Source organism: Apodemus sylvaticus, chromosome X (assembly GCF_947179515.1).
Source record: "Apodemus sylvaticus chromosome X, mApoSyl1.1, whole genome shotgun sequence".
In the NCBI taxonomy this organism is placed as follows: Eukaryota; Metazoa; Chordata; class Mammalia; order Rodentia; family Muridae; genus Apodemus; species Apodemus sylvaticus.
Window position 1 is genome coordinate 52827296 of NC_067495.1, and position 72089 is coordinate 52899384.

The 72089-nt window shown below is 39.3% G+C and overlaps 2 protein-coding genes across 2 annotated transcripts; both read right to left on the reverse strand.

The window, feature by feature from the left end:
- Positions 1-16754: 16754 nt before the first annotated feature.
- On the reverse strand, positions 16755-17819 carry LOC127674473 (melanoma-associated antigen B3-like). The gene has a single exon (XM_052170241.1). It carries the CDS (start codon positions 17817-17819, stop codon positions 16755-16757), a length of 1065 nt encoding a protein of 354 aa, XP_052026201.1.
- A 19748-nt stretch (positions 17820-37567) lies between these two features.
- LOC127674351 (melanoma-associated antigen B4-like) lies at positions 37568-38602 on the reverse strand. Its single transcript, XM_052170135.1, has one exon. It carries the CDS (start codon positions 38600-38602, stop codon positions 37568-37570), a length of 1035 nt encoding a protein of 344 aa, XP_052026095.1.
- Positions 38603-72089: the final 33487 nt, after the last annotated feature.

The window sequence follows — 72089 nt, forward strand, 5'->3', positions numbered from 1 at the left end:
TTGCTTGGAAAATGCTCTTCTAGCCTTTTACTCTAAGGTAGTGTTTGTCTTTGACACTGAGGTGTGTTTCCTGTATGCATCAAAATGTAGAGTCCTGTTTATGTATCCAGTCTGTTAGCCTATGTCTTTTTATTGGGGCATTGAGCCCAGTGATGTTAAGAGATATTAAAAATAGTGATTATTAATTCCTGTCATTTTTGATGTTATTTTTAAAATTTGATTGGTTATCTTCTTTTGGGTTTGATGAAAGAAGGTTACTATCTTGCTTTTTCCAGGGTGGAGATTTTCTCCTTGTATTGCTGTTTTCCTACTGTTATCCTTTGTAGGGCTGGGTTTGTGGAAAGATATTGGGTAAACTTGGTTTTGTCATGGAATATCTTAATTTCTCCATCTATGGTGATTGAGAGTTTTGCTGGGTATAGTAGTTTTGGCTGGCATTTGTGTTCTCTTAGAGTCTGCATGAGATCTGCCCAGGATCTTCTAGCTTTCATAGTCTCTGGTGAGAAATCTGGTGTGATTCTTATAGGTCTTCCTTTATATGTTACTTGGCCTTTTTCTCTTACTGCCTTTAATATTCTTTCTTTGTTTAGTACATTTGGGGTTTTGATTATGATGTGATGGGAGGTATTTCTGTTCTGGTCCAGTCTGTTTGGAGTTCTGTAGGCTTCTTGTATATTCATGGGCATCTCTCTCTTTAGGTTAGGGAAGTTTTCTTCCATAATTTTGTTGAAGATATTTGCTGGCCCTTTAAGTTGTAAATCTTCACTCTCATCTATGCCTGTAATCCTTAGGTTTGGCCTTCTCATTGTGTCCTGGATTTCCTGGCTGGGTTACAAGCTTTTTGCATTTTGCATTTTCTTTGACTGTTGAGTCAATGGTTTCTATGGTATCTTCGGCATCTGAGATTCTTTTCTCTATCTCTTGTATTCTGTTGTTGATATTTGCATCTATGGCCCCTGATTTCTTCGCAAGGTTTTCTAGCTCCGAAGTTGTCTCCATTTTGGATTTCTTAGTTGTTTCTACTTCTGATTTTAGATCCTGGATGGTTTTGCTTAGCTCCTTCACTTGCTTGTTTGTGTTTTCCTGTATTTCTTTAAGAGAATTTTTTGTTTCCTCTTTCATGACCACAGCCTGTTGACCAAAGTTCTCCTGTATTTCTTTTTATTTAAATATTTTTATTTTCTATATTCTTTGTTTACATTCCAAATGATTTCCCCTTTCCCGGATCTCCCCTCCCCATAGGTCCCATAAACTCTCTTCTCTCCATCCCTTCTCTAATCACCTCCCTCCTTTTTCTCTGTCCTTATATTCCCTTCCCATGCTAGATCAATCCTTTCTAGGATCAGGACCCTCTCCATATTTCTTCATGGGAGTCATTTGTTATGCAATTTGTGCCTTGGGTATTCAGGGCTTCTGGGCTAATTAATATCAACTTATCAGAGATTGCATTCCATGTGTATTCTTTTGTGATTGGGTTACCTCACTTAGGATGATATTTTCCAGATCAAACCATTTGCCTAAAAATTTTGTGAATTCATTGTTTCTAATTGCTGAGTAGTATTCCATTGTGTAAATATACCACATTTTCTGTATCCATTCCTCATTTGAGGGGCATCTGGGGTCTTTCCAGCTTTTGGCTATTATAAATAAGGCTGCTATGAACATAATGGAGCATGTGTCTTTATTGCATGCCGGGGAATCCTTTGGGTATATGCCCAGGAGAGGTATAGCAGGGTCCTCTGGAATTCTCATTTCCAGTTTTCTGAAGAACCTCCAGACTGATTACCACAGTGGTTGTACCATCTTACAGCCCCACCAGCAGTGGAGGAGTGTTCCTCTTTCTCCACATCCTCGCCAACATCTGCTGTCTCCTGAGTTTTTGACTTTAGCCATTCTGACTGGTGTAAGGTGAAATTTCAGGGTTGTTTGATCTGCATTTCCCTAATGACTAAGGATGTTGAGCACTTCTTAAGGTGCCTCTCGGCCCAGGATAGCTAAAACTATTCTCAACAACAAAAGAAATTCTGGGGGAATCAGTATCCCTGACTTCAAGCAATACTACAGAGCAATAGTGTTAAAAACTGCATGGTATTGGCACAGTGACAGACAAGTGGACCAATGGAATAGAATTGAAGATCCAGAAATGAATCCACACACCTATGGTCACTTGATTTTCGACAAAGGAGCCAGAAACATCCAGTGGAAAAAAGATAGCCTTTTCAACAAATGGTGCTGGATCAATTGGAGGTCAGCATGCAGAAGAATGCTCATTGATCCATTCTTATCTCCATGTACTAAACTTCACTCCAAGTGGATCAAGAACCTCCATGTAAAACCAGACACACTGAAACTAATAGAAAAGAAACTGGGGAAGACCCTTGAGGACATGGGCACAGGGGAAAAGTTCCTGAACAGATCACCAATAGCTTATGCTTTAAGATCAAGAATTGACAAATGGGACCTCATAAAATTACAAAGTTTCTGTAAGGCAAAAGACACTGTTAAAAGGACAAAACGGCAACCATCAAATTGGGAAAGGATATTCACCAACCCCACATCTGATAGAGGGCTAATATCCAATATATACAAAGAACTCAAGAAGTTAGACCCCAGGGAACCAAATAACCCTATTAAAAAATGGGGTACAGATCTTAACAAAGAATTTTCACCTGAAGAAATTCTCCTGTATTTCTTTAAGTGATTTTTCATTTCCTCCTTATTGGCTTCTGAATTCTCCTGAATTTCTTTCAATGATTTTTGTGTTTCCCTTGTAAGGGCTTCTAACTTTTGATCCATTTTCTCCTGAATTTCTTTAAGAGATTTATTTATGCCCTTCATGTGATCCTGTAACAGCATCATGACCAGTGATTTTAAATCCAAATGTTGTTTTTCTGGTGTGTTGGGGTATCCATGATATGTTGCTAATGGAGAATTGGGTTCAGATGCTGCCATATTGCCTTGATTTCTGTGCATAATGTTCCTATGTTTGCCTTTTGCCACATAGTTCTCACTGGTGTTAGTTGGTCTTGTTGTCAATGCTGGACTCACCAGTGGAAGCTGCCTCTCTGCAGCTAGTTTTTGGGTGCACAGCTGACCTCCTGCACTGCCTGGAGACTGGGTGCTGTTGCCCAGGCTTTTGTGGCACAGGCTGTTCCAGATCCAGAGGCGGAGACTGGAAGGCTCCTGCCAGAGGCCTCAGGACTGGATCCTCTGCTCTGCAGGGCTGGGCTCACCAGAGCAAGCTGCTTCCTCCCAGTCAGCCTGGGGATGCACAGCTGGCCTCTTGCACTTCCTGGAGATGGGGTGCCTTGGCCCAGGCTGTTACAGATCCCAAAGCAGAGACCAGGAGGCTCCTGCCCAAGGCCTCAGGACTGGATCCTGTGGCCCAGGATGTTCCTGATCCTGAAGCAGAGACCTGAAGTCTCCTGCCAGAGGCCTCAGGACTGGATCCTATGCTCTGTAGGGCCGGATTCACCAGAATGTGCTGCTTCTTCCCAACCTGCTTCCAGGTGCACAGCTGGCCTCTTGCACTTCCTAGAGACGGTGTCTTGGCCCAGTCTGTTCCCAATCCAGAAGCAGAGGCATGAAGGCTACCGCCAGAGGCCTCAGGACTGGATCGTCCACTCTGCAGGGCTGGACTCACCAGAGCGTGCTGCTTCCTCCCAGCTGGCCTCTGGGTGTACAGCTGGCCTTCCAGCAGTGTCTTCTTATCAAAGGATTTAGGCAAGCAACACCAATGAACTTTATGATTTAAAAATCCCTGTTGTGTAACTCCTCAAATGGGTTTATATCAGAGACTTACCATATCTGTCAGTTTATTTTGTCAGCCTTCCACACATTTTGATAGAGTGTTCTCAAGTTTCCTGACTAGTAATTATTGTGACTATTCCATATATTAAGTTACCCACAGTAACTTACAGTCAAATATTTAGCTCCCTTTTAAGATTTCCAGTAGATATAGTATTCCCAGATATGTCTGGGTGATATTCTCCAATTCTTCAGCTCAAGAGTATGTTACCACCACACTTCTTACATGTGCTAGATATAAAAGTCTGGAAGAGATAGGGGTTTCTCCTGTGCCTAGGACCACCAATATGTTGTCACTAGGGTTTCCTGACTCCCTCAAGATTTTGTACATGAGACTTTGCAGCCCCTTTCTCCACATGGAGCTTACATTCTAATTATAACCTACTTTCTGTTTCTCTTGGGCCTGCCTTTGTACTTTTTTGTAGTAGAAACTTCCCCTAATTGATTAAATAATAAAGACAATAAGAAGCCAATCACTGGGCAAGGAGGAGGCAGGGCTTCTGGGTCAGGAAGAAGAGGGAATGCAGGAGAAAGGAAGTTCTTTTGTGGATGGGAGGCTTGAGCAAAGCAGACAAGATATAGGGGGTGGGGGTAGGGTCTATTAGTTCAGGTGGCAGAATCCACCAGGATTTGTCACAGGAAGACTTCTAAAATAGAACAGTTAGTAAATTTAGGATACTAGTTTCCAAGCCCAGCAGCTGTGTTATCTTTTGATTCTAAACTAAGATTGTCTGGTGTTTTCCTTCTGTGGTGACTCAGGTAGGCCAGCGGGAAAGGACTTAGCTGAGGTGGAATTCAGCTAGACTTTGGGACAGGAATATTGGGTAAGGACTGAGTTCCAGGGGAAAGGTAGCAAGTGGAACATGGGCTGGCGAGACCACACCCACAGCTGCCCTCTGGGACAAAGAGATCTATCTCAGAGCTCTGAAGAGGTTTTGGCTAGAGGAAACATGCAGTCTTAGTACTGGGCTGGGAGCAGACAAAGACCACTGGTTGGTTCCAAGAGGCTGGTGGCATGACATGGTTTAGGTTGTTTTTTAATAATTACCACTACACTTTTCCGTGTTTTTGAGATTTCTTGTCTCCTCTGCCCTGGTTCCTGATGCTATTTTTCTTTGTTCTTCTTCAGAATGTAGGTCCTCTCCCAATCCCCCTTCCCCTTCTCCTCTCTGAAGGTTAACCACCCTCCCCTGAGTATCACCCCCCAGGAATGTTAAGCCATTGCATGACTAGGCACAGACTACCTTTTGTTGTTGTTGTTGTTGTTGTTTTGTTTTGTTTTTTTTCGAGATAGGGTTTCTCTGTGTAGCCCTGGCTGTCCTGGAACTCACTCTGTAGACCAGGCTGTCCTCGAACTCAAAAATCAGCCTGCCTCTGCCTCTCAAGTGCTGGGATTACAGGTGTGTGCCACCACCTCCCAGCCAGACTGCCCATTTAAGGGCAAGGGATCCACACCCAGGCAACAGATTCAGGGACAGCCCCAACCCCAACTGTTTGGGGATCCACCTCAAGACCAAGCTGCATATCTGCTATATATGTGTAGAGAGGCTAGGTCCAGCCCATGCTTGTTCTTTGGTTGGTGGTTCAGTCTCCGGGAGCCCCCAAGGGTCCAGATAGTTGGTCTCCTTATGGAGGCTGGTGGAACTGTCAGGGGGAGGACTAAGGGACCTGAAGAGGACAGGGACTCCATAATGTAGTTTCTTTCATAGCCCACATTGGCAAACTCAAATGGAAAAATTAGCTCTGATCATCTCTTATGATCAATGCACTGAAGTCTGAAGTGGCTGATTATGTCATTTGAATGTATCTGGACAAAAAGATTATATTTCCTGATCTGAACAAAGTGAACTATAAGGCTATAGAAGTAAATATGCTTTTATTTATTTTTTAAATTGCCTAATCCTCACTGGGAACTCTACCTGCTTTTATGAACACAATGTGGTTAAATAATTTATGTACATACAAGTTATCAGTTCCTCAAATGATTCTCCTCCCCTAAGCCTTTAGATCTCTTTAAATAAAAACTTTTACAAAGAAAGCAAAATTGTGTGGAAATATAAACACTTTCACTACCCTTTGCACACCAGCATTTAAATAATTGGACTCCTTGGAAATGTGTTTCATTTCCACCTTAAATATAGATTTGTATTTCAAGGCTTCTATATAACATGACAGAAAAAATTGTCTTGTGGAAGTTTATAATTTAGTCTTATATCAAAATGTTGTGAAGAATTGTTTGTGCTACCTTAAAAATACTGGGAAACCAGAAACTTTATGATATTTGGTACATTATGTATTTGGTTTTGGATTCTGAGATGAGATAAATGTGGACATTATCTAGTGGGAAGATGAGTCATATGATTCCTTAGCATTATGAACTAATATCAAGTAAAGTAAAACTTTAAAAAATCCTTTCTCCCTCGTTTCTCAGCTATTCTCTCAGAGTAACAAGATATCACTAACACAATGTTGATGTTATCATGGACACTGACCAAATCATTGGCCTTTCTTCATGCTGATTTCATCAGTTTCTTAAAACTTTTAGGAATTCATACTATGGATCATCACTGTTGGGCACCTACTGATACACAAGGGATTTCTGTGCTCTAAATATATATTGGCAAATTCAATGCCTCTTTATATATGCAGCCATTGTCCCAGCAGATGCCTGTATATTTGCATTTATTTAATGTGTCTATATGTGTATATATATATGTGAATAATATAACACATATGTAGATGTCAGAAGACAGCTTTTGGGAGTCTTTCTCTGGTTCCATAGTACCATGTGGGTCTCAGGAATTAAACTCACATCAGGTTTTATAAGAAAACTGAAAAATGTTACCTACTGAGGTTTCTCAAGTTCACATTCCACATTCCCAGATCTTTGGGGTTTCTGTTTTTTGTTGTTTTTTAATGTAATGTATCTTTTAGTTTAGCCTTTGGGTTTTTTTAAGGGAAGTTCTTGATATATAATGTTGATTATCCTGGAACTTATTGTGTAGACCAGATAAACACATAGAAATACACATGCCTCTGCCCCCTGTGTTCTGGGATGGAAGTTATGCACCCTCACATGTGGGTTCATATGCTCATATGTTATTCCACAAAGCAACTTATGTAAGCAGTCCTTTCACTTCAAATATCTCAAGCCTCCAACATACAGAGCTGCAGCTTAATTCTCCTGAAGAAGGCCCCTCTGTTTCCTGGACACTCACAGCTAAGCAAGGCAGGAGTCCCCCTCCCCTCTGGCCCCAGGTGCCTCCTCACATGCCCATGCAGATCCCCTTCATTCAGACTCCACATGGTTTCCAGCAGCATTCTGGATGGCCAGGAGCTTGGTTACCCCTGACTCTTCCATCTCAACCTGTGTTTTTTTCTCACCCAGGTTGAGGTCCTCATCCTAGACTGCAGTTGTTCTCCCAGCTGTGAACAGGGCATCAGCACTTCCCTCTAGCCCCACACCAGATAGTGGCAGAAGGTGAAAGCAGTCTAGCATCTGCCAGAGAGAAGTTCACCCACTCTGGCTGCAGTGAGAGGGGATACAGAAGGTCCTTGATCTTTACCAATTTTGAGTCTTGGCTATTTTATCAAATTGTGCACCTGAACTGCCTGCAAAGTAATAGTGATGGCAAGATTGAAAAGGGACCTCTCAACAGTAGAAGATCTCTGAGAAATATCTCTGCAAGAAAGGAAATGAAGCCAGTTATTCTTGCTGGGCTGAGTACTCTGGTAAGCCTGAGTACTCTGAAGTCCATGCCCTTTCTCATGTACACATAATTTAGTCTTTTTCTCTGAAACCTATCTTGGGTGAGGGATAGCAGGCCTGAGTTCATTATGGTAATTTAAATACACATCATACGTCATACACTGTGAGATGATGTGAGCAGGGAGCATCTACCTTTGCTTTCACTTAGACCACAAGTATAAATTTCTCTGTACTACAAGACTAAATGGGTACCTTTCTAAGCATATCTTCTTTGTGGGAAATAGAAGCAAATACCTATATCCTGTCACCCTTGTCAGGGGCATACACATGAGGCTGCATGACTTTACAATGAGGCACCTAATGTGTAGAAGTAGGAGTCCTCCCAGTTTAAATTCAGGATCATGTTATTTTGTAGCAGCCCTTAGGAAGACTTTACAACACAGATAAATTGAAATGACAAGGACAAGAATTAAATAACAGGAGCCTCATTACACCAAACCTACCAGAGGTGATGTAATTCTAAGTAATGTAAATGCTATGCCGGGCGGTGGTGGCGCACGCCTGTAATCCCAGTACTCTGGGAGGCAGAGGCAGGTGGATTTCTAAGTTGAGGCCAGCATGGTCTACAGAGTGAGCTCCAAGACAGCCAGGGCAACACAGAGAAACCCTGTCACAGAAGAAAACAAAAAAAACAAAAAGCAAAAAAACCCAAAAAGCAAAACACAAAACAAAACAAAAAACAAAAAAGAAAATGCTAGGAAACCCTTTCTTTCCTGAGTTCATTAAACCATAGTCATTTTTTTCTGTTAAAAAACTAGTCTTTACCTCTGGTAGTTGATAGGACATAGCCTTGTTTTTGTTTTTGCTTGGGTTTAGTTGTTTGCTTTTGTTATTGATCCCCCTTTTGCCTTAAAAATAGACTTTTTCTTTCACAGTATATCCTAATTATGATTTCCCCTCCCTCTACTCCTCCCAATTCCTCTCTACCCCCAGTGCAGTCGAGATCCACTTACTTTCTGTCTCTCAGAAAACAAACAGACTTCTAAGTTATAAAATAAAGTAAATTATAAGAGGGAATAACAAAAACTAACACATTGGAATTGAACAAAGCAAGCAGAAGGAAAAGGGCCTATGAAAATGGGTCTAGCTGTGTTGTAGCCCTTGATTTGCTGATGCTAGCTTTCTGCTGTCAAATGCTCTGTTTCTTGAAAGCTCGCCAAAGAGACTTCAGTGTGTAGGTACAGAGAGTTGGTTTCTAGGCTTTCCCACAGAAATCCCCTCTCTCCTTCCCAATACACGAGCCCGCTGCGACAAAGCTTGAGGAACATGCAGACAGCTGGCTTCTGAACTGTACCCTCCTGCAGCAAACACAGGCTCCCCCCAAACCCCAGCAGCTGCTCTGAGAGAACCTGATCTAGCATTAGAATAGCCCTATCCATGAAAGCCTCCCTCCTTTAACAAGATACCTTGTAGAGCCACAAATGTTCTCTTGAGGAGGTGCCAGCCTCCCTCGCCTCTAACAAGGCTGTTCACATAAGTGCCAAGCTTTTTGGACTCAGGGCTGAACTCCAACCTATGCTGTGGGAAGGTTTGTGACCTGAGGTGCCTTGTTTTCAATAAAAAAAGGGGGGGCCGGGTGGTGGTGGTGTACCCCTGTAATCGAGGCAGGCGGATTTCTGAGTTTGAGGCTAGCCTGGTCTACAGAGTGAGTCTCAGGACAGCCAGGGCTACACAGAGAAACCCTGTCTCAAATAACCCAAATCCAAAAGGACTTTCATGCAACTTGCAATGGAGTCTGCACTTCCTGAGCTCTTCTGAGTTTCCAGCAGTACTAGGATATGACAGCTGGATCTTTGTGTTCATTGATTACAATCTTCCTGAGGAACCACCACACTGATTTCTTTAGTAGTTGTATAGCATCCTAGCTAAAGTGACTTGTTACTTGTATCATTGAACTTAGCCATTCTGACTAGTGTAAGATGAAATCTCAAAGTAGTTTTGACTTGCATTTCTTAAGATCTGTATCCTGTTTTAATTTGGTTATTTGTTTTCTTTTATTTTTTTCTTTTTTAAAGAGATTTATTTATTTATTTATTATATGTAACTACACTGTAGCTGTCTTCAGACTCACAAGAAGAGGGCATCAGACCTCATTACAGATGGTTGTGTCACTATGTGGTTGCTGGGATTTGAATTCAGGATCTTCAGAAGAGCAGTCGGTGCTCTTAACCACTAAGCCATCTCTCCAGTCCTGGTTATTTGTTTCCTTAACATCACATTTTTGAGCTGTTTATCTGTTTTGGATATTGGTCCTCTACTGGATGTGTTGCTGGTAATTTTTTTCATATTTATCCTGGAGGTTGCAACTTTGGCGAAATGATGATGCAGAAGCCTTTCAGTTCGATGAAGTCTCACTGAATGATTAATTATCTTAGTGCCTGTGCTTACATTGTTCTTTTCAAAATTTCTTTTCCTGTGCTAAAGAGTTCACGGCTATCCTCCACTTTTTTTTTTCTTTTATTGGTTTAGTGTGTCTGGTTTTATGTTCAGGTCTTTGATCAATTGGGATTTGAGTTTTGTGCAGCATGATAAAGATAGATCCTTTTGCACTTTATATGCAGCCATCGAATTTGTTCAGTATCATTTGTTGAAGATGCTTTATTTCCTTTTTACAGTGTTTCTGGCTTCTTTATAAAAAATATGAGGTTTTCATAGGCATGTGAATTTATGCTGAACCTCCAATTTTATTCCATGCATCCTCATGTCTGTTTTTGTGCCAATGCTATGCTGTTTTTGTTACTATAGCTCAGTAATACAACTTGAAATCAGGGATATTGATACTTCTTGTAGTGCAAATGTGATTAGTATTGTCTTGTTTTAGCTATCGTGTGTATATGTCTGTGTGTGTGTGTGTGTATGTGTGTGTGTGTGTGTGTGTGTGTGTGTGTGTGTGTATGTGTTTGGTGTTTTCTCTTGAAGCGAAAAATTTGTTCTTTCATGATCTATAAAGAATTATGATACAATTTTGATGGGGATTACCTTGAATGTATATTTTTTGGTAGGATGGCAGTTATTACTATATTAATACTACTGTTCCATTGGCCTGAGAGATCTTTCCATCTTCTAATATATTTTTTTAATTTTATTTCTTCACTGTCTTCTAATTTTTATCATAAAAGTCTCTCATTTGCTTGGTTAGGGTAACCCCAAGATGTTTAATATTATTTGAGGCTATTAGAAAAAGTTTTCCTGCTCTTTTGCTCTCCGCTCTCCCACACTCTCTCATCTCTCTGCCCCTGGGGCTCTTCTCCCCACCACGTGGTCATGGCCAGCCTCCACTCTCTCACTCTCTCTATTCTTTCTCTCTCTCTCTACCTCTCTCTCTACCTCTCTCTACCACTAACTCCCATCCCCTACTCTGAATAAACTCTATTCTATACCAAAAAAAAAAGTTTTCCTGATTTTTCTCTCAGTCTGTTTAACACTTGTATGTGTGAGGGCTACTGATTTTTATGAGTTAATTTCATATCCATCTATGTTGCTGGATGTGTTTTCAGGTATCATTGTTTCCCAGTGAAATTTTTAGGGATATATATATATATATATATATATATATATATATATATATATCCACAAATAAAAATACTTTGTCTTCTTCTTTTCTAGTTGTATCCCCTTGATCACTGCCAGCTGTCTTATTGATCTAGCTAAATCTTCAAGTACTGTAGTGAATAGATAAGGAGATAAAGATTTCTTGTTCCTGATTTTGATGGACTTGGTTTGAATTTCTCTTGATTTAATTTTATGGTAGCTATAGGCTTGCTATATAAACTGCTTTTATTATGCTAAGGTATGTCCTTTGCATCCATGATCATTCCCAGATTTTTCTGTTCTCTCTGTATTTTTTACCCATCAAGTGGAATTTGTGCTCCTCATATATTTGGCCTTCTAGGGAATTATGGTCAGCCTATCAGTCAGCTTTTTTGTAGGAACTAACTGTAGAGTTCCCATGAAAAATAAAGTATCTCATTGAGAAATAGAGTATGTTCAAGATACATAATTATACTAAGTTCACCAAAGATCCATTGTCAGAATAGACATAAATGAATCAATTAATCTTCTATGAACAAATATACCCCGAGTAACTACTGTGTGGTTTCACTAGTTCTACCTGATAAATCACCTGAGAAGTAAATTTCAACATGAATTTTATCAGATATTTATACCATTATAGGTGTGCTGCCATCTTCTCATAATAAAACCCTAATCCTTCTCACATACATATAGGCAAGATATGCCAACCTTTCTTGGCCATAGCTATCTGTAGTTTGCTAACACAGAAATCTGTGGCAGGAAGAGTACGTACTCATAATGGTTATTTCAAAGTTCTTTTTATAGTTTCCCAACTATACATCCCTTGCAGCCATAACAAGATCTACCCCTCAGTTAAACTTTGCAAAACTACAAGCAAAATAACCTCTGTTTAAATATCCTTCTAATGCAATCAAATCTACTTTTTACAGACCAAAGCAAACAAATTCAGTTTAGTAATTTTTCTATTTATAGTCTTAAATAAAGGATCATTCTCCCTGTTTCTTAGAGAAGTTTTTTGGGAGAATATATATAAGCCAACTGCTATGTAAACAATGTACCATAGCACTGAAAATAGAACCAAGGGTACCTTCCTTTAAGTTCCAATTAAAGAGCATCTCAAAGTCACTTATGAAAGCACTTTACCATTGTGAATTGAAACTTTCAATGCAAAATTTATCCTATCTAAAATAAAGGGACAGTGATAGAACAGAGACTGAGGAAATGACCAAACAATAACCATCCCAATACCTTGAGACCCATACCATGGGCAAGCACCAATCAATGACACCATTAATGATACTCTGTTATGCTTGTACACAAGAACCTAGCATAACTGTCCTCTGAGAGGCTTACTGAAACAGATGCAGATACCCACATCTAAACATTGGACAGAGGTTGAGGATTCTTGTGGAATAGTTGGGGGAAAGATCAAAGGCCGTGAAAGGGCTAGGAACTCCGTAGGAAGGCCAAGAGAATCAACTAACCTGGACCCTTGGGAGTTCTCAGAAACTGAGCCACCAACCAAAGAGCATACAGGGGCTGGACCCAAGCCCCCAGCACATACATAGCATATGTGCAGTTGTGCAGCCCAGTCTTCATGTGGGCCCAACAACTGGAGCAGGGGCTGTACCTAAAGCTGTTGCCTGCCTGTGGAATCCTTTCCCCAACAGAGCTTCCTTGTCTGGCAAGAAGTGCCTAGGCCTACCTACATAAACTTCATGTTTCAGGCCTAGAAAGATACCCAGGGGATCCTAACCTCTCAGAGGAGAAAGGGAGGGGTTGTAGAAGCAGGGACTATGTGAGAGGGCATCTGGATGGGGGCAGTGATTGGGATGTAAAAATAAACAAATAATAGACAGACAGACAGACAGACAGATAGACAGACAGATAGATAGAATGTGACCCTTACTTGATGGGGTTTTCCCTTCTTTGAGGAGAAGGGCAGGGGTTAATGGAGAGACAAATTTGTAAAGGTGGAACTGGGAGTGGTTGCGATCAGGATGTATAGTGCATAAATTAATTAATGAAAAATATTAGGATCCAGGCACATTCTCCTAAATTGAATAACAAAATAAAACAAAAACAATGCAAACAAATGGATGGAATTAGAAAATACCCTGAGTGGCATAACCCAGACCCAGAAAGACACTCATAGTATGTATTGATTTATAAGTGGATATTTGCCATAAAATACTGGATACCCAGGCTATACTATGTAGACTCAAGGAAGCTAAATAACAAAGAGGGCCTAAGGGAAGATGCTTGAATCTCACTCAGAAGGGGAAATAAGGACTTAGAATGGTGGAGGGGGAATGTGGGTGGGAGAGGTGATTGTTGTGGATGGGCCTGGTGCTATTCTTGTGAACCAATCCCCTAATGAATAAAGAAGCCAATCACTGGGCATGTAGGTGGAACTTTTGGGTTTGATGGAGGAAGAGAGGAAGCAGGAGAGAGTGGGGTGCTTTTGGAATAGGGACAGTAGACAGGTAAGATGTAGCTGCTAAAGTTTTCTGGTATCATGGCAGATCCACAAGGATTCACCACTGGAGGAATCAGATTTTAATAAAGCTTACAAGATTAGGTTTAAGTTGTTGTACCCAGAGATTGAGTTAATATTGTTTCTGAACTAAAGTTTATGTTGCGTTTTCCTTCATGCAGTGACTCGTCTGCATGTACAACAGCAAAGCATGGATTTGCCAGATGTGCACCACACAGGCCATGGGGGATTTGAAGCACAGGGTTGGGGTAGGTGGGGAAGGGCATGATGGCAACCCACCAGTGGGAACCTAGCAAGCTGGCTGGAGAGACTGTGGAGTTCTGAGTGAGAGTCTCCATGAGATAAAAACAGGTCAGCCATTGCACTCCAGTGCATGGCCAGCCAGGACAACAGGGCAGAGGCAGAAGTGTGGGAATGTGATTGTTCATTTTTTTAATACTTCCCCCAAAAGATGGCAAACCAACATGCTGGCTGGTCACTAATCTACTAGAAATTTTAGATTTTTAACCTGAGAGGTTTTTTTTTTTTTTTTTTTTTCCTTTCTTTTATTGAGTAGCTGGGTAGCACTGATATGAGCCACATGGGAATTGAAACATAGAAAGCAGACTCTGAGGTCCACTGCTGGGGGGAATGCTGGCTGCTCTAGGCAAAGAGCCTAAATATACGATGGTATAAGATTGCTTTATATGCTGTTACCTCTCTTACCTCTTGGCACTCTCACCTCTGGTCATGGCCGGCCTCCACTTCTCTTCTCTCTCTCTCTCTCTCTCTCTCTCTCTCTCTCTCTCTCTCTCTCTCTCTCTCTCTCTCTTCCTTTCTCTACCTCCACTACCCTATTAACTCTCATCCTCTGCCCTGAATAAACTCTTCTATCAAAAAAAAAAAAAGATTTCTTTACTTGCCTTGCAGGATATTCATATTCTGTCTATTGTGGGCTCCACAGCAATATTGGGGTTTATATCCTTTTGGCAACACAGGAAAGGCCTAAGTATAGGCACATACAGCATTTCAGTTTATCTCTACAAGATAAAAACAGATCAGCCATTGCCTGCCGGTACATGGCTGGGCAGGCTGCCAGGGCAAGAATGTGCCACTTCAACTTTTTTTTAATACTTGCCCCCCATAGGAAATGAGAATAGGAATAAAGATGGGGATCAAGTGTTGGGAGAAGGAGTGCAGAAGGCTGGGAGAGAGAACAGATATCTGTGGAAGGTATGTCTGGGATTGGCCAGAGACCTGGGATGTGGGAGTCTCCTAGGTGTATGAATGTGACCCTAACTGAGACTCTTAGCAGTGGAGGATATGGAGACTGAAGTAACCACCTCCTGTAGCCAAGCAGAATTTCCAGAAGATGGAGGGGAACCTCAAACCACCCACAAAACCTTCAATCCAAAATTTGTCCTCCCTACAAGGCAGGGATAAAGACAGAGTGACAGAGTAGAGATTGAGTGAATGGAGAACGAATGACTGGCTCAATGTGAGACTTAGCCCATGGGACAGAGCTACCCCTTGACACTATTAATGACACTCTGCTATACTTGCAGATAGGTTCCTAGCATAACTGTCTTTGGAGCTGTTTCAGTATATGGAAACAGATGCAGGGACTCACAGCCAAACAGCTTGGAAAACCTGTGGAAGAGTGGGGGATAAGATTTGAGAGAGTTAGTGACTTACGGGCTGTGGTAGTGCACGCCTTTAATCCCAGCACTTGGGAGGCAGAGGCAGGCAGGTTTCTGAGTTCGAGGCCAGCCTGGTCTACAGAGTGAGTTCCAGGACAGCCAGGGCTACACAGAGAAACCCTGTCTCAGGGAAAAAAAGATTTAAGAGAGTTCGAGGGGTCAAGGACACCACAAGAAGACCTATGAAATCCACTAACGTGGACCCATAGGTGCTCACAGAGGCTGAATCACCAACCAAAGAGAATCCAGGGGCTGGACCTAGGCGCCCTACACATTTGTAGCAGATATGAAGCTTGATCTTTGTGTGGATCCCATAACAATTGGGGCAGGGTCTCTCGTTAACTCTGTTGTTTGCCATTGGATTCCCTTGCCTTTGCTGGACTGCCTGGTTGAGCCTCAGTGGGAGCTGATGTCCTTAGTCGTGCTGCAAATTGATGTCCCAGGGCAGGGTAGTACCCAAGGGGAGTTCCCTTTCTCCGAGGACAAGGAGATGGGTAATGGGGAGAGGGATTTGTAAGGACTGGGGGTAATGAATGTGACCAAGATATAAAGTAAAAATAAAATGAATAAATGAATAAATAATAAATTAATAGAAAAAGGTCATAATTATTACATTACCCCGAAAAACTATTATGAAATGTGGTGGGATTATAATTATGGGCCTCAGAAGTAATAATGATTTTACAATGTTTTGAGGGTAAGCTTTCATTCCTGGATTCATAGCCCTATAACAAAAGAGTATAATTTCTTTCCTCCATGCCTCTCCACTTTCCCCCTCTTGCCCTCTCCCTGCTACCCTCATTTCCCCCTTCTCCCTTTTTTCGTCCCCATCCCTCCTCTCTCTTTTGCTTTTACACTTCCCTCCATGCTTCTCCATATTCCTCCCTGTCTTTTCACATTCTGTGCCTCTTCCCTCCTTCTTTTCTTCCCTCTGTTTTCTATAGATCAGGAATTATACTGTCCTCAGGAAGTAGAATTCTAGACAGCCTGATCTTATAGTTCCAAACCTCTGAGATATAGAAAATTAGAATCAGTTAAGGTGGTGAATATCATGCACACATTGTATATTTTGTTATAGAAGCCAGCATGGACTTGCATAATTCTGCCCCTTGATTCTGAAGCACACACCTGAGGTTATGTATTTACTCACCTCTTCAATTAGATTACCACCCACTTTACCTTTCTAAGACTTTACAGGGACATCTGAACATAATATATGTTTGTCGCAGATAAATAAACACAACGTATAATTCATAAACACTTGACTTTTATCTATGTATTTTACAAGCCAGGAAAAATATTTTCTTGCATTTATTACATTTAACTTTACCAAACCAAAGAAAGAAAGCAGTTAAAGGAAACTAGGCTTAACCATGTTGATAATTCCCTGCTAGTCCCAGTATACTGACTTACTAACTCTTAAGATTATTTTGTACTTTCAAGAAAATCTCTTGATGGCAGGACAACTTCAAGCATCAACAGGGGTGGTAGAAGCTGCTGGAGATTTTTCCGGGGAATCTTCAGTAGACTGGTCAGTGGTGTCAGTATTATCTTCATCCCTGGCTTCTGCTCTCTCCTGCTCATCTTTCAAAGCCTCTTGGTAAAGGGCTGAGATGGCACTAGGCTTTGTTTTGTTGATCTTAGCCAAATATTCCAGGACTTTCATCTTGCTTGTTTCAGCATGGGCTTGGGGACCCCACAGGAACTCGTAGCGTGGAGGATCACTGTCGGCCACCTGCCGGTACTCCAGGTACTTCAGCTTCACCAAATACTGGGTCATGAGCTTCCGTGGCTCACCAAAGATGCGGTGCTTCTTCCCTGGGTAGATTTGCTTCTTCTTCAGGATTTCCCACATGTCTTCTTCACTGGCGCAGTTGCCCTGAATGAAGATGATGCCCAGGACACTCATCAGGAAACCGGTCTTGGGTAAGCCTTTGCCTGCACGGATCCTCCCATTGTTGGGGAGTTTCAGCTTGCTGATGAGGTTGTATGAGGGCTGACTGGAGTTGACTTCCCTCACTTCCACTGCAAAGGCATCCTCGAGCTTCTCAGAGGCTTTCCTGAGGATCTCAGGAAAGTCTTTTTCATACTTCTTGGTGATAACCTTCAGCATTTCTTCCTTGGTCGTGAGCTGCTTCAAATTGTAGTTGTGGAGCAGGTACTGTAACACGATTGCCACCCTCCTTGCTATCAGATCTTGGTGCAGAGTGGTAGTGGCTGGGCCGGCCTCATAAGGGCGCTCCTTTTGCATGCTTGGCTCATAGTCCTCATAGGAACTTTCATCTGATTCTGAGGAAGAACTACTCAGAAAAAGTGTCGCGGTTGGTGTTGCTTTCTGAGGTGCTTTGGGAGGGCTGGAAGACTCAGCCCCAGACTGGCTCTGGAAGGCAGCAGAGGACTCTTCTGCTCTTTCTGATGCTTCTTCTGCTGTTTCCCGAGCTGTTTCCTGAGCACCTTCAGAAGCCTGAGTTTCCCCTCGGGCCTGATGGCGCTTCCCCCGGGCATGGAGCTTGCTCTTCTGACCACGAGGCATGATGACTTTGCTTAAGGTGAAGTAGACGAAGTGGTGGAAGGATACTAGAGATGCAAACACCTGCAACAAATAAAAAATATGAACACAGAGCTAGTGGACAACTTAAGTAAGGCTACCTCTGCAGGTTTCCATGAGTACATGGAAATCCATATTACTAATCCAACAGGCTGCTGTTTTAAAAAGCTTATCCTCCCAGTAAGAAGCTGGACACTTTTTCAGCCTGGGACTTGACTACCTTGCCTGTATGTTACTTGCCTAATGAGTGTGGGGGAAGGGGGTGGCAAAGAAGTACATATGCTTTGAGACTGAGGGAACCTCTAAGTCCCTCTTAATTTATATCACCAACTGAAAAGCTTTGAGCTGGTCTCCTTTTGTCAACTCTGAAGCTGCCATTTCTGTGAAATTCTTGTTCCTGTTTAGACAATATTGTTTACCTTAGCTCCCTGAAATACTTAAAAATCACCATAGTGTGGATTTAGTTCAGCTCCTTTCAAAAAAAAAATCTGTCACTACAATTATTATAACCACCAACCACCTCATAGTACTAGAGTAACCCCACGTCTCTTCCATCACAACTTCCCAGTCAATTCAGGTTACCTTTTTGGCTTAATGGAGGCAGCTAGACTTTGTAGCTCTACCTCAATAATACCTTGCATTTCCCATTGTAAACATAGGCTTTTCATTGCCTTTTCTTCCTAGGTTTATTTACTGTCTAATTCTAGAAACCTCAGAAGCAAAACGAGTGTGGATTTCTACTGTTCCACTCATCTCAGGACTTCTCAAGTGTGAGGACAGTGATGCATGAGAGATGGTTCAGAGGTTATGAGCCCATACTGCTGTGACAGAAAACCCCAAGTCACATTCTCAGTATCCAAGGAGGATAGTTTATAAGCACCAGTAATTGGAGCTCCACAGCTCTATCACCCTCTTCTGGCTTCTGCCAGTAACTGCATCCATATGCATATACTCACACAAAGATACACATAATTAAAAATAAAATAAATCTTTAAAAAAAAAAAACTAGACTGAGAACAAGGGTGCAACTGGGGAATCCTAAGGATAAAAGTGAACACAGCTTTCTCAAATGGGAGATTCGACTTCCTACTTTGACCAAGAAAGTAAAAACGTAGAGTTACTTTGCCCCACTCTGCACCTGCTCTCTCGCCCTGCTCTCCCGCCCCGTCCCCCTCCCCCGCTCCCCCACTCCTGTATCCCACATCCCCGCACCCCCACCCGTCCCCTCTGCTCCCATGCTCCCATGCCCCCATGCCCCCATTCCCCCGTACCCCCACACCTGGCACTCCCGCACCACCCACTCTGTACCCCCTACCCTTACCCTCAGCCCCCGTGCCTCCATACCCCCACACGTGGCACCCCCCGCACCCCCAACTCCCGTACCCCCACACCCCGCAACCCCGCCCATCCCCTCCACCCCCGTGCCCCCATACCCCCACACCCGGCACCCCCCGCATTCCCCCTACCCCCCTGCCTCCACCCCCTCTAAACTCCACCTCCCCACACTTTGCTTTTTGAGGACGGACTATCATCTAAAGCTTCCGCTTTCGGGTTCGAAGGAGGATATGGATTAGGGACACTATTCTCTAAGCCTCGCCATAACTAAAAATAGAGCACTCACGGGGCCTACGGAGTGGCGCGCGCGCAGCCCAGTGAACAGAGCATCTTCGGAGGTAAATCTCTGAGAACAACTTACCTCTTGATTATAAAGGAAGAGAAGCTCCCCCTCACCTCCGAGGGCACAAATTAAGAATTAAATCCAAAATAGTTATGTCTTTAGCAAAGTGTTCTCAGTAAGGGGAATTCAAGCCTAACACCAACGGCGCGAGGGACTCTGCAAGGACTCCGGAAATGGAGGACGCCCCTTGTTCCCTCGTGGAACTCTTGCGGGCAGAGGAACTTTTTTTTTTCAGGTGACTAAGAAGAAAAAAAAAAAGCTTTAGTGGGTCTCTACTCTGCTTTGAACATTTCTCAGTCTTACACACCTCCTTACCTTGAATCTGGCTGAAACTTGGGCCTGTTTCCTGCTTCTGTTGAGGAAGAGCTTAGCTTTCGCTTAGAGCTCTTGAGTGTGTCTCCTCCCACCACGCGCCCGAGTTTTAAAGCCTCGGGGAGGAAGTGACCTCTGTCACCAAAGAAAGCAACCTGAAGGAAGAGAGGCACACTATATACTTAACTCTTCTGGCGCCTCCTCTGGTCTGGAGTGAGTGGGCTCCCTCCATTTCTTAGAAGTCTGAATATTTGATACACTGTTGTGCTTTAGGTTGAGTCCACAGCCACTCTTGCTCTTAAGATTTCAAGACTTGTATTTCTGAGATGTTCATTACGGAAGTCCACACGAAGAATGAAACTTGGTGGGGCGGGGGAGCAGGTGCAGAGTGGGGTGAAGTAACTCGCGGTTTTTATTTTCTTGGTCAAAGTAGAAAGTCGAATCTCCCTTTTGAGAAAGCTATGTTCACTTTTATCCACAGGATTCCCCAGTTGCACCCTTCTTCTCAGTCTTGGTTCTTTTTGTTTGTTTGTTTGATTTTTTAAGATTTATCTTATTTTTAATTATGTGTATCTTTGTGTGAGTATATGCATATGGTTGCAGTTACTGGCAGAAGCCAGAAGAGAGTGCTAGATACTGTGAAGCTTCAATTACTGGTACTGGAAATGGTAATGGAAAGTCTCTGTGTGAACCTTTATATTTGGCTGTTCTTAGTAGTTATCTAAATTACCATCATGGGTTCTATTTAAATGTTTTTAAATAAAAGGTTTCTTCACAAAGGGCGAATTCCTGCATATTCTTGTGAATACTGCAGCAAATCTGTTTCTCAAGAGTTTTGGGTGATAGGGAAGCTAAAGAATAAGGTTGGTGGGCTTGGTATAGGAAATGTCACTTAGGATACTTACTGATTTTTTCTTTGTCATGCAAAATCAATTTTTGTAAAACTCTGGTTAATTTTCAATTAATACAGGAAAATGATGAATTAAGTTATTGTGTTAAATACTGTTTTTTATTTTTTCATGAAATCAAGAGTGCAAGCACTGTTTCAAATGAAATGGTGTTTTCTGTAGGAGCATTAATAATTTGAATTCTCAGCAAATAGATATATTTGAATAAGTGGCTTATGGAACAAATCCAGATGGAGATTAACCTACAGATCTGTATATGATTTTTAAAAGACATTGCAAATTAAATCCAGTTATCATATTATATAAATATATTCACAATTTGATGCTTGAGAAGATGGAACTATCCATAAAATGTTCAAAGAAATTTATTCACTTTATTTTTTAACTTTAAAATTTATTTGAAAATTTAATACCATAATTATTATATTAATATTACTTCCAACTTCTCTTTAATCCTTTGAAACAAAGTAACATTGGCGTGTATATTCATTTTGTTATGAAAAAGGCATTGCACATTATTTACTCCATTTATTTTGATGTTCTTTTTCTCTAGTGTGGATCCAATATCAATACTTTCAGCAAATAATATTTTTAATAAATCATCTGAAACATACTTAGAGTTGTTGAGCAAAATCAATAAAGATCAGTATATATATTTAACTGTGGCTTGAGTGGAACAACACAACCCTAGATAATTTCTGATTAGTGATATATCATTGTACCATCACTACCTTAATAACATGAGAATCTTATAATTTATGTTTTACTTATCATCCAATTGACATTAATAAGCCTTTTTAATATCGCTGGTATTTACATTCCTTAAAACTCACATACTGAGAACATATAATATTTGTCTTTCTAGGTTTGTGTTATATTATTTAATGTTTACCAGTCTCATACTTGGTCCTGCAAATTTCATTTTTCATTTTTTACTAATTATTTTATTAATTTACATCCCTAATGTTGCCCCTCTCCCAGGCTCCTCTGGCAGAGTTCTTCCCCCAATACTCCCTCTACTTTGCCTCTTAAAGGGCAAAGTATCCTCCTATCCTGGAGCATCAAGTCTGTACAGGATGTTTTTCCTTTTTAAATTAAAATTAACAGATTGTGTGTGTGTGTGTGTGTGTGTGTGTGTGTGTGTTTACCTGCATGTATGTCTACATCATTTGCATGTCTGTGCCTATAGAATACAGAAGAAAGTGTAAGATCCCCTAGAACTGGCGTTACAGATGTTGATAAGCTACCATGTGGTTGTCAGGAATGAAACGCAGATACTTTGCAAGAATAAGTGCTCTAAATTGCTGAACCAACTCTTCAGCACAAATAATTTCAATTTTCTTTATAGATTAATAAAATTTGGTTGTATAATCACATTTTCATTATCCATCCATCTGTTGATGGATAGCTAAATTGAATCCATTTCATTGTTACTGTGAATAAAGCAACAATAAACCTGAATATGCAAGTATCTCTTTAGTTAAATTTAGAATCTTGGAGTATATACTTACGAGTGATATAACTTGGTCATGTTATATAGTATTACTTTTGGGGTCTTTTTCTAAGTTGCTCTGGATAATTTTTAACTCACTATATAGCCCAAACAGCCCAGAAATTTATGATTTTATTTGACAGCCTCCCATCTAGGTTGAATTACAAGCCTGCACAAGCATTCTCAGTTCATAAGTTTAACATTAATTGCAATGTAGCAACATTAGAAAATAGAGACATTGGAAGATAATTGTACTAATTGAAATTATGTCAGAGGGACTGCTATAATGTTCTTATAGTGTCCTTATTTAAGAACAAGCCAGAAAAGGTTATCTCTTTCTATTGCTATCATATGAAGGCAAAAAATTCACTTTTGTCTGAAAAGGAGATCTCACCAGATATCAAGGAAAAATATTTTTAAAGTCAGATAGTCTAAGATGTTCTGCTATAAAAGCTCAATTATACTAAATCAATAGTATAAGATCATTGGAATATATGTCCTAGAGAAAATTCTAATCATAGTGATGGGCAAATATTTTGTGTTTAATGAAGTTCAGGTGTGTTGATTTTTTTTTACTCAGATAATATCACCATCATATCTGGGTAGTTATTTTTTGAATCAAATATAAGTAACAAAAATTATCTGAGATAATGCTAAAAGCAAAAAAAAATGTTTCAACTTTTCAGAAATACCAGTTGAGAGTGCACATGGAACAGCTGCTTCAGATATATTACAGTGCATTGAGATAGAACAAAGATAACACAAATTCCTGTCTATTGGGTGCTGAACTGTAACTTTCTCTAAAATTCATCATGTTGAATTTTTACCATTATTAAGTCAGAGTAAAGTCTATTGAGAGATAAGGACTTTTAAGATTAAATTATTAAACCTAATACTGAGATACAGAGCTGACCTTATATGAAAATATTAGTGTGCCCAAAAAGACACTCATTAAAGGATCATGAATACAGGATATTTCTTTTTCTCTTTGAACATGTAATTTTGACAATGGGTTAATAATTTTAGAAAAATTACAGATACAGTGGAGCATTGTACATGCCCTAGCCCTTGAATCCCCCATGAACACCTCTCAGTAGATGTTTGTACATTTGTCAGGATTGATGGAACATTATCAATGAACTGTTAACTAAACCCAACAAATTTTGCGTATGCCCGTGGTTTTATGTAATGCCTCGTTTTGCATCATGTATACCATGTAACAAACTCTATTAGCATTTGTCTGATATTTTCTCATGGAAAAAGAAAATAATAGAAATCAAAATAAAAAGACACTCAGGACGAACATACAAAAACATGCTATCATGTGAAGAGATAAGAAAAAATGAAGACAGAGGTCTCATAGGAATTTCATAATGATTATAACGTTCAACTTCTAGTTTCTATAATTGTGAGAAAATAGATTAATGCTTTTAAGGCACTCAGTTTGTGATAGTTTTATGGAAACTAAACAAGTAAATATGTTATCCTTTATACAGATTTATTTCTAGAATCTGTGTGATCCTAAAACAGTTTATAAGAACACACTTTTAAAAGTACAATTAGAAATTAACTAATATTAGGGGAAGGAAGCCAAAGTTGGAGAACAGGAAGGAAAAAAGTAATGAGGGAGGAAAATGAAGGGAACATGAGAATAGGGATATTTTCCAGTATATGTACTACCATTAGGTGACAGGCAGTGTATTTCTTTGTACCAGTATTAATCTTGTGAAAGTTAGCTATCCTAATAAAATAGAACCCAAAACATTTGCCTGGGCCTTGAGTAACAGTACAAAAACCTACTGCACATGGTGTTGGAACATTTCCTGCCTGGAACAATAGCTTTATCAATGGTTTAAATTCAAGCTTAAGCTTTTGCTCATCTCATTTAGACTTTTCTTGAAAGGGAAGAAAGGATCAGAACAGAACCTAACATTGAATTTAGCAAACCAATTTACGCCTCCCAATCTTGCATGTTTCTGTGTGAATTATTGCACCAACAGAAATTAACAGCTGATGTGATCACTTTAAAAACTTTCTGGTATTCTTTTCCTGTAGCAATTTCTGTTGATGGTTTTGACTAAGCACATACTCATCAATGTATGAGATTCACTGACCATACCCCAAGCAAATTAGTAAGAACAAGGGAATAACATTACAATGCTTGAAAAAGAAAACTCATTTTTCAATGCACATTTTGGGAGCCAAAAACATATCTTTAGTACCTGCAGACATATCATTACAACAGAAATTCATGTGATGTAATGCTCAAGTTTAAAATATAAGTTAAAATATTATTACAATTAAACTGAAACTCAGCTATACTTTGTAGATACCACAGAAATATACAGTTAGCTTTACCCTTTCATAGTTACAAAATTCACTCATATAATGGATTAGTTTCTGCATATAGTAACAGCTAAGTTGCTAATAACAAGGAGGCAAACTACAACCGAAAGAATTAGGACTCTTTTCTTTTCCTTTTTACTTTCCAGGCAGATTTTTGGACAATCCATGCTAATTTATTCCTTACTATGTTTAATAATTTTAACAACATATTTTTTATTATTTAAATTTAAGTAGCACAGCATGGTATGTGGTAAAATATGTTTATAATGATCGTGAATGAGTGAATGTAGGTAATGGACACGACTTATAAAAGATGATATGATGCTAAGAGTTTGAGTAATTCTATCTCTGCCATGGATGTTTTGGGTTTCATGATGGATAAATGCATAAAAATACATTTGATGGTGAAAGCATAAAACCCGTTCTGAAATTTTACAGCTCATAACAGCTATATAAAAGTTCCCTGAGAGGTATAGACTTTGGGCTTATCTAATTTTGGCATCTAACATCTTTCTATTTTCACTTTTTATATTAAATTTGTAAAAATAAAGCAGTTGTAATATTACAACATATGAACATTTCTTCAGACTTTGTTTTAAATCTATATAGATAGTATAGATGTTGGACACTTGTGTCATATGAGTAATAATTAGCAATAGGTAAGTATTTAATATGACTATCCATTGAAGAAATGTATTTTGAAATGTCCATAGACAACTATTACAATAGGTAATGTAAAAATATTACTTTACCAAATATTCATGAATATTTAAAGTCACTGAATCAATAACCAGAAAGCAAAATGTTCAAGTTTAACCCCCCCTAATCATACTATGAACCTGGACTATCTTAAAAATTTACTGGAAACACACATCACATCACATCACACACACACACAGCTCAACCAATAAATGAACATAGAAGCTATATTTGCAATATACAATGCTGAGGGTGCTTCAACAATCCTTAAATAAATGGTTTAGAATAAGTACATTGTTTTGCAGCCCCATAGGAATAACACCAATATCAACTAACCAGATGCCCCCCAGAGCTCCCAAGGACTAAACCAGCAATCAAAGGGTATACATGAGTTGGCCCATGGCTCCTGCCACACCTACATACACACACACACACACACACACACACACACACATATATAATTTTGACCTGAGTGTATCGCCATACAAAATAATATTGAGTGCTTGAGTAAAAAACCAAAGCCAATAATCAAATACTATATTACATAAACTAGCATTCATATTAAATTCTCATATTTATGAGGGTTAGGGGCTAGGTTCATCCCCTATATGTTCTTTGGTTGGTGGTTCAATCTCTGAGAGCCCCAAGTGTCTAGGTTAGTGACTCCGTTGGTCTCCCTGTAGAGTTCCTATTCCCATAAGGGACTGCAAGCCTTTTCTAGACTCTTCCCTAAGAGTCTCCAAGCTCCATCCACTGTTTGGCTGTGGGTGTCTGCATCCTTCTAAGTTACCTTCTGGGTGGAGCCTCTCAGCAGACAATATGCACCTGTCTGCGAGCATAACAACATTAATGACGTCAAATTTTGATATTTATGCTCATGGCATGGGCAGATCTGTAGTGTTATTAATTTGAGCCTCTGTCTCTCTATTAGTTTAGCTACTACTTCATCCATCTTTTCATTTAGGGAAATGGAATTTCCCTGACCTTCTATTTCATAATGTCATCTCTGATCATAGTATATTCCTTCAACTTGCTTTGGGTTTCTCTTTTTTTTTTATTTTATTACATTAAAGTACATCATTACTTATTACTGGGATTCCTCTTTGATTAATTGGTTTATTAATTTATTGATAGATTATTTTAACCCACTAAGTTAAATTGGTGCTCATAAATATGGAGTCATCCACTGGGGTAAGGGCAATCTTTCAGTGCCATAAATACTAACATACTTTGTTTCTATCTCGATTTGAATATGAAAATGAAAATCCTTCCTGAATTCTCCAAGGACCAACTGACTGATCAAACTTTATGGGGTTGTATAGTTTTTTCTGCTAATTATTCCTATATTTATTCCATTTATATATGATTAAAATCAAGCAATTATTCTTGCTTTTCATGTTACGTTTTGATTTACCTTCTATGATGATGGTCTAGTTGGAGAAATTTTCTTAAATATCTAACCAAGAATAATGTATACTCAATGGATATAAAATTTGTAAAGTCCATTTGATAAATAGTATAGTTGAACTCTGATGCTTCTTTGTGAAGTATTTTGCTAACTTTTATTGTACTTGGACATTTATGTGTCTTTATTTCCAAAAATCTTCCATGAATTTAGATACACCAGAACTCAGTAGATGTTTACTGAAAATTCGTATACTTTAGTCCCTTTTTTCCATATTCAGTAAATGTCCATTTATATATATGTATATATATATATATATATATATATATAGAGAGAGAGAGAGAGAGAGAATCTGTATTTATGGAATTATATATTTATGCATATATATGCATACATGAATAACTTTCTTCATTCATATTACAAATTTGATATTTTACTGAATAAACATTCAAATGTTTTCTAGTTCTCATTTGCTATGCACTGTTTAATAAGATTTAATTAGTCATTTAGTCAATGTTGCAGAGTTTTCAGTTTTATTCTTCTCTTTCTTGCTCTTTTCTATCTTTTATAACACTGGCCTGATAGCCATGAATTATTTTTAGTTTATTCTTAACTTAGGAGATCTTTTTTCCTCTTTTCATTCTGAATGATAACATTGTTAAAAGTAGTAAATTGCATAAACAATTATTTTATTTCACAACTTGAAATGTATAACTTCTTTTTAAATTAGATACATTCTTTATTTACATTTCAAATGATTTCCCCTTTCCTGGGCCTCTCCTCCCAGAAAGTCCCATAAGCCCTCTTTACTCCCCTTGTTCCCCAATCAACCCCTTTCTGCTTCCCTGTCCTGGTATTCCCCTATACTGCTGCACTGAGGCTTTCCAGGACCAGGGGCCAGTCCTTCCTTCCTCTTGGGCATTATTTGATATGTGAATTGTTTCTTGGGTATTCCAAGCTTCTGGGCTAATATCCACTTATCAGTGACTGCATTCCATGTGTGTTCTTTTGTGATTGGGTTACCTCACTTAGGATGATATTTTCCAGATCAAACCATTTGCCTAAGAATTTCATGACTTCATTGTTTTTAGTAGCTGAGTAGTATCCCATAGTGTAAATATACCACATTTTCTCTATCTATATCTCTGTTGAGGGACATCTGGGTTCTTTCCAGCTTCTGAATATTATAAATAAGACTGCTATGAGCATAGTGGAGCATGTGTCCTTATTGCATGCCGGGGAATCCTCTGGGTATATGCCCAGGAGTGGTATGACAGGGTCTTCCGGAAGTGTCATGCCCGGTTTTCTGAGGAACCACCAGACTGATTTCCAAAGTGGTTGTACCAACTTGCTACTCCACCAGGAGTGGAGGAGTGTGCCTCTTCCTTCACATCCTCACCAAATTGCAAATAAGTCTTATTTTTTTTTCATGATTTCCATTTCTAACTAAGTTGGATTTTTCTGTCTCACCTTTCAGTAATCTTTTGTAGGTCTATTATTTTGGCAGTTTAACTTTAATATGCAATGTTCCAGGCATGTCTATTTGACATTCTTAATGATTCCTGTGATCTTATACCCATATTATTTCCTAATAGTTGTAGAATTTTCTTCTGTTATCTGAAGTTCCTTATGCTTTTAACTTAATTCCTCTAATGAATCATCTATAACTGTTAGTCATATGTTTGATATTTTAATCATGATCCCATTATTTTATGTTGGAAACATTTATATTTTAGACATATGTTTATATTAAATTATATAATATATATATCAGACCAAATTTTATCTCATTATAACTATCTAAATTTGATACTTTATCACACTTTATCCTTAAGTAGAGCTAGTGTGTAACAAAAATTTTATTTTATTTTTAGAATATTTCATTTCCAAATGTTATAGTTGATGCTTTATCAGAATACCACCCTGAGGGAATTCTTTCCCTGTACTTTAAATATAGCTAAGAATCCATAAGAAGGAAACTCATAGGAATTAGTGAATAACATGTATTATTATTTTATTAAATTAATATAGTAGCAAACTGCTTTTTAAGTACCATCATTATAAACCACATTATATAAGCTTTTTTTTTGCTGTGGGGAGCAGTCAATACAGAAACTCCAGTTTATCCAAGTATAGATAAAAAATGTCTTTGGAATACTGAGCCCTAAATGGAATATTCTTCTGCCCTGAAAAATAATTGAAGAAGGGGCAATATGATTGGAAGAGCAAAAGTCATGGTGCTGTGAAATGCTGTCCTCTGGCCATGACATGCCATTACACATATGATCTCACAGAAACTATGGCTACTTGCATAGGACCCACACAAGATCAAGCTGATCAGTATTACAGCATGGATAGAAGAGCAGCTCATGAAGTCCAACCCTTAACACAGGAATTCTTGGTAGTTTATGGCTCCTGGGGGAAGGAAAGTTGTTCTTCATGAAGGGACTGGATTCTAGTAAGTTGACCAGTGTATGGCTTTCTATCCATGAACAACAGAGTATCACTAAGTTTTGATTCAGTAGATGATAAAAAAGAAAAGGATAAAGATGATATTAGCCACAAAGTATACTATAACCCTGTTACAATCTACAGAAGTAAAGGAGCTAAGTAACAAGGAGGGCCCAATGCTTGAATCTCATTATGAAGGGGAAATAAAATGGACATTGGAAGTGGGTGGAGGGTGGGAACTGGTTGGGCGAGGGAGTGGGGAGGAGACCTAGAAAAGAGATCAGGAGAGAAGAAAGGCTGTGAGAGAGAATAGAAATCATGGGGTAGGTCTCTGTTACAGAAGAGACCTGGAATGGGTGAGACTCCTGGAACTCTGTGGGGGTGACCATAGCCGAGACTTCTAGAAGTGGGTTATAAGGAGACTGAAGTAGCCATCTCCTGTAGCCAGGAGGTACTTCCAGTGTAAGGAGGAGGACACCAACCTATTCACAAAACCTGTCACCCACATTTTGTCCTGCCTATAATATGTGCAGTGAAAAAGTGGAGCAGAGATTGGGGGAATGCCCAACCAATGACTGGCACAACTTGAACCCACCCCATGGGTAAGCACCAATACCTGAAAGTGACAGGGTAGGGGATGTGAGGGTGGGACTGGGAGCAGAAGAGGGAGGGAGCTTTGGTCAGGATATAAAGTGAATAAATAAGTAAATAAATAAGTAGGAAAACAAGAATATGAAAAAAAGGGCATGGTGAGGACCATCCAGGAGAAGTTGGAGAAGGATGTCAGAAGTAGATATGATCAAAGACACTATACATATTAATGAAAATTTCAAAGAATAACTTTAAAATATTTAAAACGGAAACTTTACCTTTTAAAAAGGGAGAGGAGAAAATGAACAAAATAAATCAGAAGGGGAGTTACTGACTCAAAGAAGGAGACCAGAAGGAACATAAAACATAGGAACAGGCAAGAAAATGAAGCATGAAAATATGTAATTTGTACAAACATTCTGTATTGAAACCCATTACTTTGTGTTCTATTTTTAAGGACACCTAAAAAATTAAATAAACTAGAAAATGCTATATAATATGTAAATTGCCTGTACCATAGCCCTAGTTTTAATTATTTTCAGTTATATTATTTTATTTATTTACATTCCCTTTATTATCTCCCCCCCCTCTGTCCTGCCTCCCACAGTTCCTCATCCCATTCTTCCTCCCCCTTGCCTCTGAGTGGGTGTTCCTCCCCACACAAGGCCTCTCCCTTCCCTGGAGCCTCAAGACTCTGCAGGATTAGGCACATCTCCCACTAAGGCCTGACCAGGCTTTATTTGTGCCAGGAGTTTCACATTGGCCTGTGTATGCTTCTGATTGGTGGCTTAGTCCCTGTCAGCTCCCTGGCTCTTGGTTAATTGACATTGCTGGTCTTCCTATGGGGTTGCTTGCCCTTTAGCTTCTTCAGTCCCTCCCCTAATTCAACCCTCGGGATCTTGGGCCTTAATCTAGTGGTTTGCTGTAAGTATCTGTATCTGTGTCAGTCAGCTGCTGGTAGGGCCTTTCAAGGGACAGCCATGCCAAGTTCCCACCTCTAAGTACATCATAGCATCAGTAATATTGCTAGGCCTTCATGCCTTCCCATGAGATGAATCCTAAGTTGGGGTAGTCATTCGACCACCTTTACTTAAATCTCTTCTCCATTTTTGTCCCTGCAGATCTTTTAGGCAGACAATTCTGGATTAGAATTTTTGACTGTGGGTTAGTAAATAACCCTGTCCCTCCACTTGGGGCCCTGTCTATATACTGGAGGTAGGCTCTTTTAGTTCCATATCACCAATGTTGGGCACTATAGCTAATGTCACCCCCATTGTGTTCTTAGGGTCTCTACCTCCAGGGTTTCTGGTACTTTCTAAAGGGTCCTCCCACCTCCCACTCCACAAGGCTGCTTATTTCCATTCTTTCTCTTGGCCATATAGGCTTCTCTTCTGTCCCCTTCCCCTATACCTGATCCTGTTCCCACATTCCCCTCCCCCTCCCCTCTCCCACCCAGGTCCCTCCCTCTCTCTGCCTCCCTGCATTATTTCCTTCCCCTCTTATAAGTGGGTTTGAAGCCTCCTTACTTGGGCATTTCTGCTTTTTACACTTTTTTACTGTCTGTAGGTTCTATCCTAGTTATTCTGTATTTTTGGCCAGTACACAGTACATCAGTAGTGTATACCATGCCATGCTTGTTTTTCTGGAACTGGGTTACTTTACTCAGGATAATATTTTCTAGTTCCATCCATTTCCTGCAAAATTCATTATGTTGTCATTTTTCAATAGCCGAATAGTATTCCATTGTGTAAATGAACCACATTTTCTGTATCCATTCTTTGGCTGAGGGACATTTAGGTTGTTTCCAGCTTCTGGCTATTACAAATAAATTTACTGTAAACATGGTGGAACATGTGTCCTTGTGATATGGTGGGGCATCTTTTGGGTATATGCCCAAGAGTGGTATACCTGGGTCTTCAGGTAGAACTATTTATAGTTTTCTGAGGAACCACCAGATTGATTTCCAGAGTGGTTGTACCAGTTTGCAATCCCACCAATGGAGGAGTGTTCCTCTTTCTCTACATCCTGGCCAGCATGTTTGGCTCTCGCTGAGGCCAAACCAGGCAGTCCTCTGCTGTATGTGTTTCTGGAGCCTCAGACCAGCTTTTGTATGCTGCCTGTTTGGTGGCTCCATGTCTGAGAGATCAGGTCAGTTGAGACTGCTTGTTTTCCTATGGGGTCACCCTCCTTCACAACTTCTTCCAGCCTTTTCCCAATTCAAACACAGGAGTCCAATGTTTGGTTGTAAGTATCTGCATCTGTCTCACTCAGCTGCTTGTTGGGCCTCTCAGAGGGCAGCCATGCTAGGCTCCTGTCTGTAAGCATGCTGCACCCAACATTTTCTCCTTTATATTATTTGTTTGTTAAATGCACTTTTCACTAGGTTATTTTAAAAAGTATGGATTGATTTTATGGAACCTTTGTTTTTTTTAATTTTTACTATATTTAAAGTGCAAAAATAAGAATTTAAATGATCTCAAATAAATTTGGTGACTTGGATTCTATTCTTTTCAAGCCTGCAACATGGTAAAGGGCTTAATATGATATTCAATCTCCAAATTAGGATTAATGTACCTTTAACAAATAGAATTTTCCTCTTCTCTCCTTTTCTTTCTCTTCTTTGTGCCTCTCCAACATCTACCTTTCCCCCCAACAGCCACTTTTCTTTCTCTACACCATCTTATTCAAGAACTAAGGGTAGCCTCAATTTCTCAGGAATCAAATCTATAGTCCTCTTGATCTTTTCACTTCTGAGGCTTCCAAACTGAAAAGTAAATGCCTTTTAAGATGTATCTGCAAGTCTGTGAATAATATGCTGTGAGAGTATCAGCATAAAAGTATAGGATTTTGTCTTTCAACTATCAGGCACTCTATCTGAGGGCATGTCCTTTCTTAATATTTCCATCTGTCCAACTATCCTCCTATCTACAACAATTAAAAATTATATCTCATGGTACTTGCTCTTTCCCAAATGTCCCATATGCTCTGATTAGAACATTTCCATTTGATCACTCACATCAGAAACACCCTCACCCTCATTCTCTTTTTATGTTAACTTAGGAGTAATTTAATATCTCACTGGTGTTACATGTGTTTATATGTTCAAAATTCTATTAAAAAGACACATGTCTTTATCTAAGCATCACAGTGCTGTGACAGGCATATTCAATGAGCACATGCTCTGTGCATGTATGCTAAATATATTCAAGAAATACAAAGTCTAATACATCAGCATTTAATTTTTCTATGCTCTTGTATCACTCTGCGCAAAAGAAGTGTTACCTTAATCACTTACAAAAGAGATGGATACAACTATAGAAACATAGGCGTCAGTGTGTTTTCCTTTTTTAAATCCCTTTGGTGTACAAATCCATTTATGGCGGGTCTAAGAATACAAAAATCCAGCCTCTGTTCAAGCTCCCACTCACAGATACTGACAGGCACCTTACTGGGACATTCCTAGGTAACAGACTTCTCTGTACCAGAACATCTAAAACAGGAAGTGAAGCTTGCCAAGGGCCATGCAGGAGAATGACAAATGGCTTCAGAACTTACACAATGCTTCTCACTGGTTAGCACAGACAGGATGGGTGCACCTTGTTTGAGGCATGGCCCCAAGGAATATGTGTCCTGAGGTCTTCATGCAGTTACAGAATTTTGCTCTGCTTGCTGTCCTCATTTCCCTCTTGAACTAAGAATTGTATGAAAATTGTAAGGGGGTTTCCAGCCCCTCACTGGGCAGTATCTTTGGCACTCACAACAACTGTGCTTGATCTCTTTCAATCATTGCTACTGGAGCAGATTAATGACTCAATCACCACCCTAGGAAAGAATTTAGAGATATAGATTGTCAGCAGTGATCACCATCCTATTTGGAAAAATAAAATTGCTAGTGAAGCTACATTAAGACAGCTTTTGTTACTGGCTCTGATGGAGAAAAACTTAGTGAGCAATTTGAAGTTCAGAAAGGTACATGATTCTGAGTTAAGCTAGGGACATTCTTCAGGGAAGAAGAACAAAAAAGCACTGGCTGATGTGACTCTCACCGTGGCTGGATTAGTAATAATTGATTTCTTATACCTCAGCTTCCTGATATAATTTATTAAGAATTGTTAATGAGTAGATTATGCATTCTGAGGATTTAAACAGATATGACTGAATTTTTATTACTTTTATATTTTTACAGTTCAGTCATTGTCCCTCTCCTAGTTCCCCCTTCCACAGTTCCTTGTCCCATTTCTCCTACCCCCATCTCTAAGACAATGCCCCCCACACCTATGACTGATTTTTTATAAAAGTTTAGATTTGTGATTGTTTTAAGATTGTTACAAGATTACTTTAAAAAATATATAATTAAATAATTACTCCTTTCTTTGTAACTGCAAACTGCTGCCTGAGAAAACTATTTTCCTTGCTTATACTTTGTTAATCTATAACAAGTTGCTTAGTTATGAATATACGTGGGTTTTGGAAATGATTTGGGTTTGTTTTTTTTTTTTTTTTACCTATACTACCTATGTAATGTTATTTCTTATAAAGGTATTAGGGAACATACTGCATTATTTGTACTCATTCACTAGAAGGAAACTAAAATATAATCACATTGTAATTTTATTCTGCTTGAAGGATTTTGCTGTGATAAATAACCTATGAAAAAAAATAAAGTATGGGTTTAGAACATGGTTCCCTCCATCAACTATGTGTATGTATGTACATATGTAATGTATGAGAGTATGTTGGGACTTTGTTCCTTCCACCTTCCAAGTATGTGTGTATTTGTGTATATGTACATATGTATATGTATGAAATGCTCAGAGCTGAGCTGGCTTGTTGGAGCTTTGTTCCATCCATTATATGTGTGAATGTGTATGTGTTTGTTCGTATGTATGTATGTATGTATGTATGCACACATGCATGTATGTATGTATATATGAAGTTATTAGACTCTGCTTTTTGTTTCACCCACTCTGTGTTTGTGTGTGTGTGTGTGTGTGTGTGTGTGTGTGTGTGTGTGAATTTTCTCTTTCCACCTCTTTCTCACTGGCCCTAAGGAGTTAAAAGAGTTCATATTTTCTTCACTGGCCACAGAGTGTCAGCCCTAGTAAATTAAGCTTTGTTCCTTCAGAGAAAAGTGCTGAATAATTCCTCTAATTGCTGGCTGCCATTAGCAGCAGCCCCTATCAGTATCTGGACTGAACTTCATCAGCATCTCTAAACACCAACCCCTATCAGCTACCTGCCTTGTTTTACCCTCCCCCCATGGATGCCAAAGCTGGTAATTGGCAGAGGTTGCATCAAAGAGGTTCCACATCTTACTCCTCACTCCCTTCCCTCCTTCTTGCTGAAGAATGGAGAGTCTGGCTATAGGGTTTCACACTGAACTTATCCCATCCCTCAAAATGTATAAGAAAAAGCTACCTCATCTACCACACAGGCTCCAATTTTCTTTAGAGACCTCACCATGCAGGGGACCTGACCTCTTATTAGGACTCATGCCCTGCTATTGCTTTTCTAAATATGTGATCATGAATTAATAATGATTCTAATATATACCATAATCTGTCTCAGTGTCCTATTGAGCAACCCTGTTCCATCCAAAGCCTAGCAGTAATTGAAAGATTGGTTTCTTTGGTTTTAGTCTTTTGTTTTTGTGTTTAGAGAAATGCACATTTGTGATGCTTTATTTATGTACATAATGGGAATAACCTTAGATGTCAATAACAGTGGAGAAGCAGGCTGACACGATCATTCTAGCCAGGCAGCTAGCTAGCTAGCACACTATACTAGCTTGGCAGTAGCATCAGGATTGCTAATCCCATTTATATCTACCTCAAAGCTGAAGAAGAGCAGCACTAGTGAACTCCAGATAAATTTGCAGCCAGAATCTAGCCTTACCTTGTTATATATGAGGCTTTCACAAATGTAACCACTGCAAGTTCCATATGTGCAAAAGGTCTATCTTATATGATAGATGGTTCAGTAGCAAGAAAAGCATTTGCCTGTAAGTATGATGACCTCAGTTTGATCACTGGAACCCATATAATAAAATTGATTCCTGTAAGTTGTCCTCTCACCTACATATGTAGATCATGGTCTGTATTTGCTCATGTGTGTACATGTATATAGTGTGCAAACACACAAAATAATGCATATGACTTTCATTATTATTTATTTTTTAAGGTTATAGTATAATCATATTATTTCCCTCTCCCATTTTCTTCCTCCAAACACCTCCGTACCCTCCCTCCTGGCTTTCCTTCCTTTCATGTATGCATGCATGCATGAAAGAGTATGTGTGTGTGTCTGTGTGTATGTATCTGTGTGTGTGTGTGTGTATAATGGTACCTATATATCATTATATATATGAATACCAATTTTTTTTAAACAAAAGGAGGCCAAAAATTTTAAAGCATGGGTGAAAAGTGGGGGGCAGAGCAAGGAGAGTGGAGGGGAGAACTGGTGTAATTATATCAAAACAAAAAATTAGTTCTTTCTATGGAAAATGATATTTAATTGGGGGTATTTTATTTCGTCTCCAAGTGTCAGATGCTAGACTTCTACTATGTTTCAGAGTTCAACAATATTGATTTAATGAACTTTCCATTGAAATTAAGCTTTAGAATTGTTTTTTATCACAATCTAGTTTAGCCCAGTCCTTGAAATTTAACAAAATATATTCTAAGAAATTTGGTTCAAATATACTTAAATAAAAGAGAATTTGGCACTACCAGCCCTAAGTAACAGACAAGTGTCTTCCTAGAACCTATTTTCAAGGGATTTTCATCTATTAGTCTCAGAACATCCCCACACTTGATCATGTGGCTTATGCAATGTATTCATCTACACTGGGATAAACACATAGATTCTGACTGTTTCTATCCCGGGAAAGATTTCCTCCTGGTACACTCAGATCCCAAGGGACATTTGTGATTTATTTCCTGTTCTAGTTTTAACTTTAGGCTCTGTGGCACACTGCGTTGTATTTGCTCATCAACTCACATTACTCAAAGGGGCCCATCTTCTGAGTGTCTGACCTTGTTCATCACTCCCACAGCCTCATGTAACCCACCATGCAGTGTCACTTAAGTTACATGCTGTTGACAGAGTTCAAATCCTCCAATGATCTAAATGACCTCAATCAGATAATATGTAGCTGTATTGAATCAGAAATCTGTCCTTCCTAATACTTTCTCTTGCATGCTCTTCTTAGAGACTTTTCTATCCTCTTCCTGATGTGAGGCTGCTGACAAATTATAAATTCCTGCAGGCAGCAGGTGGATCTTTGCTGTCAGTGACAATAATATCTGTGGGAAGGAGCTACCAAAGATCTGATCTCCAATTGATGACTGGGGAAAAATGACAAGGACATGAATATGAGGCTAAATTTATCAGTTTATTTTCTTATGGAGTTTAGTAAGGTAATGAAACCAAGTTTATTTCTATTAAAATTATGAACTAAAGACAAAACCAAGAGTGACAAGAATGAACTGACCACTTTACTTTGTTTTACAAATTGTAGCACATCACATTCTGGAAAACCTTTTCCCATGTTTTGGTTTACACTGACTGAGAAGAAATTTGTGAAGGCTTTCTCATAACTTTAAAACACCAAATATCTTACCCTTGACAAAGCAATAAACGTGGCAGACATCAGATTAAGAAGCATATATGAGACAAATTAAACTTCAGTTACAGGAATATTAAGAATCTAAGAAAGAACAAAGGTATGCATACTTTCCCCGTACATAACAAAGGGTATTGTATTAGTGTATTTCCACCCACTCATAAATGCCCCACTACTCAGAAGACTGGCTGTTCTTGAGCACAGTGACAGCTATGACCAAGGGCTAGCTAAATGTGGGGTGTTCTGCCAGGTTGGGCATGGGAGGGAACCCTGCCAGCATGGTAACCAGCAGCCTCATGTCTCCTAGCTGCTCTCTCACTCTGGTTACTAAGAGCCTCCTCATACTGTCTAGGATAGTAACCAGGAATGGCATCTCTAATCTTACCCAAAACTTCCAGGACTTTCCTGGAAGTGGATTCCTCATGGGCTCTGGGGCCCCACAAGAATTCATAGGTTGGGGGATCACTGCCAGGAACCTGGCGGTATTCCACATAATTTTGCTCAACTAGCTCTTTGGTGATGAAATTCCGGGGCTCCCCAAAGATTAAGTGCCTCCTCCCAGGATATATCCCCTGCATGTGGAGAAACTGCCAGACCTCTTCCTCAGTGGCACGGTGGCCCTTCATGTAGATCATACCCAGGAGGGTCAGGATGAGACCTGTCTTAGGCAGTGCTCTCCTGCCACCCACATTTGCCCCAGGGAGTATGGGTAACTTGCTTACAAGGACATAGGAGTGAGTGGCAGGGTTGTCAACCTTCAACTCCAGACCATAGACCAGTTCCAGCTGATAGGTGGCTTTCTCCAGGATCCAGGGGAAGTGAACCTTGTACTTCCGGCTGATCAGCTTCAGCATCTCTGCCTCCACAGGCTGCTCATCCTTCTGGAACTTCTCCAGCAGATAGTGGAGTACCTTGCTGGCCTTCCTGTTCAGAGGATCTCTGCGTGCAGATTGGATGGCATCTGCTATAATGGAGACATTTGTACGCCTCTCATCCATACCTGCAAAGAAACCCTCAGCACCAACATCATGCACTGGATGGGACACCTCTAACTCAGGAGAGCTATGGGATGCAGCCTCCTGGGACCCCTGAGGAGTGCCTATATCAGGGGAGCTGGGGGCATCTCCCTGGACAAGAGCAGGAGATGCTGCTTCCTCCTCCTCCTCCACAGTGGGCTGAGCCCCCTGTGGATCAGGCTTCTCTCCCCTTGTCTGCTGCCTTTTGGCCCTGGAGCGGCTCTTGCTCTTGTTGCCTCTGGGCATGGTGCTCTGGATAAGAGGACAGAAGAGCTAGAAAGGGTCTGTGGGGAGAGAATGACACTATGTAAATATCATTAGGCAGAAATCAACTTCCCTTTGAGGACTCCCTCCCCCGCCACACACACACACACACACACACACATACACACACACCCTGCTGCTTTTCTATGGTCACCTTTCTGGATTCAAACCCTGTTTCTGTTCTCCTGTTCAGTCTGCTTTCTGAGAAAACTGTGGAGGGAATCAGAATTCATTAGGCCTCTATATTACAGACTAATTTGGGGCTTCCTATTAAAAATGAGATATTGCACTCGGACTCCTCTACCTCTTTCATAAGTTAGTTTCTATGTTTTTACATTCATAATTGTCAATTTTTGTGTGTCTGTGTTCTGACCTTTACTTTCTACTCCTTCTTTGTAATTATCACCACAATCTTCTATAGTGACAGTCTGGAGGAAATAAAAGAACACTTCACCTTTGCAGTGTCTTTGAAGATACACTCAAGACTTCTTGAGAATTAGTGAAGTCCCCTCTGATACTTTCCTAGAGGAATCCCCTTTGGGAAAGCCATGGGATATACTTCATAATGTCCCACTTCCTTATTCTCTGGTAGGAATCACATAGCATATTGACCTACCTAGGACCCCCAAAAGCTGACACAACTTCGGTTTGACTGTGTGCCACCCACCCTGCACGTGCTCCACCCACTGCGCACACCCCCCCCACCTCTCCGTGGCAGGCTCTGCATAGAGTCTCCTTGTCTTTTGTCTGCCTCCTTACTTCCTCCACCCCACTGTTCCGCACAGACTAAGTGGTCTCCATTTATACTCATACAGCTACAGTTTTCCATGTTAACTGCTCTTCCCTGACTTTCAACCTAGGCCTTCATTCTGAGACGATTAGGAAACGTCTTAGCCCTCTGGGCCTAACTGCCTTGTAGGGGACTCTCCGAGACCAGCGGGGGCGAGGTGGTGGTGGTGCGTGGCCTGGGGGTGGTGGGGGGGAGGAGGGTGGGAGTCTATGTGCCCATGATTTTTGATGGAGTACTGGGTTGTGGGCTTCGGGGATTCACAGTGAAAGGTTTCAGGTGGTCAGTTTTAACTCACAATACTCCTCAAGGCAGGAGAGAGATGGATTTCAATGGTATGCTGGGCTTCCTTCGTAGGCCAAGGCTTTATTCCTCGCAAGCACTGGAGGCGGAAGTCAAGATCTTGTACCCTCCCCCTTCTCTGCCGTGTTCCTGCTCCTCTGAATAAAGCCCCATGGAAAGAATTGGTCCAGTTCTCTTTAGTTCCGGTTCAGAGGAACTACCAGAAAACCTACAGAAATTGTGTTCATTGACTTTGTATATGGCTAGGATGTTTCCATCTAGATGTTAAATGGTGGATCTTCAACCAAAAATTTCATTTACGTTAGTCTTAAAAGTGAAGTAAAGTAGAATTATTCTCATACCAGGACTCATGCCAGTAACTTCACCATAACGTATGAATAGGTTTCTATAGGGTCTATCTTCTGCAGTTCTCAGTCTGAATCATTACATTTTATCTCTGTTGCTTTCCCTTCACCTCCCATTTTAAAACTTTGAGCTTAGGTCCCTGTAAATAATTCAGTCTAGCCTGCAGTTTGCTTTGTAGCCCAGGATGCCCTTAATTTTAGGGCTGTCCTGCATCAGTTTTCCCAGTGCTGTGATTATAAATATTCAATACCATGCCTGGCTTCATCTATATTTTTAGTGTCTAATAGATCGAACCTGTTTTTCTTTTTTGACCTAAAGTCTCAATATATAGTTCAGACTACCCTAGATATGTAATCCAGAGAGCCATTTAATTTATAACCCCCTAACCTTAGCATCTCGAGTGTAGGGGATTACAGAAATAGAGCACCAAACCTGGATTTCGTGAAGTTTCTTATCTTGCATATTTGTAGATCTCCCTTCTATTGATTTGAGGTAGACTTTCAAAATAAACCATTTTATATTTGAGAATGCTGATTTGAAGTGTTGTGTATCTTCATAGAGGTTTCTATTTTATTTTACTTTTAGTTTTATTGAAAATAGAATTTTCTCAAATAATATATTCTAGTTAGAGCTTCCCCTTTTATTATTCTACCCTATTCCTCCCAAACTCCCCTCTAAACCAGTCCTACTCCCTTTCTGCCCCTCATTTTAAAATATCAGGTTTCTAAGAGATAACAATAAAGTCAAACAAAATAAAATATAATAAAACAGAAACTATCACTTTGAAGTTTAATAACACAAACCGACAGAAGAATAAGAGCCAAAGAGAAGGCATAAGAAGCAGAGACCTGCCTGATAACACACTCAGGAGTCCCATTAAAACATTAAATTAGGAACCAATTTCTAATCTATATCTGTGTATGTATTATAGATAGATAGATAGAATCTTTCATTCTTTCAAAAATCTTCTTCTAAGGGGTACCCTGAGTTCTGACAAAAAGGATTTTATGGATATGTCACATTTACAGCAGAGTATTCCAAGATCTTTCATTCTCTGCATAATATGTATCTGTGAGTCTCTACCTTTGTTCCCATATACTGCAGAAAGAAGCTTCTCTGATGATGGCTGAATAAAGCACTGATCTAGCAGAATCTAGCAGAATATCATTATAAGTGATTATATCACTATGCATTTTTCTTTATTAGATCAGTATTATTTTTTCCCTAGGTTTCTGGGGTAGTCTCAGAGTCTTGGTCACCAAAGCAGTATCAGGAACGGGTTCCATCTGGTAGAATGGGCCTTAAATCAAATGAGATTATTTGTCAGTTACTTTCACAAGCTTTGCGACACCATCAGCCTAGCATATCTTACAGTAAGGGAGTCATTGTAGATCAAAGGGTTTGTGACTGACAGCTCAATTAGGTGCAACATAATCCTGGTATTTGAAACTTTATTTGGTAACAAGAGATAATCATTTTGGACTCTCTCTCCCCCATTATTTGGCAGTTTCATTTAGATCCCGTGTGTGTGTGTGGAGGGGGATTATACTGTAATTAGGTTTCCATATTACACCTCAAAAGACCCTTAATTTTAGCTGTCTTCTCCATATCCCCTGCCTCAAACCCTACATTCCTCCTTCTCCCCACTTGAACCTCCCATTCTAACCCTCAATCCATCCACAATCATCTATTCCATGTCTTTTTTCTAATGAAAGCTATATGTTCCCTTTAATCCCTTCCTCTATACCCAACCTCTCTAGTTAAATGATTGTGTAATACTCTATTCTCTAAATGTAACACATTTTATCTATTGTACTGTTGAGGTACATCTAGGTTGTTTCCAATTTCTGGCTATTATGAATAGGACAATAGTGAACATAGTTGTACAAGTGTCTTTGTGGTAAATTGAAGCGCCCTTTGGGTATATGCCCAAGAGTGATATAGCTGTGTCTTTGAGTAAATTAATCCCCATATTCTTGAGTAACTGCCATACTGATTGGGGATAACTGAATTGGAAAGACTCACTGTAATATCAGGGTCGCAATATTTCTAGTGCTTGAATATTAGACTATGTAAACTGAATAAATCTATCTAAGCCATAGAAAATTTGTACTGCATTGTGGGATTTTTAACTTTATATATTATTAAAAACCCTACAACATTTTTACATTATTAAACTTTATTTATTTTTAATTTAAATTATTTTATTTATTTACATTCCAGTCATTGCTCCTCCCTTAAATATTTCTTCTTTTGAAACTTTTATAATAGGGGGCTGGAATGATGGCTCAGTGCTTAAGAGTACTTGCTACTCCTGCTTAGGACACAATCAAAACATACATAGTAGCTCACCACCATCTTTAACAATAGTCCTAGGGGATCTGATGCCCTCTTCTGGATTTACCAGTCACTACAAACATGTGTTGCAAATACATATATATGGTCAAAACATCCATGTATATGAAATAAAGAATAATAAATCTCAAAAACCTTCCTCATAATACTTAAGAAGATATAGTTTATTGAACTATGGGTTTTTTGTACATAGTTACACAGCAGTCAGACTTTGAGACCTACTGTGTTTAAACTATGTAAATTAGTATTAGTGAAGGACTGGTATTAATATTACAAAATACGTGTTTTCAGTTTGTACTCTGACAACAAAACTCTAAAAACAATAGAGATACTCAACTTTAAAAATTATGTGATTTCATAGATTTGGCACATAATGATTAGTGCTGGTTGTCAACCTGTCAGGATTTAGAATTATCTAGAAGACAAATCTCCAGAATACCTGTGAGAGATGATTTATGTGAGGTGATCATCTGGCTATGCCAATGGGGTATTCTCATTATTAGATTAATTGAGTGGGAAAGACTCATTCTAATTTCAAGTGCCACCATTTTGGGGGCTTGGATATTAGCCTACGTAAACTGAGTAAAGCTAGCTAAGCCATAGCACTGGTCTCCCTCTGCCACTAACTGCATATGCGATATGCTTAACTGCCTCAAGCTCCTGTTGCCAGGATATCCTCATCATGATGGACCATAGCCTTGAAATGTCAGTCCAAATAATACATTCTCCTTGAGGGGCTTGTTCTAGGGTGTTTTACCACAGCAATAAGAAAAACAACAAATATGATGTAGAACTTTGAATTTAGTGAAGATTTTAATGCACTTAACTTGAAATTCACCTCTATAGACATTCTTTAAATCTTCAGTTGGCTTTTGAGCCAACACCTGACACTCAAAATGAGATTGAAACAGATGAGGATTTCTCCACTTTTAACTCTGACCCCGAGGAAGATTTGAACAATATACTGATGTATTTCTTTCTTTGTTCAAAACTGTTAATTAGGCTAAATTCTCAGTACTAGCTAAAAAAAGAAAAACTAAGTAAAAATCAGATTCATTGAAGTTATATGCTTTTTCCTGTTTCTGTTTTTATCTTTTAATTTTTTGTTATAAGATAATACAGTTGTGGGGGGTGAGGAGTGGTAACATCTTTTAGGAGATAGGGGAAGAGGAATAGGATGAGGAACTGTTGGAGGACTGAACAAGAGGGGGATAAATGAGTGGGCTGTAAAAAAAATGGATTAAAGATAATTTAAACAATTAAAAAAGGAGGGGTGGAGAGTTGGGTCAGTGGTTAAGAACACTGACTGCTCTTCCAAAGGCCCTGAGTTCAAATCCCAGCAACCACATGGTGGCTCAAAACCATCTGTACAGCTACAGTGTACTCATATACATAAAATAAATAAATCTTTTTTAAAAAGATTTTTCATCAATATATTTTATCTAGGCGAAGGTGTCACATTTATGGACAGTGTGGCTTTTCTCCTTGTCCTTGTTGGTATCTCCATCAGGTTTTAAATGTAAAACACCTGTATAACAAAGTGTTCAGGGTAGATACAATGATCATGGCAACCTGAAGAATAATATGTGTGCTAACATCAGTCATCACCCTAAAGTTTACCAGAAAATAGAATTTTTCTTGTAACCAGGAGCTGCCATTATCTTGCTTCTTCCAGATTGTGGTCACTCCTTAGTACAATCAGGAACCAATTGCCTGTAATCTCTCACTGTAGGAAGCATTAGTAAAGGTGGGTCATTTTATATTTGGAGGCTTTTAGTCACGTCAGTCATTCTCATGCAGAATCTTGCTGCTGTGAGATAAAAAGTCTTGCCAACTCTGTACCATATGTTGAAGATACTTTCTTTTCTTCACTATGTTTTTGACATGTCTTTTAAATATTACATAGTTGAAGTTACATGTACTGGACTTTGGGACTTGTATTTTGTTCCATTGGTATACATATACATTTTTGGGGTAATACCATATTTTTTTATTACTATGCAGTTCTTTTTATTCAGGATAGTTTTGGCTCTCTTGGGTCTTTTGTGGTTCTATATAATTTTTAGGATACTTTTTTTTCTCTTTCTGAGAAGAATGAGATGGGCATTTTGATTCGATTGCACTGAATCTGTAAATGGCTTATGGGAAAATGGTCATGTTCACAATGTTGATACTACCAGTCTGTGACCAGAGGATATCTTTCCATTTTCTAGTGTCTTTATCTCTTTCTTTGATGTTTTAATGTTTTCATTATAGATGTTCTTCATTTCCATTATTAGATTTATTTCTAAATATTTTATTTTCTTTAAGACTATGGTGAAAGAAAATGTGTCTACGAGTGTTTTCTCTGTATGGTTGTTATTGATGTATAAGAAAGCATTGGCTTGGTCCCCAATGGAGGAGCTGGAGGGTTGTCCAGAGGAGCTGAAGGAGCTTACAGCCCCATGGGAAGAACAATGATTTTGGCCACCCAGATGCCCCAAGACTCCCAGGGACTGAACCATCAACCAAGGGGCACACATGGTTCCAGCCAAAAATGTGGCAGGGGAAGACATTGTTGGGCATCAGTGGGAGGAATGGTCCTTGGTCAGGTAAAGGATCAACAGAGGCCCAAACAAAGGGAAACCATGGGGGGTGGGAGTGTGTTGGGTGGAGGGGCATATATGTGGAGGCAGTGGTAGGGAGGAGGCATTAGGGGTCTTAGGGGAAGGAGGAAATTGGGAAAGGTTTTACCATAGCAATGTAAATGAAGATGATATTCAATAAAAAAAGAAAGCATTGGCTTGTGAAATTTGATTCTGCTATCCTGCCAAATAGCTAAATTTGTTTATTGTTTATAGAATTTTTCTAGTAAAAGCTTGGATATCTCAAATGCATATTATCATGTCACTCTAAAACAGGGGTAGTTTTCTTCTTTTACTATTTGTGTCTTTTTAATCTCCATCTCTTGCCTTACTGCTCCAGCTACTGCTTCAATCACTATCCTGAAAAGAAATGGGGGAAGAGACAGTCAGGAGCTGGCCTGGTGAAAGACAGCTGTAGTGCCACAAAGATGAAGAAGTTTGTTGGGTAGAGATGGCAGAGAAAGAGAAGCTGAGCAGTTTGAACCGTATGAAGAGAAACAGAACTAGAGGTGCCCTGTTGGTTAAGAACAGCCTGAGGTAAGGCCTGAGCTTCCACCTTAGGCCATGGCAATCTCTGGGTCCATGCTTCTCTCAAGGGTCATGTCTATGTTCATAGACCTACTCCAGCCTGGACTTGTGTTGTTATCTGTACACCAGGTTATCAATGAAGGCTAAGCAGATGTCTGAGGTCTGTTCTATGGCCTGGAGACATGTTGATGTCTGGGATGTGGGGGCTCTATCCCTTACCTGCCACATTATAGTGGTACCATGGACTCAGGAGAGCTGACCCCCACCTCTTGCCTTGCTGGTGTGGAGATACTGAACCGGATTATGGGCCAAATAGAGCCGGCAAGCTGACTAACTCAGATAACACCCAGGCTCAGATCCAGGGCTTTGAATTGGCCCCATTCCAACACCTGCCCCATCTATGAACTGATGGACCTAGTAAAGGAGCTAGTCCTGCAGATCATTAGCCTCAGGATCTTCATGACTTAGGACAGTGGCAGGATAGCCGAGGGTCCATTATAGGTGGTGTAGCAGAAGCCAGAGGCTTTGAAGGAGGCTGTTGACTCATTGCAATGAATTTGCAAGTAAAGCTGTTTTGGGCAAAAGGCATGCCACACTGCCACTCCCAATGTCACTATGAAGTAGGATTGGTTGCAGATCTGTTTTGAAAGTCTTACAGAATTTTTATGTGGATCTATCTGACTCAGACTTCTTTTGCTCCTGTTACTTTACCTATTTATTCACTTTATATCCCAATCTCTTCCTGCCTCTTCCAGAAGCCCCCCCCACCCTGCCCCCATGTTCCTCCCTGCATCCCCACCCTCCACTCCTCTGAGAAGGCAGAGGCTCCCCAGGTATACTGCCATCCTGGCAGATTAAATTTCTGCAGGGATAAATGCATTCTCTCTCGTTGCCAGATAAGGCAGACAAGTTACAGGAACAGGTTCCACAGACAGGCAACAGCTTTTGGGATAACCGCTGCTCCAGTTTTGGGGGGACCCACATAAGGACACACCTGCACATCTGCTATGTATGTGAAGGTGGCTTAGGCCCATCCCATGTATGCTCTTTGGTTGGTGGTTCTGTCTCTGAGAGCTCCAAGGGTCCAGGTTAGTTAACACTATTGGTTTCGCTGTGGAGTTCCTATCCCCTTTGGGGCCATAAATCCTTCACCCAACTATTCCATAAAGAGTCCCCAAGCTCTGTTCAATGTTTGGCTGTGGGTCTCTGCATTGGCTTTAATAAACTGATGGGCAGAATGGCCCAGAAAACAGTTATGCTACCCTCTTCGAGATGGAGAGATGGCTCAGAGTTTAAGAGTTCTGACTTCTAATCTCTTGGAAGGCTTTTGTAACTATTTCAGTTTCCTATAAATTACTTCAGGTTGTTTATTTCTTCTTGGTTTGATTTTTGTGGTTTGGATAAATCTAGAAATTCATTAATTTCTTATAGGCTTTCTAGTTTAATGAAATATAATTTTCAAAAGTATCCCTTTATACTATTTTGTATTTCTTTGGTGTCTATTATAATATTTCCCTTCTTGTTTCTTATTATTTTGATTTCAGCTTCATCTTTATTATTTTCACTAGTTAGCTAATTAGTTAGGTATGTAAATTTTATCTATGTGTTCATAGAACCAGCTCTTACATTCACTGATTCTTTGTGTTTTCTTTGTTCCTATTTCATTAAAATTTTTTTATATTTTTTATTATTTCTTCTTGTAAGATGGAGTTGGAATTTCATTTTTTCCATATGTTGCCATTTTTACTTTTATCATTATATATTTTTGTTTCTTTTTAAATTTTGATGTTGGCATTTTGAACTATCAATTTCATTGATTTATTTAGAATTCCTTCAGTATTTCCTAGGGGATTTGTTGTGATTTTTTAATTTACATTTAGTTTCAGGAATATTTAATTTCTTTCATGATTTCTTCTTTGGCCAGTTTATCATTCAGCAATAGGTTGTAAATTTGTAGACTTACTAAAATGTGCTTGCTTTCAATTTTATATTTTATTTCATCATGGTCAGATAAGATACACAGTTATTTCATTTTAAGTGTGTAAATATTTTGTATTCCAGGAAGTGTTCTGCTTTATAAAGGTTCTCATGTGTTGCTACATACTGTGTAAATTCTTCTATGAGTGGGTCTAATAATCTATAGATACCTGTTAAGTACAGTTGATGTACAATTTTAGTAAATTTTGATCTTTTTTTTAGCCAGATGACCTATCTTCTGGAGAAAGTGGATCATTGAAGTCACCTGCTACTAATGGGCTGATGTTGATCTGTGCCTTACATCAAGAAGTACATTTTTATAACATTGTGTACATGAGTGGTTAGTGCATATGTGTTTAGGATAGAAAAATCTTCTTGGTTAACTGTTTTATTGATTAGGATTAAGTATCTTTATTTTTTATTAAGTTATTCATCACTCACACATTATATCCCAACTGCAGTTTCCACTCCTTTCTCCCCTCAGAGTCCTTTTCCTCCCCTTCGCAACCCACCCTACCCTACAGCAATCCACTCCTCCTCCTTTCCCTTAAGAGCAGGCTTCCCAGGGATATCAATCAAACATGTTTCAGTTTGTCTCAAATTGCTGGACAAGGCAATCCAGTAGGAAGAAAGGGGTCCCCAAAACAGCATAAGAGTCAGAGACAGCCCCTGTCACAGGAGACTAAGCTACATAACCATAACACGTGCAGAGGGCCTAGGTTCAATGCATGCAGGCTCTCTTGATTGTCACTTCAGTCTCTGTGAGACCCTATGAGCCCTGGTTAGTTAATTCTGTGGGTTTTCTCATGGTGTCCTTGACCCCTGTGGTTCCTTCCTTCCACTCTTCTGCAGGATTCTGAGTTCTGCCTAATGTTTAGCTATGGGTGTCCCGATCTGGTCCTACTGTTTGCTAGATGAAGTCTCTCTGATCATGGTAATATTAAATAGGCTCCTGACTATGAGTACAGGAGAATATTTTTAGGACTCATTTCATTGATTTTTGTGTATTTTGTTTTTGCTGGTCATGTTTGGTTCTTTTTTGTTGTTGTTGTTCCTTTTTTTATTTTCTATATTCTTTGTTTACATTCCAAATGATTTCCCCTTTCCCGGTTCCCCCTTCCCCTTAAGTCCCATAAGCCTTCTTCCCGCCGCCCATTCCCCAATCAAACCCCCTCCCAATTCTCTGTCCTGGTACTCCCCTACATTGCTGCATCAAGCATTTCCAGGACCAGGGCTCTCTCCTCCTTCTTCTTGGGAATCATTTGATATGTGAATTGTGTCTTGGGTATTCAGAGCTTCTGAGCTAATATCTACTTATCAGTGACTGCACTCCATGTGTGTTCTTTTGTGATTGGGTTACCTCACTCAGGATGATATTTTCCAGTTCCAACCATTTGCCTAAGAATTTCATGAATTCATTGTTTTTAATTGCTGAGTTTGTTTCTATCCTAGGCATCTGGGCAATACAGCCTCGGGTTCCTAGACCTTCAGGGCAGTTTCAGAGGTTGGCTCCCACTTATAAAATATACCTCAAGCTATACCAGTAACTGGTTGACCATTCTCACAATTTCTACACTGCATTTACTCCAACACATTTTGCAGGCAGGACAAATTATATGTACAAAGTTTGTGGCTGGATTGGTATCCTTGTAGCAAGATAAACATTCCCTCCAACTGCAGGGCTTTTCAGGTTACAGGAGAAGGCCCCTTCAGGCTCCTTATCCCCCATTGCTAGGGGTCTTAGCAAGAGTTACCATCATAGATTCTTGGGAATTTCCATTATAATAATTTTCTAGCTCATCCCTAAGATACCCTCCAATTCTGGTTGTCCTTCCTAGTACTCTGTCCCTCCATCATCCTTAACCTGATCCCTCCTGTTTCTATCCCTATCCACCCCAATCTACCAATGTTATATATTACATTTTTCCCCTTCCCAGGAAGATTCATGTGCATCCCTTCTTGAGCCCTCCTTACTATCTCTGGGTCTATGTATTGAAGCACAGTTATCCTTTACTTTGCAGATAATCTCCATTTATAAATGAGTACATACCATGAGTGTCTTTCTGGGTCTGGGTTAATTCACTTGGAATGATTGATTCTGGTTCTATCCATTTGCCTGCAAACTCCATGATGTCCTTTACTTCAACAACTGAGTAATACAGCTTAGTAGTACTCCACTGTATAAATGTACCACATTTTCTTTATCCATTCTTCTTTTCCACTTCTGAAGGTTGCTATTTTCTAAAAATGACAGTATCCTTTGGCTTACAGAAGATTTTTAGTTTCATGTAGTCCAGTTTATTAATTGTTGATATTACTATCTGTGCTATTGATACTCTCTTCAGGATGTTGTCTTCTGTGCATATGCATTCAAAGATATTTCCCACTTTCTTTTCTATCAGATTCAGTATATCTGAATTTACTTATTTTAAAGTCTTTGGTCCTCTTGGATTTGATTTTTGTGTAGGGTGATAGATATGGATCTTTATGCATTCTTCTATATTCTTATACCCAGTTAGAACAGCACTGTTCTTTCAAGATACTATATTTTTATGGTATGTATCTGGCTTCTTTATCAAAAAACTACTTTCCATAGATGTGTGTATTTATGTCTGGATTTTCATATTAAATCCATGGATAAAGCAGTCTGTTTTTATACCAAGACCATGCAGTTTTCATACTATATCTCCATAGTAGAGTTTGAGATCCAGGATGGTGAGAAACTCCTAAAGTTCTTTTATTTTATAGTATTGTTTTAGCCATCCTGTTTTTGCTTGTTTGTTTGCTTGTTTATTTTTGTTTTTCCATATGAAGTTGCTTATTTTTCATTCAAGGCCTGTAAAAATTGTGTTGGAATTTTGATAGACCATTGCATTAATTCAGGAGATTGTTTTTGGTAATATGGCCATTTTTACTATGTTAATGGTACTCATCAATGAGCATGAAAAAATCTTTCGAACTTCAGAATTATTCTTCTATATCTTTCTTCAAAGACTTGACGTTCTTGCCATACAGGTCTTCTGCTGGCTTAATTAGAATTACACCAAGATATCTTATGCTATTTGTAGCTATTGTGAATAGTGTTACCTCTCTGATTTCTTTCTTAGCCTGTTGTCCTCTGTCTGCCAGAAGGGCAAAGGTGAATCAGGATGAAGAGGTTCCAAGGGGCTTGGGTCCGTCTGGAATGCTGAAAGTGTTACAGGTATTGCAGAAAAGTGAGGCGGTTTGGGTGGCCTATGTGAAGCAAGTAGTCAAGGTTCTGGATCTCTGTTTAGCTATTGCAGCAGCAGCACTACCAGCTGCAGAAGTGTCAGTGACCTGAGCAGCCACGCAGGTTCAAGGTCCAGAGATGAATGCTTAAGGAGAGAAAACTCTTCCCCAAGTGTTACAGCTCAGTAAAAACACCAACTCTCAGATGATTGTTAGTGAAATAACTTGTGCTCTTTATTCCATGTGAACAGGGATTATTATAAACATTGAAGAGTACAGTGGGATTTAGGGGTAGGTGTTTCCTAACAGCTCTGTTTGAGATGCTAGTGATGCACTATTTGCATTGGGAAGGATTCCAAATGTTTTCATTATGTGACTGAATGCCATGGTCCTCTCAGTAGGCTTTTATGGTTAGGTGTTCCAGAGCAGGTACAGAAATGAATAGGGAGTGAGTGGTTCAACTCCTGCTGATCTGATCTTGAACCTCTCAGATTCCCTGGGTCTGAACTCACTCACTCTGTCTTACCAGTTCTTCTCTCTTGTGGCAAGGTCCACTTGCCCCACATTTTTATTTTTCATTTATTTTTTTTTTCAGGGCAGAGGAATATTTTTTTATTCGATATAATTTATTTACATTTCAAATGATTTCCCCTTTTCTAGTCCCCTACTCCACGAAAGTCCCATAAACCTCCTTCTCTTCGCCTGTCCTCCCACCCACCCCTTCCCACTTCCCCGTTCTGGTTTTGCCGAATACTGTTTCACTGAGTCTTTCCAGAACCAGGGGCCACTCCTCCTTTCTTCTTGTTCCTCATTTGATGTGTGGATTATGTTTTGGGTATTCCAGTTTTCTAGGTTAATATCCACTTATTAGTGAGTGCATACCATGATTCACCTTTTGAGTCTGGGTTACCTCACTTAGTATGATGTTCTCTAGCTCCATCCATTTGCCTAAGAATTTCATGAATTCATTGTTTCTAATGGCTGAATAGTACTCCATTGTGTAGATAAACCACATTTTTTGCATCCACTCTTCTGTTGAGGGATACCTGGGTTCTTTCCAGCATCTGGCAATTATAAATAGGGCTGCTATGAACATAGTAGAGCATGTATCCTTATTACATGGTGGGGAATCCTCTGGGTATATGCCCAGGAGTGGTATAGCAGGATCTTCTGGAAGTGAGGTGCCCAGTTTTCGGAGGAACCGCCAGACTGATTTCCAGAGTGGTTGTACCAATTGGCAACCGCACCAGCAGTGGAGGAGAGTTCCTCTTTCTCCACACCCTCTCCAACACCTGCTGTCTCCTGAATTTTTAATCTTAGCCATTCTGACTGGTGTAAGATGAAATCTCAGGGTTGTTTTGATTTGCATTTCCCTAATGACTAATGAAGTTGAGCATTTTTTAAGATGCTTGGATATGAGCTTAGTACAAGGAGACAAGGATCGATTTACAGACATTTTCTCTAATGAATTCCCACAACCTGTGAGGTAGATATTACTCCCATTTACAAGAGGGAGACTGAAACACAGAGAGGTGAGCTGACTTGACCAAAGTCACTCATTGTAGAGCGAGGACTCCAGCACTTTGCCTCCCACCTCCCAGCCACATCCCTCACGAGAGGATCTTTAATGAAAAGCATCTTTACAGAACATATTGGGAGGAGCATGTTATAAAAGTGAGGTCGTCCTCAGCTATCACAGAAAGAAAAACCCTATGCTGATGGCTGAGGCCATAGGCTACTATAGCACATTCCTCTCTCCTTCCTAAGCCACCCAGTTCATGTCTTGAGTAACCTTCTAAAGGTAAAATTCCCATTTCAGAAGCTTCATGACTCAGAATGGCCTTAGCTTAGAATATTTACTTTCAGTTATGATAATTCATAGAAACTTTTGTTCTAATATACACAATTTGGGGCAGCTGCCGAAGCAAACATGTACATAATTACACAGCAGCCAGCCTTGTCAGAAACTCGCATCTTCCCTCATCATAATCGCAGCCAAACAACAATCATAGGAATAGATCAGGTCTTCGAGGACTGAACTGATTCATATGAAACCAGACTGCTATAAAGTCACACCATACCTGAGCTCAGTTAGCACACTCTCATTTTCCTTTCTGTTTCTTTTTTTTTTAATTTATTTTTTATTGATATATTTTTATATACATTTCAAATGATTTCCCCTTTTCTGGATCCCCACTCCCCACAAGTCCCATAAGCCCTCTTCCCTCCCCCTGTTCTTCCCTCCACCCCTTCCCATTTCCCTGGTCTGGAATTCTCCTATACTCTTGAACTGAGTCTTTCCAGAACCAGGGGCCACTCCTCCATTCTTTTTGGACATCATTTAATTTGTGGATTATGTCCTGGTTAGTCAAAGTTTCTAGGCTAATATCCACTTATCAGTGAGTGCATACCGTGATCGATCTTTTGAGACTGGGTTACCTCACTTAGTATGACGTTGTCCAGCTCCATCCATTTGTCTAAGAATTTCATGAATTCATTGTTTCTAATGGCTGAATAGTACTCCATTGTGTAGATATACCACATTTTTTGCATCCATTCCTCCATTGAAGGACACCTAGGTTCTTTCCAGCTTCTGGCTACTACAAACAGGGCTGCTATGAACATAGTGGAACATGTATCCTTATTGCATGCTGAAGAATCCTCTGGATATATGCCCAGGAGTTGTATAGTAGGGTCCTCAGGAAGTGCCATGCCCAGTTTTCTGAGGAACGGCCAGACTGATTTCCAAAGTGGTTGCACCATCTTTCAATCCCAACAGCAGTGGAGGAGTGTTCCTCTTTCTCCACATCCTCGTCAACACCTGCTGTCTCCTGAATTTTTGACCTTAGCCATACTGACTGGTGTGAGGTGAAATCTCAGGGTTGTTTTAATTTGCATTTCCCTAATGATTAATGATGTTGAACATTTCTTAAGGTGTTTCTCAGCCCTCCCAAGTTCTTCATGTGAAAATTCTTTGTTTAGCTCCATACCCCACTTTTTAATGGGGTTATTTGGTTCTCTGGGTTCTACCTTCTTGAGTTCTTTGTATATATTAGGTATTAGCCCTCTGTTGGATTTAGGGTTGGTGAAGATCCTTTCCCAATCTGTTGGTTGACGTTTTGTCCTTTTGACAGTGACCTTTGCCTTACAGAAACTTTGCAGTTTTATGAGATCCCATTTGTCAATTCTTGATCTTAAAGCGTAAGCTATTGGTGTTCTATTCAGGTACTTTTCCCCTGTGCCCATGTCCTCAAGGGTCTTCCCCAGTTTCATTTCTATTAGTTTCAGTGTGTCAGGTTTTATGTGGAGGTCCTTGATCCATTTGGAGTTGAGCTTTGTACAAGGAGATAAGAATGGATCGATTCGCATTCTTCTGCATGCTGACCTCCAATTGAACCAGCACCATTTGTTGAAAAGACTATCTTTTTTCCACTGGATGCTTTCAGCTCCTTTGTCGATGACCAAGTGATCATATTTGTGTTGGTTCGTTTCTGAGTCTTCAATCCTATTCCATTGATCCCCTTGCCTGATATTATACCAATATCATGCAGTTTTTATCACTATTGCTCTGTAGTAGAGTTTAAAGTCCGGGATACTGAATCCCCCTCAAGTTCTTTTACTGTTGAGAATAGTTTTAGTTATCCTGGGTTTTTTGTTATTCCAGATGAATTTGAGAATTGCTCTTTCTAGCTCTATGAAGAACTGGGTTGGGATTTTTTATGGGGAGAGCATTGTGTTGGGTTCCATAGCTGCCTGCAGCTATTACAAAGTGGGTTTCTGGAACAGAAGCTGAGGGATAAATAGGGAAGGGAAGGGGCAAAAAGAAGTATGGCTAAGACAATATTCACTGATCAAAGCCAGAAACTTTAATGGCGCCAGACCTTTTAACAGTTTGGGCAAACCAACCCTTCCCCCCAGACTCCGGGCTGAGTTCCAGTGGAAGTTGTCTAGCTTCTCTTGGAGGTCCTCATCTTGACTGCTCCGGCAGCTGGGTGGGTCACCTGCTTAATTCAGGAATTCCTAGACCTGGAGGAACAATGAACTTAACCTTTACTTCGAGCACTCCACCCTAGGTGGAGCAGGATCCTGGCTATCTGGGAGAAGTTAACCTTGACCAAAGTCAAACTCTGACCATGTGCATGACTGCCCCAATATGGCTCTGTACATTTCCTCCCTTTTTTTTATTAATTTGAAAACAAGGAGGTAAAAAACAAGTGGATAAATATCCTTCATAACAAGGCGGGCCTTAACCAGGAGGGGAAGCATTGACCTTAATTCCTCTTAAATATTGTATAACGTCTTTTTCAGAGGAGGGGTAATAGGCTCCCTTATTATTTTAAAGACAGCCTCTCGACGTTAGTTAACCCCTATGCAATTAGGTGTACTTCCTGGGGACTCAGAAGCAGAAATTCACCTCCCCATGCAGCGCTTTGCCTCGCACGTCTCACTGGTATCCATGTTTGTTCATGAACAAACACACATAGATCTGAGTTCTATGTGGCTCCCTCTTTGGAGATCCACTTTTGTAAGTTTTGAAGCCAGGGAGTCTGCAAGTGTCTTTAACAGACATGCAATCTCTCCATCCAGGTGAGCCTGGGTGGAGACAGCCAGTCTGCTTAACAAACAAGGTCAAGAGTTAAAGGTGGAATAGGATTAACTTGTCCCTGAAGTATCCAATTCAGTTGCAAATTAACAACTTTAAGGACCCAAAGCTTGGCCTCTGGGGTGGGAGAGGTAGCCTTGTGTATCAAGAGATATGCTGTTACTTCTCAGGAAAAGTGGAGACTAAATGTTAAATTAACACAGCTGGCTGAAGATTGTTAGCCATCTTCAAAATTGGAATCTTCAATATTGGAATTATTTCTAGACCAGTCTATGGTTGAGTCAGCTGAACACAATAAGGAGAAGAGTCATTTTAACTCTTCTTTAGATTAATTTTTCCTAAGCTAGCTTAACAGTCTCCATGTTCTGTCCCACAAAGTCTAAAAGGTTGAAGCTAGGCAATTTATCTAACCTGGGACATTTGACAATTAAGGTAAGTCAAGAACATATACCCAATATAGCTCTTATGTTACCATGGTCTGGGCATTCAGCAAGCACAGTCAGCATATCTTCTGCAGCATTCTGTGGAAAAAACATAGGGGACATGCCTTCTTCCCCAATATTAAATCAGGATCATGGCATATGTCAATAAGTGAATTCCTTCATTTCACCTAGACATCAATATGCCTAATTACAAGATGTCATATACATTTAGCAAGGAGTTTCTTGGCATCCAAATTTTAAAATTTTCTTAAAAACATGCAAGCATAATTTAAATGATATGCACAGGGACACAATTTCCCCTCTCTTCTCTCTTCCGAGAAGATATTGTTTTATTAATTTAAGTTGGAACACAAAGTATACACCATAACATAGGCAATAACTATGTAATTATAGAAAATAAACATTGCATTTTTAGTTGCTTTTTCTGTTAGAGCAGTTGCAACTAGAAAGCCTAAAAATGAATCATTAGTCACATGCACATATTTTTTAATCTTCTAAATTAGAAATATGAGTATCATTTATCTGTAATAACTAAGTCCTCTAGGATTAACACCATTACGTGGTAGAGGTAGAAATTGAGGACATCAAGAACAAATCTTTATAATTTGATGTGCACAAAATATAAAATTATTTCAAATACCTAAAGGACAGTCATTTAGAGAACATATCCTTTGTTCTTAGAAATTTGAATCACATTTGCATAAACTGTAAAAATTAAGAATTAGCAGTATTAAAAAGGGACCAGTTTTAAGCAATTATAAACCATGAGCTATATATATCTACTATTATTAAAAGCTTGACTTTTAACAAATAGCTTCTATAGCACCCAATTCAGGTATCTGTGTTGAAGCAGGGAGAAACTTAAAGGAGTAAACATGTGATCTGATAGTACAAATTATCTTTTGGATAACAATTATTAATTTTGCCTAAAAATGCTTGCCATGTAATAGATCAACCATTAATAATAAATTTGATTGCTGCTTGAAGCAAGGAACAAACGTTTCCTACCTTGAAAACAGAGGTTTATGACCTTCTGTGGCAAGCTTAAAATGAGGTAAATATAAGATAAAGCCAATTAATATATCCTAACAACCTTTGAAATCCATTTACCTAAAAATTCTAAAAGTCCATAGTTAGGAGCAAGGGCCTGTAACAAACATTCCATGAACATTATACACTGAATATTTTAAGATCCTAACTTCTAGTATTGAAACAGAGACAAACATTTTTTTTTTCACATGAGGTAAGGCTATTATTAGCCAATCCTTGAGGCAAAAACTTTCTAATGAAATTTCTTTGCTTTAATTGTCTCTTTAGAGTTAGAAGCAAATGCTTTTATAATTATCAGAATGTAAAGTAAAAAACCAACCCTTTAAATTTACAATAATTTTGTAGGGAGTAGACAGGCCAAATGTTAATGCCTTTATAGCCTCCATGACCTTTCATAGATTTGAACAGCATTTTAACCCACACCTGGATAAGTCAAGAACTTTTTTTTTAAGCCAAACACTCCCTAGGTGGGGCCTGTAAGGCAGAAACAATTTCTCAAAGCTTCCTCACTAGCTTCCCCTGAGGCAGCTCTAAGCTTTGCATTAACTCAAATGTAAATTTTTTTTTTAATCTGCCCTAGGATCCACCTTTAGTCCTTGGCAGGGACTAGATCTGAGCCTTTTATCTAAGACCAGACCCAAACCTACAAATCTTGCAAGGACGTTTTGAGGATTAAACAAAAGAAACCTGTAATTCCATGGTCAAAGGAACCTACTTGATATCAAATACATTTCCACTGAGATCTCCTTTTTAATCTTGGAGGGTTAGATTTTGTTCCTACCATTGTAGCCTATAAACTTGTAGAAAAGTGGCAATGGGCCTCTAAAACCCATAGCTGTATCACTCTCAAAATTATCTTAATTACAAAATGTTAAGAATTATGAGCCTGCAAACTGAAAACTGCAGCCAATGACACACTGATTTTTATTGTAACTCAATGTTTTCTTGCAATATTAGAGCACAATTGCAATTTTGGAAGCAAATCCCAATTTTAAACAATCTATTTTCTTTAAAATCTATGGCAAACACATATTTACAGCACAAGGTTTGTCTGCCAGTTCTTATGTTCAAGTATATGACAGTGTAACTTATTAAAGAGACATTATTTTAAATCTTAATCTTCATTGAATCCAATCTCCAGGCCAAGATTCACACAAAACACCATGCCAATTTAGGAGCATCTTAAAGGCCTGTATTTCCTGGATTGCGTCATGCCACGTGTTGTTTAAAAATGGCGACTACCCTAAACTACCAGCTTTAACCTAACTTTTTGTTAATAACATACCTTTTAAATCATGTCCAGTGACTTAAGCCCATACTCTATATAATCAAAACATGCAAAATATACCTTTAAATCCAATTATAAACAAGAACAAAGCATGAGTTGCGTTAGGCCACGTGTAGCTAGTTAAGATGGCTCCAACACCGAATCACCAGTTTTAAACTAACCTTTTCTTACTAACAGTATATCTTTTAAATCATACCCAATTAATTTATAACTCTTTAGTCAAGATGTTATGTAAATACCGTTAAGACCAATTAGAAACAAGTATAAAGCGACTACATGAATTTCACAAGCCAAACCAAAGTTTTCCCAAATCTTGAGGCTTCTGGGCTTTTAAAAGCTGCTTTTTCCCCAGCCATGCTTGCCTCTTGGGTGAGTGAGCTGCGCTGCTGCGGAGCGGCTTTAAATCAGTCCTCACACAAACTGCGGCTGGCTCAAGAGGTTGCCAGCAGATGAAATCCTTACCAATTTTTCTTTTTAACATGAAACAGTCATTCACACAAAAACACAGAGAGGACATAAACATACACATAGACAAACAGTTGGTGCACCGGGACAAACACGGAAAGATACACAGAAAGATAAGCGCACTTGTTAAGCAATTGCATCCATTTTCCTCTTTAAACAGCTCTTAGAGGCTGTGGACATATGCCTATTTTTAAAACCCCTTTCTTTTTAGCCTAAATCAGCTCTTACGAGCTTTGGACAAATGCCTACCAAATTCCTTCCCCATATTCCACTGTCTACCCCCTAAGCGAGTACAGCACTGGGTCCATACTGCCTCACTTAGTCCGTATCCTATAACTCACCATGCAGGATACTATCTTTTCCTTTTTCCGTGAAGCTTCGCCAAGACAGGGTCACCTCAGGTAATCTTCCGGAATCCAGCCAGCCCCACTTCCGGGCGCCACTCTACACTTCCTAGGTGGGGCCTGTAAGGCAGAAACAATTTCTCAAAGCTTCCTCACTAGCTTCCCCTGAGGCAGCTCTAAGCTTTGCTTTAACTCAAATGTAAAAAAAAATTTTTTTTTCACTGATCAAAGCTAGAAACTTTAATGGCGCCAGACCTTTTAACAGTTTGGGCAAACCAACCCTTCCCCCCAGACTCCGGGCTGAGTTCCGGTGGAAGTTGTCTAGCTTCTCTTGGAGGTCCTCATCTTGACTGCTCCGGCAGCTGGGTGGGTCACCTGCTTAAATTCAGGAATTCCTAGACCTGGAGGAACAATGAACTTAACCTTTACTTCAAGCACTCCACCCTAGGTGGAGCAGGATCCTGGCTATCTGGAAGAAGTTAACCTTGACCAAAGTCAAACTCTGACCATGTGCATGACTGCCCCAATATGGCTCTGTACAGCATTGAATCTGTAGATTGCCTTTGGCACAATGGCCATTTTAACTATATTAATCCTGCCAATCCACGAGCATGGAAGATGCTTCCATTTTCTGAGATCTTCTTCAATTTCCTTCTTCAGAGATCTGAAGTTCTTGTCATATAGGTCTTTCACTTGTTTGGTTAGAGTTACCCCATGATACTTTATGCTGTTTGTAGCTATTGTGAAGGGGGTCATTTCCCTAATTTCTTTCTCAGTCTGCTTATCCATTGAATATATAAAGGCTACTGATTTGCTTGTGTTGATTTTGTAGCCAGCCACTTTGCTGAAGTTGTTTATCAGCTGTAGGAGTTCTCTAGTAGAGTTTTTTGGGTCACTTAAGTATATGATCATATCATCTGCAAATAGTGATAGTTTGACTTTTTCCTTTCCAATTTGTATCCCTTTGACTTCCTTATGTTGTCTAATTGCTCTAGCTAGGACTTCAAAAACTATATTGAAAAGATACGGAGAAAGGGGGCAGCCTTGTCCAGTCCCTGATTTTAGTGGGATTGCTTCAAGTTTCTCTCCATTTAGTTTGATGCTGGCTACCGGTTTGCTGTATATTGCTTTTACTATGTTTAGGTATGGGCCTTGGATTCCTGTCCTTTCCAAGACTTTTAGCATGAAAGGATACTGAATTTTGTCAAATGCTTTTTCAGCATCTAATGAAATGATCATGTGGTTTTTTTTCTTTGAGTTTGTTTATGTAGTGGATAGCATTTATGGATTTCCTTATATTGAACCATCCCTGCATCCCTGGGATGAAGCCTACTTGATCATGGTGGATGATCGTTTTGAAGTGTTCTTGGATTTGGTGGGCAAGAATTTTATTTAGTATTTTTGCATCGATATTCATAAGGGAAATTGGCCTGAAATTCTCTTTCTTAATTGGATCGTAGTGTGGTTTTGGTATCAGTGTAATAGTGGCTTCGAAGAAGGAGTTGGGTAGTGTTCTTTCTATTTCTATTTGGTGGAAAAGTTTGAAGAGTATTGGTGTTAAGTCTTCTTTGAAGGTCTGGTAGAATTCTGCACTGAAGCCATCTGGTCCTGTGCTTTTTTTGGTCGGAAGGCTATCTATGACCCCTTCTATTTCTTTAGGGGTTATGGGTCTGTTTAGATGGTCTATTTGATCCTGGTTTAATTTTGGTAATTGGTATCTGTCTAAGAAAATATCCATTTCCTCCAGATTCTCCAGTTGTGTTGAGTACAGGTTTTTGTAGTAGGATCTGATGATTTTTTGAATTTCCTCGGTTTCTGTTGTAATATCTCCGTTTTCATTTCTAATTTTGTTAATTTGGATACTTTCTCTGTGCCCTTTGGTTAGTCTGGCTAAGGGTTTATCTATCTTGTTGATTTTTTCAAAGAAAAAGCTTTTGGTCTTGTTGATTCTTTGTATGGTTCTCTTGGTTTCTACTTGATTGATTTCAGCCCTGAGTTTGATGATTTCCTCTCTTCTTCTCCTCCTGGGTGAATTAGCTTCTTCTTGTTCCAGGGCTTTCAGTTGTTCCGTTAATCTTCTAGTGTATGCTCTCTTGAATTTCTTTTTGGAGGCACTCAAAGCTATGAGTTTTCCTCTTAGCACTGCTTTCATTGTGTCCCATAGATTTGTGTATGTTGTGCCTTCATTTTCATTAAATTCTAAGAAATCTTTTATTTCTTTCTTTATTTCTTCCTTGACCAAGGTATCATTGAGTGTAGGCTGCCAGCGACCACATACGAACCGGGTTACCTGGAAGAGAATTCTGAGGTTAACGGGAAGGGGGCGAAAGAGAAATGAGTCAAGAGGACAGTTGCCCATAGAGACCGACTTTACTATCATTAAGCCAATATTTATAATCTTAGGAAAAACCACCCTGCCCCACAAATGACCGAGAGTTCATAGATCTCCATCTCAGCGGGTTGTCTGCTTTAGTCACACAATTTTCTGTTGGTCTCCAGGTGGAGCTGTGCAGAGGTGAAATCAGCTGTATTGTTATCTTGAATAGGCCGGAGATAATGCCTGGCGAATGGTGGAGGCTGTAGGCCAGGAATGCTGCAGCTTGAATAGGCCGGAGATAACGCCTGAGGAAGGGTGGGGGTTGCCAGCCAGGAAGGTCACAGCTAAATGCTGTGGGGGGAAGGGACAATTGAGTAGAGTATTATTCAGTTTCCATGTGTATGTGGGTTTTCTGTTGTTTTTGTTGCTATTGAAGACCACTTTTACTCCATAGTGATCTGATAGGAGGCATGGGATTATTTCAATCTTCTTATATTTGTTGAGGTCTGTCTTGTGACCAACTATATGATCTATTTTGGAGAAGGTACCATGAGGTGCTGAGAAAAAGGTATATTCTTTTGCTTTGGGATGAAAAGTTCTATATATATATCTGTTAACTCCAATTAGTTCAAAGCTTCAATTAGTTTCATTGTCTCCCTGTTTAGTTTCTGTTTTCCTGATTGGTCCATTGGTGAGAGTGGAGTGTTAAAGTCACCCACAATTATTGTGTTAGGTGCAATGTGTACTTTGAGCTTTAGTAAAGTTTCTTTTATGAATGAGGGCACACTTGTGTTTGGGGCATATATGTTCAGGATTGAGAGTTCTTCTTGTTGGATTTTTCCTTTGACTAGCAAGTAGTGACCTTCCATGTCTCTTTTGATGACATTAGGTTGGAAGTCAATTTTATCTGAAATTAGAATGGCAACTCTGGCTTGTTTCCTGGGACCATCTGGGTACTTTCCAGCTTATAGCTATTATAAATAAGGCTGCTATAAGCATAATGACTAAGGAGAATTTTCTGGGTATATTCCCGGAGTGGTATAGCTGTGTCCTCAGTTAGTACTAAGTCCAATTTTCTGAGGAGCTGCCAAGCTGATTTCCAGAGTGGCTGTACCAGCTTGCAATCCCACCAGCAGTGGAGGAGTGTTCCTCTTTCTCCACATCTTCATCAGCACCTGCTGTCATCAGAATGTTTGAGCTTAGCCATTCTCAGTGGTGTAAGGTGGAATCTCAGAGTTGTTTTGATTTACATTTCCCTGATGTCTAAGGATGTTGAACATCTCTTTAGGTACTTCTCAGTCATTTGGTATTCCTCAGTTGAGAATTTTGTTTAGCTTTGTACGCCATTTTCAAATAAGGTTGTTTGATACTCTGGAGTCTAACTTCTTGAGTTCTTTGTATATATTGGATATTAACGTACTATTGAATGGAGGGTTGGTAAAGATCTTTTCCCATTTTTTTTTTTTTTTTTGGTTTCTGTTTTATCCTATTGACAGTGTCCTTTGCCTTATAGAAGCCTTGCCATTTTATAAGGTCCCATTTGTCAGTTATTGATCTTAGAGCATGAGCTATTGCTGTTCTGTTCTGGAAATTTTCCCCTGTGCTCATGTGCTCAAGGATCTTCCCCACTTTCTTTTCTATTATTTTCAGTGTATCTAGTTTTATGTGGAGGTTCTTGATCTACTTGGACTTGTATTGGGAGGCTCTGCCAGTGCATGACATATATAGAGGGGGACACTCTCAACTAGCCATTGAACTGAGCACAGGGTCCCCAATGGAGGAACTAGAGAAAGGACCAAAGGAGCTGAAGGGGTTTGCTGCATCATAGGAGGAAAAACAATATGAGCTACCCAGTATCCCCCGATCTCCCAGGGACTAAACTCCACACCAAAGAATACACATGGAGTTATCCATAGCTCCAGATGCATAGGCAACAGAGGATGTCCTTGTTGGACATCAAATGGAATAGAGGCCCTTGGTCCTGAGAAGGCTTGATTTAGCAGTGTAGGAGAATACCAGGACAGGGAAGCTGTGGTGGGTGGATTGGTGAACAGGGGGAGGGGAGATGGGTTAGGGAATTTTGGGGGGAAAACCAGGAAAGGGGACAGCATTTGAAATGTAAATAAAGAATATATTTAATAAAAAAAATGGATCGATTTGCCTTCTTCTGCATGGTAATTTCCAGTTGAACCAGCACCATTTGTTTTTCCACTGGATGATATTAGCTTCTTTGTCAAAGATCGACTGAATATAGGTGTGCAGGTTCATTTCTGCAGCTTCAATTCTATTCCATTGATCTATCTGCCTGTCACTGTACCAATAGCATGCAGTTTTTATCACTATTGCCTATAGTACAGATAGAGGTATGGGATGCTGATTCCCCCAGAAGTTCTTTTATTGTTGAGAATGATTTTCACTCTCCTGAGTCTTTCTCAACTCTTCTTTTCACCACTAAGTCCAACTAATGTGTAAGTTTTAATATTTCCTACTCTACTTCCTTGTTCAAACAAGGATAGGACAGGTATAGCTGAATGTCATTCTCTGGATGAAGGGCCACTATATTAGGAATACTGTGGGGAAATATTAGATGCCAAGTATCCCGTGATATAATTAGTATAATCATTCTTGCTACTTATAATACAAAGTAATTTTTAGGTATCTGGAAGACATATGAGATCCAGGAACTCTCTACCCTTGTCCTTTTAGGATAGATGGATTTACCACCCATCTTCCTTCTTTACCTGTGAAGCTATAGACTTCAGTGAATATCTCCTATATACTTGGCAGGCCACCTATTTTGATTGGGTGGCCACAACTTCACGCCAATATTGCCTCAGAGCGTCTGTCTCACAGGTGAGAATACAGATCTGATAGAACACAGGGCAATTTGTGTTTGCTCAGAATCCTTTCAAATGAGTTTCCTGTGAGTTTATGTAGGGTATTGGCTACCAGTCAAACAAGAAGGACAATAGGCATAGATTCTGACTTTTAAAGAGTTAAAAGTCATTCTTGGTAAATCTATTATAAATAGCATAATCCTTCATTTTTTTGGCCATTTCTCCAAGGGTCTTCATTTGTTTTCATATCTCTTTTTCATCCTGTATTGCTAATATTTCTTGCCTAGCTCAAGGTAGTAAGTAGTATAAGTATAAAGAATCTTATGTCTCTCCAATTTAATATTTCTAATGAGGGGTTTCCTTGAACCCTACAAACACAGGCTACAGGATACCCTTCATGCTGAATCCTGACAGAACAGCAGTAGCTAGTTGGAGAGAGAAGTTATTGGATGCTGTCATCCTGACCTTGGCACACATAAGTCTTATCCATCTGTCTTTGGAGTTTTGTCCATATGTGACAACAGTTTGTCCTTTTCAGTCCCAAAGCTTGTGACAAATTAGGGGCTTTGTGACAAGTTGTGCTTTGTTTGACAGATTGCAATAGATTCAGAAAAACAATGTCCAGTTGATATTTTGAGAAATTTTATGTGGTATATTTCCATGTCAATAGTATCATTTAAATATTCTTAATATTTTGACTCTGATTTGTCAATTTATGACTTTGTTTTAAATGAAAATATTATTTGATAATATCTAAGGCAACAGGAAATACTTAATTCAGATGAACTCAGAATTCTATTATTTATATTTAACTCAAGTATACCTAATCAGAATAATGTTACATTTTTTTTATTTTAATTTTTGTACTAAGTCACTTTATATCCCACTCACTGCCCCACTCCTGGTCACCCTGTCACACAAAACTTCTTCCCACCCCTATTCCCCTTCTCTGAGATAGTGGGTCCCTCTGTATGTCTTCCCCGATCCTGGCACATCAAATCTGTGAAGATAGGTGTATCCTCTCCCACTAGGGTCAGACAAGGCAGCCCAGCTAGTATAACATGTCCCACCTACAATTAACAGCTTTTGCCATAGCATCCACTCCAGTGGTTTAGGACCCACAAAAGTGCTTCAAATTTATCTTAAACAAGAGATCTTTTGCTTCACTTCTCATACTTAAATTGCAAACAAAAGCCCATTGAGCTCCTTGTTGTTTGGTGTATACAAAATATAGTCGTTGTCTCAGAGGAAAGTGTCCTGTGTGCACTTGACTGTTTACATGAGAATTTCATTCAGTAACCCATATCTTCTAGGACCAATGCTGTCTGCCTATGTGAGATACTTTCATTTCAAGTCCTTATTTTTAAAAGTTAAGGATACTTCCCTTTTCAACAGATGAGAAAATCACAACCAATTATAATGCAGAGCTATAGAGCCCAATCCCAATGTATATATCAGCATTGCAGTAGAGGTAGATGAAAGAATATAAGAGCCAGAGGAACAAAAACTTTACTGTGAGATTTTGTCTCCTATGAATGTTGGAAACTATATTCATTAAAATTAACCAGTGAATGCATAAACATGATCTGAACAAGGGCAACACAAAGGGACATATTAACATGGATGGGGAAAGCTCAGGAGGCCACACCTGACAAAGAACTACAGACCACTAAGGAATGCTGAGAGGGGAGAAATAGTTTTCCCCAGGGAAAGAACACTGAACAGATACCTAATCCCAAATTATCTCCCCTGAAAAGGTATACTAAAAAATAACATACTCAAAGGATAAGCAGGCTGAGAAAGAAATTAGGGAAATGACCCCTTCACAATAGCCACAAACAGTATAAAGTATCTTGGGGTGACTCTTACCAAACATGTGAAAGATCTGTATGACAAGAACTTCAAGATTCTGAAGAAGGAAATGGAAGAAGACCTCAAAAAATGGGAAAACCTCCCATGCTCATGGATCGGCAGGATCAATATAGTTAAGATGGCCATTTTGCCAAAAGCAATATACAGATTCAATGCATTACCCATCAAAATCCCAACTCAATTCTTCACAGAGTTAGAAAGAGCAATTATCAAATTCATCTGGAATAACAAAAAACCCAGGATAGCTAAAACTATTCTCAGCAACAAAAGAAATTCTGGAGGAATCAGTATCCCTGACCTCAAGCAATACTACAGAGCAATACTGTTAAAAATTGCGTGGTATTGGTACAGTGACAGGCAGGAGGAGCAATGGAAGAGATGTGAACCCACACACCTATGGCCACTTGATCCTCGACAAAGAGGCTGAAAATATCCAATGGAAAAAAGATAGCCTTTTCAACATGGTGCTGGTTCAACTGGAGGTCAGCATGCAGAAGAATGGGAATTGATCCATCCTTGTCTCCTTGTACTAAGCTCAAATCCAAATGGATCAAGGACCTCCACATAAAGCCAGACACTCTGAAGCTAATAGAAAAGAAACTGGGGAAGACCCTTGAGGACATCGATACAGGGAGAAAGTTTCTGAACAGAATACCAATAGCGTATGCTCTAAGATCAAGAATTGACAAATGGGACCTCATAAAATTACAAAGTTTCTGTAAGGCAAAGGACACCATCAAGAGAACAAATCGGCAACCAACAAATTGGGAAAAGATCTTCACCAATCCTACATCAGATAGAGGGCTAGTATCCAATATATATGAAGAACTCAAGAAGTTAGACTCCAGAAAACCGAAAAACCCTATTAAAAAATGGGGTACAGAGTTAAAGAATTCTCACCTGAAGAACTTCAGATGGTGGAGAAGCATCTTAAAAAATGCTCAACTTCATCAGTCATTAGGGAAATGCAAATCAAAACAACCCTGAGATTTCAACTTACACCAGTCAGAATGGCTAAGATTAAAAATTCAGGAGACAGCAGGTGTTGGATAGGGTGTGGAGAAAGAGGAACACTCCTCCACTGCTGGTGGAGTTGCAAATTGGTACAACTACTCTGGAAATCAGTCTGGCGCTTCCTTTGAAAACTGGGCACTTCACTTCCAGAAGATCCTGCTATACCACTCCTGGGCATATACCCAAAAGATTCCCCAGCATGTAATAAGGATACATGTTCCACTATGTTCATAGCAGCCCTATTTATAATTGCCAGAAGCTGGAAAGAACCCAGGTATTCCTCAACAGAAGAGTGGATGCAAAAAATGTGGTATATCTACACAATGGAGTACTATTCAGCCATTAGAAACAATGAAATTCTTAGACAAATGGATGGAGTTGGAGAACATCATACTAAGTGAGGTAACCCAGACTCAAACGATGAATTATGGTATGCACTCACTAATAAGTGAATATTAACCTAGAAAACTGGAATACCTAAAACATAATCCATACATCAAATGAGGTACAAGAAGAATGGAGGAGTGGCCCCTTGTTCTGGAAAGACTCAGTGAAGCAGTATAGGGCAAAACTAGAATGGGGAAGTGGGAAGGGGTGGGTGGGAGGACAGGGGGAGAGAAGGGGGCTGATGGGACTTTCAGGGAGTGGGGTCTAGAAAAGGGGAAACCATTGGAAATGTAAATAAAAAATATTTCAAATAAAAAAATTAAAAAAATAAAAAAATAACATAATATAGACTAAGCAGGTTGTATGTATGCTTTTAGGAATATGTGTATTAAATTATATATGTGTGTAAATATACATGAATATAACTACAAATGATTTTAAAAGAGGCAATATATTTGAAAAAGAGCAAGGAGGAGTACATGAGAAAGTTTGGAATGATAAAATAGAGGAAATAAGTAATACAATTATATTACCATTTCAAAAATGTTTTTATTTTTTTATTCAATATATTTTTTATTTACATTTCAAATGATTTCCCCTTTTCTGGCTTTCCACTCCCCAAAATCCCATAAGCCCTCTTCCCTCCCCCTGTACCCCAATCCAATCCTTCCCACTTCCCTGTTCTGGTTTTGCCCTGTACTGCTACACTGAGTCTTTCCATAACCACGGGCCACTCCTCTGTTCTTCTTGGACATCATTTGATGTGTGGATTATGTTTTGGAAAAGAGAGAGAATAATAAGGAATTACATTGGAGAAGCATGGGGGATATTGGAGCAGATGAAGGAAGGGAAACCATAATCACAATATATTATTTGAAAAAAATAATAAAAATTAAAACACCAAAAATAGAGGTCAGTGACCTATGAGAACCAACTGCAACATGATTTTAAAAAAATGAAAATGGATCATAATAGTTTTTACAACTAAAGACAAATCCCATGAAAAGAAAATTAGAAATTAACAGTTATCAAAATTGACTCTAATTCATGATCTTCTTACATCGTTTCTTATTTCAAGCTGGAAATAACTTGATTTTCAGTGCACCATAATAAGTGATGCTAGTTCTAGGTCTAAAATCTATATAGTCATATGTATACACATATGTATAAAACAGACTCAGTTCTTCTATACATGCTGTGATTATTTACTCATTTTTATACATTTATACCACAAACATTTATTTGTTTTGAAAATGATCATTTGCAGTGAGGTGTGGTTGAAAACACTCATCACATTGATACTTGGAAGGTTGATCCAGGATTACAAATTCTAGGTCAGCAAGATTGTCTCAACGAAACAAAACAAAACACACAATAATTATTTAAAAATTGAAGATGAAGATACATAAACAATTTATTTCATTAGGATTACTCTTTGATTCTTTTAAAAATATTTTACTTGTTATCACTTCTTTCTAAATACTGTATTTATTTTATTATATCTTTTTTTTAGCTTTCTTTTTTTTTTATTTGATATAATTTTTTATTTACGTTTCAAATGATTTCCCCTTTTCTATCCCCCCACTCCCCGGAAGTCCCATAAGCCCCTTTCTCTTCCCCTGTCCTCCCACCCACCGCTTCCCACTTCCCCATTCTGGTTTTGCCAAATACTGCTTCACTGAGTCTTTCCAGAACAAGGGGGCACTCCTCCTTTCTTCTTGTACCTCACTTGATGTGTGGGTTATGTTTTGGGTATTCCAGTTTTCTAGGTTAATATCCACTTATTAGTGAGTGCATACCATGATTCACCTTTTGAGTCTGGGTTACCTCACTTAGTATGATGTTCTCTAGCTCCATCCATTTGCCTAAGAATTTCATGAATTCATTGTTTCTAATGGCTGAATAGTACTCCATTGTGTAGATATACCACATTTTTTTGCATCCACTCTTCTGTTGAGGGATATCTGGGTTCTTTCCAGCATCTGGCAATTATAAATAGGGCTGCTATGAACATAGTAGAGCATGTATCCTTATTATATGGTGGGGAATCCTCTGGGTATATGCCCAGGAGTGGTATAGCAGGATCTTCTGGAAGTGAGGTGCCCAGTTTTCGGAGGAACCGCCAGACTGATTTCCAGAGTGGTTGTACCAATTTGCAACCCCACCAGGAGTGGAGGAGTGTTCCTCTTTCTCCACACCCTCTCCAACACCTGCTGTCTCCTGAATTTTTAATCTTAGCCATTCTGACTGGTGTAAGGTGAAATCTCAGGGTTGTTTTGATTTGTATTTCCCTAATGACTAATGAAGTTGAGCATTTTTTAAGATGCTTCTCCGCTATCCGAAGTTCTTCAGGTGAGAATTCTTTGTTTAACTCTGTACCCCTTTTTTAATAGGGTAGTTTGGTTTTCTGGAGTCTTACTTCTTGAGTTCTTCATATATATATATTGGATATTAGCCCTCTATCTGATGTAGGATTGGTGAAGATCTTTTCCCAATTTGTTGGTTGCTGATTTGTCTTCTTGATGGTGTCCTTTGCCTTACAGAAACTTTGCAATTTTATGAGGTCCCACAGATACTTAGTAAATATTATCAAACATTCTCTAGCTTAAAATATTATGCTTTATCTGGTATATGATGCTGCTTCAGGTTTGCCCAACTCACTTCTTCCTTTCTCAGCCTCCTACCCCCACCCCCAATTGAAACATTAACTCACAGTATCCAGCCTTCTGTTATTTTAGATCACTTCTATTCTATTACCTCAGTTTATTATTTTTTGTTTGGATAGCAAAACAATAGGGTCGCATGTAGGTTTTTCAAGAACACATGGTTTTCATTAAACCTTACCCTATACTCTTGTTTCTACATCATTATCATGCCACTGCCTGCTTGAACCTCTCTTTCTATATTACTCCCCCTCTCTATTTTCATTTCACCATAATCTACTATCCCCACTCCCTAAATGGATCCCCCTAACACTGCCTGTTTCTAGTTTCCTGCCTTCAATACCTATTCCAGGATATACAAATCAAACAGCAGATTTGAATCATGCATATGAGAAAAACACAGTATTAGTTTAAAGGACTCTGAATTATCTCACTCAATATAACATTTTTACCACTTCTAAACATTTACTTAAAATTTTCATTTTTTTTACTTTTATTTATAGCCAAACAATATTTTACTGTGTATATGTACCACAGTTTAATTATCCATTTGTCAGTTGAACATCTAGGGTGATTTGATTTCCTACTTTCTGTGAATAAAACAACAGTGAGAATAGTTGTATAAATACATCCATGGCAAGATATAGACTCCTTTGAGTACAAGCCCAAGAGTTGTATATTTGGGTCATATGGGCCTTTTTAAAAATAAACCTCCAGCTTTACTACTAAATTATCTGTACTAGTACATACTCCCACCAACAATGAGTAAGAAGAATTTTCCTTTCCCTACCCATTTGGTGTCATTGTATTCCTGATGATAGTCATTCTGAATGAAGTGATATGGAGTTCGAATTTTCACTTCTCTGAAAAAATAATACAAGTTACTGTTATTTCTCTCAGTTGTCTCCATGGCTAGATAATAAGTCCCTATTGTTGTACACCCCCACACAGTTAGGTTGCAGGACAAAAAAAAAGCAATCTTGAACTAACCAGCAAACTTTATTCCTGCTGTGTAGTTTTCATAGTGCCAGAAGGTGCTATGCTGACTGCTGGGGAGCAAAAGCCATCTATATTCTTACCCAGAACTATACATTGTGTGGTACAATAATAACCTTACAAACAAAATGTGATGCGTAGTGGCAAGATGGCTTAAGGTAGTAGCCAGCTGATCTCATAATTAGATTTGAAGCCTGCTCCTCAAGTAGGAACTCATGCCTATACTGTAAACATTTTCAAATGCCCCTGCTAGTGAAGCCATAATCCCATTTCTAGTGAAGTTATAATGCATTGATTTTTTTAATAAAAGGTCATGCTGTCAAACTTCCTCCTAAATATTTAAGTTTATAGCCATAGGAAAAAAAAATAAAGAAAAAAGTACTCCCAAAAAAATGACTAGAGCAGGCCTTGTGCATGCTGTCATAATCTCTGAGTTCATATGATCATCAATTTTGTTCTGTCCCAAATCAGACAAAATCCCATAATGGAGAACTGGAAGTAGATACAACCCCACCCCTAACCAAAAAGCTATTTACTACTGATGCTTGTTGAGAAAGGGGAAAACCATTTTATTCTATGGATTCTCATTGGGTATATCAACCATACTACAGGGCAGGACCTATCCTCAGGAGTAGCTAACAAACACAAAATAGAAACAATATTTTATATTTGTATTTTGTTTCATTTTGTTTTGTTTTGGTCCTTTTTGTTTTATTGTTTTTGCTTGATTTTTTGTTGTTGCTTTTGTTTTTGATTGGGGGAAGAGAGAGACAGAGACAGAGAGACAGAGAGACAGAGACAGAGAGACAGAGAGACAGAGACAGAGACACAGAGAGACAGAGACACAGAGAGACAGAAAGAGACAGAGAGAGGGCATGTTTACTAAAGAGCATAAAGTTTGGTTGAGAGATTGAGAGTATCTAAGATGGTTTAAAGGGAAGTAAAAACATAATCAAAACATTGTATGAAAAAATTGATATAAGAGTAACTAGAGCAATCCTTGAATACTCTCTTCAACTCCTTTTTGGCAGCTTCATTTCCATTACTACTAAAGAACGAGA

What these genes read in the sequence shown, in the direction of transcription:
- LOC127674351 (XM_052170135.1), bottom strand. Translation starts at nt 38,602, where the DNA reads ATGCCCAGAGGCAACAAGAGCAAGAGCCGCTCCAGGGCCAAAAGGCAG.
- LOC127674473 (XM_052170241.1), bottom strand. Translation starts at nt 17,819, where the DNA reads ATGCCTCGTGGTCAGAAGAGCAAGCTCCATGCCCGGGGGAAGCGCCAT.